The 72,089-nt window shown below is 31.8% G+C and overlaps 2 protein-coding genes across 3 annotated transcripts in view; one reads left to right on the top strand and one right to left on the bottom strand.

Annotated features, from left to right (window-relative positions):
- Positions 1 to 6,261, bottom strand: part of ric8a (ric8 guanine nucleotide exchange factor A) — a 7,342-nt gene extending 1,081 nt beyond the window's left edge. Inside the window, exons 1-7 of the mRNA XM_088233455.1 lie at positions 5,923 to 6,261; positions 5,700 to 5,839; positions 3,821 to 4,280; positions 2,046 to 2,251; positions 1,664 to 1,808; positions 1,276 to 1,519; positions 33 to 259 (exon numbers count right to left, since the gene is read on the bottom strand). Coding sequence (XP_088089581.1) covers positions 33 to 259; positions 1,276 to 1,519; positions 1,664 to 1,808; positions 2,046 to 2,251; positions 3,821 to 4,280; positions 5,700 to 5,839; positions 5,923 to 6,003 — 1,503 coding nt within the window. The 5' untranslated portion in view covers positions 6,004 to 6,261. The remainder of the gene's footprint in view (positions 1 to 32; positions 260 to 1,275; positions 1,520 to 1,663; positions 1,809 to 2,045; positions 2,252 to 3,820; positions 4,281 to 5,699; positions 5,840 to 5,922) is intronic.
- Positions 6,262 to 14,019: 7,758 nt separating this feature from the next.
- LOC148277007 (putative G protein-coupled receptor Mth-like 3) lies at positions 14,020 to 69,924 on the top strand. Of its 2 annotated transcripts, XM_088233452.1 has the most exons (7): positions 14,020 to 14,791; positions 26,010 to 26,162; positions 33,877 to 34,002; positions 35,660 to 35,900; positions 56,289 to 56,558; positions 65,273 to 65,450; positions 67,845 to 69,924. In XM_088233452.1, exons 1-7 carry the CDS (start codon positions 14,153 to 14,155, stop codon positions 68,182 to 68,184), a joined length of 1,947 nt encoding a protein of 648 aa, XP_088089578.1. In that variant the 5' UTR covers positions 14,020 to 14,152; the 3' UTR covers positions 68,185 to 69,924. The 2 variants fall into 2 exon arrangements, with proteins under 2 accessions (XP_088089578.1, XP_088089579.1); XM_088233453.1 differs by lacking the exons at positions 14,020 to 14,791; positions 26,010 to 26,162; positions 33,877 to 34,002; positions 35,660 to 35,900 and adding an exon at positions 41,986 to 43,496.
- The last annotated feature ends 2,165 nt before the right edge of the window (positions 69,925 to 72,089 follow it).

The following is a 72,089-nucleotide window of genomic DNA, read 5'->3' as shown; positions in this document are numbered from 1 at the left end:
TGCAAACATTAAAATACCAAAAATATTCATACCTGTTCTTCTGTACAGCCAGCCATGGGGTCTGCATGAGGCGCTTCATAACATCCCGTGACTGGGTTGACAGTGTGTCTCATGGCTCGGTATTCTTCTGTGTCACTATCATCACTATCAGAAGAGTACAAAGATTCGCTAGCAAATTGTTTGTTTGGTCCCAAAAGGCCACGAGTTGCGAACAGCCCAGCTGCATTGCCATAACCAGTGTATTTGACCATACGAGAAACTGGAAATTAATACAAGAAATTGATTCCTTCTTAATTTTGCTACTAGAATAGAACAAAAAAATGTTCAGTACGGAACTATTGCAAATATGATTGCATGTACATGATATCAAATTATCCATTTTGGTTATCTCGGATGTTTATCCCTAAATCTGGCATATATATGTATGTGAGTTTATGATGAGTGGTATACCTTGGTTCTAGGACTAAAATGTAACCTGATTGAGATGAGGCAAATAATTGAAAATCGGGTAAAATTATATAAAAAAAATATTTGGGTTTTAAATGGATATTATGAATGAATTTTAATAAATACAATAAAATAGATAATAAAAAAGAATGCTTTCAATGCCACATCGTATAAGTTAATGTACAGGTAAGCACCCACATATCCGCATCGCACGAATCAGACGGATCGTATCTAACTAATTTTAGAATTCTTTGAATAGTCAATCATACAAGTGCGTCCACTGATGTGTACTGGACGGACCGCATGCTTCAGCCAATCGGTAATGCCGACACAATTATTCAGAAGGGCAACTATTCTGATGCGCATCGATGACGTCACACGGATTGCCAATTTAGTGGATGTACACACGCGCTCGCTGCACTCGGCTGCCATTTGAATCGCGCACACAGCTCTTTCGCTCGCTATGAAAACCTGAACTATAATGTTAAAAATCTGATTGAAAATGGCCGTCGTGTATTCGAATGGTAGGGATCAAGTACATACTTCCACGCACTATGCCGTTTGCGATACTACGCGTGGAATGCGGACATGTGGATGCTTACCTTAATAAGTCCTTTAACAAAAGTGAGAGATAAATTCAGCACTAATTGGATCTTACATTAGATATATGAGCTCTTTCTGTTTAATATTATAAATCCAACTGGTAGGCATCAAACCCTCAATATTTTAATACGTATGTAAGCGCGGAATAAAATCATAAATTTTCTGCCGGAATTATCACACTTTTGGTCTGAGCTATTGAAGAATTTACTGTAGGTAGTCACTTACCATTTTCTTTACACAAGATAAAGAGGAATTGTGCAGCAAGGTCTCGAACAGGTGTAACAGGGGTGGTGAGCAATCGGCAAAGTTGGTTTCTGACTGTATTTCCCTCTTCTGGTCTGGAATGGACATCTTTCAGTGGTGGAAGTATAGCGGCACGTAAGTACTTGCGAAGGTATACATTACTACTGGCCGCTTTATGCATTACAGTCAGTATTGGAGACAAGTTCTCATATTGTCCAACTACATTCTGAAAACACAGTGAGTTGTAACCATCTCTATAAGCACAATATACAGGTACACAGATCCTCATTTTGGTTCATAGTTGGTTTATGAAGAATTACAAAGTCAAAATGTATTTTTTGTTGATTACCAAAGATAAAAAATATATTACTTGTGTCTGAGTCATTTTTAGCTGCAGAAATCGGATGAGGTGATGCACAGCTTCCATATTTCTTCCTTCAAAACTATGATTTTTGTATACTAATGTGTTTTCTGTAATTATGGGTGCTAGTTGAGAAAAACACGATTGTGGCACACTGAAAAATAATGGATTGAAAAATCAATAGGTTTAAAAGAATATAGTATCTACCTAATATGCACCAAAAATAATATAATCTTTCCATTCAAGCTCGTCATAACTTTGAAAAAATTACAGCTTTCTCTAGCAAAAACCACTACACTTTTTATCAGTTAAAGAATTCAAATTTTAAATTGAAATAATCAAATGTTAAAATTCAAATAAAAATATATAAGTAATGTGAGGAGAAACAAACCTTGTTAAAAAGCTGACAACATAATTATAAAGTTCATTATCTTTCTCCTCAGAAGACGACTTACATAATAGTAATGTATTACAAATCGAAACAAGTCTCAGAATTAGACTTTCATCTTGTTCACTCAACTCTTTATCATTTTTGCATTGTAATACTAAACTGAAAAATATTTTGAGGATTTCATTCACCAATCCCAGCTGAGAATCCTGTAGGGGAATAGGATATCAATTGAATTATTTAAGAAATTGTGATACGCAAATAATTATATTGAGAGATTAGTATATCGTTGTTGCGCCGACATTATCAAAAGTACCTTTAATTTCTCATTTAGAGGAAACGCGGTCTGACTTTTCTTCATACAAACATATTTTCTCCCTGGATTATGGCATTACAGCAGTGATTTTTTTACACACTATAGATATTTCTCATTGCTGTGTTTCTATTATTTTGGTTTTTTGATAAATGGTTTCTTATGGTAGCTAGGACCATCCAAAAACCCATAAAAGCGCCCAGTTTTATTTGCCGTCTTCTGACGTATGTTATACAAATATGATAAATAATTTTGAAAAACAGAAACACAGAAAATTTAATTCTGATACTCTTTCTAAAAAAAATACTACCAAATCAGTTCAGTTTTGGGGTGTGGAAATCGGGACAGCGAAATTTCAATTTTAGTCGGGCATAATCTGTCTTACATGCAGTTGTCTTTCTTGTGCAGTATCGGGAGGCATTTGCGAGAGAGTGACAGAAAAACAATGTTCACCTATTCGTCAAAAATGTCTGGCGCCACATATCAAGATTATACAATTTTGTTTCAACAAAATATATATAGATATTTATTCAAAATAAAATTATGTATTTTTTCCTTTTTTGCTATCAATAAGAAAATAAGCAAAATAAAAATCCATCATCAAAAGTTACATTGTTTTAATTACGTCTTTTTAAATTTTATAAATGTTACTTAATAGACATTTCCGGCGCAACGACGATATGTGAAATATTATTATGCATATAATAATACTTATTCCTAAGGTGAGTATTTTATTTATTAATTAATTTAATATTTTAATAAAATGGAGTTTATCAATGTAGTAATTGAATAAATTCTTCAGCAGAGCCTGACTGCTAGGAAGCGCATACCCAGATGACAGATAGGGGAATACTTGGCGGATATGCAGGGTAAGAGGGAAATAAAATAACTCTCGTGGACTAACTCGTCTGAAAAGCAAAGAATCCTGAAGTCGAGGCCTTGGAACAGCAAAAGAGGTGTTGGAAGACCCCAAAAAGATGGACAGATGACATTGTCTATCTTGGGGACGACATTGTCTAGGTCGTAGATAGCAGATGATAGCCCAAGATAAAAAATATTGGAAAAGTTTAGAAGAGGCCTATGTCCAGCAGTGGAATGAATGTGGCTAGCAGGAAGTAATACAATGTAGGTATTATTAGTAAATTAATTACAAGTACACAACAAAAAAATCCATGTAAAGAGAATATAAGATCTTTGTATTGAAATATTTAATGTTTTTTTTTTTTTTTACATTTTTTTGCACCACAACAGGCCAGGAGGCCTAATTACAGTGGTGAATTACATCACAGAGCACCCAGGCTTGAGAAAAATCACATTTTTAATTTTTGTGTTCTCACCGGGAATCGAACCCGGAACCTTCCGTGCGTGAGTCAAGTGTCTTGACCACTACACCACGGAGGCCGCCAAGATTTGAGCTAAGAGAATAATACCACTACACCTTGAAAAAGAAAAGAATAATACAAACCTCTATGAAATACTGATGGTCCCCTTCAACCAAGTCATCCCCCGAATTTTTCGTCTCACGCGGAGTCGAGAACTCATCAAGAGATTCCATGAGATATGCCAAACCATGGAGTTCATCTTTAACTTTGGTTCTTTGTTCAGGTCTCAGGGCTGTGATGAGGAATAACAGTTTCATGTCATAGAACTTGATATCATACGGAATGTCTATATCTTTCCATGTTCGGAGTCGACTTATAACCCCTTCCACCATACAATTGGATGCACACAGTTCCTGAGTGGCTGGACTATTGTACAGCAGGTTACAGAGGCATTTTAACGCTTCGATCTTAACTGTATCTGAAGGATTTCCGATAGGAAGCAGCTCATCATCCACAACAGTGAGCTGGTAAAGACCAGTCATCTCCAAAAGAACATTGATCCACTTTTGACAAACCAAATCATCTAAATTCTTTTTGTCACGGCTGAAAAGTATGATGCATAGAAATTAAAGAATGATCTTTCCATACAGTTTTCTCAAAAAAACCCATCCGTTGAGATAATTTGCAACATAATTGATTAACATTCTTTAATTCTAATATAGTAAAATCTTGTATATTTTATAGAGGTGAAAAAGATCAATGTTTTAAGTAACATTGGGCCTTACTTATAAACCTGGTATAAAATAAGGCCTAGGCATAGTGATAGAATAAGGATGGTGTGGTAAAAATTATTACTTATAAACCACACATAAAGTTAGAGAGCTGGGATAGCGACCATAGAAACTTATTCCACATTTATGCCTGGGTCCAATGTGGTATAACACTGGAATAAGCCTGCGATTTGCCATGTCACATTTTTCAGTAGTAAAAAGGATTGCATTTATCTCCAATTTAAACAATTTAGAAAACATACTCGTACTGCCTTTTTAGAGATTTTAAGATCATTTTTACACTATCAAATTTACAATCGATTCAGATAAATTTTATTTAGCATTTGTTTTGAAAATGACCCTTGTTATACTTTTAAATTTGTATATTTAAATTTATTAAATTAAAATATATGCAACTGAACATTTATATATGTCATATTTTATTTTGGTATGTAGTTTTTTTTATTTTTTTTATGACTAATGTCAATTTGTGTGTATCTATGAATCATCTTAATTCAATTATTTACATTGTATTTTCTCTTTCAAATGTCCATAACGTCCAGAAAATATAATTTATTTACAGTTTGTTCTTTTAGAGGAAATTCCAAGTCACCACAATAATAAAATAAAACATTAATAAATAAATATCATTAGCGTTTTTGATTGACTTGGATTTCGTGAGCTACGCTTGACATTTGTTAAGCTCCTTTTGTTTTATTACTAAATACTAATATAAATAATGTATTAGTATTTGTAACTGCACATGCACACTAAGCTTGTTCTTAAATGTACGCAGAAATGGTCAAAAAATTAATGTTGGAATAAGCTTAGTATAGTTATACTAGGTCGTAAAAAAAATTATAACCTTTTTCTTATACCGGGAATAAATAGTTACACTAGGTATAGTAATTCCTTGATATAAGGAAATCTAATAAGTAAGGCCAATTGTTTAATATAGAGGTACTTCTTTCATAAAAGCATCAGGTTGATTCTGAACATTAAAGTCAGTTTTATAATTGCAACAAATTTAAATAATTAGTAAAAACAAATGGATATATTTCAATTTGTTTTTCGTAGATAGACTAAGCGCTTTGTGCTTTAGGGTGAGGTTAGTGTCGATGCAGACGATAAAGTTTGATTTTTGTTTTAAATTTTTTTGAATCAATAATATATAATGTAATTGACAAAAACTCAGATTATAAATATCCCAAATAAGCATAAAGTTAAAAAAGCGATAGTATAATGATCCTACCTTAATATTCTTATATTGGTCAAACAAAGTGGGTGAAGAGATGTCGCCGAAGTATTTTGTAAGTATTCAAACAGTGCTGACCAAAGCTGGACCCTCAAATCTTTAAAGTCTAATTCAGGAAAACTGAATTTATCCGAATTCTGTAATGCAATCAAGTATCAATTATATTCTTAAAATCTATATACGAAGCCATATAACGAAAATGAGAACGGTTATAAATTACCAATTGAATAAGACGCCCTAAAATAGGTATAGCAGAGTCGATGTCTCCACGACAAATGTTTGAAATCAAGATTTCATCCATTTTTCAGCGTATATTTACAAATAACACAAGCGTTTGTAAAAAAATTATGTCTTATCAAATGACAAAACGTCAAACTACGAACCACAGATGAACGGATTCAAGTTAGTTTTTTTTGGTTTGCGTTCATATATTTAAAAAGGATGACAACCATAAATAGTAAAAATAACATGAATCTTAAAACTGCCAAAACTTAGGGAATTTAAATGGGATTTTGTAATTTATTATACGGTTTATTTCGGGACTATCATACTATGTATTACATTTTTTTATATTTACATGCATTTATGTTCTTCGACCTACAACATGACCATAAGTTACTTCTTAGTTTGGGTACTTGTTTATTATTACAAATATTATTTATTTTTGTTTTCAATTATTTGTGTCCATTTTGTTATTCCTTTCTGTTTGTGTTGTTTAAATATTGTTTTCAATGCTAATTTGTAAATATATGCAAACTGTTTTTGGCCGAGGTTATCATGTTTTGGTAGAAGACCCCAATAAAGGAAAAAAAAGATATGCTCATGAGTAAAGTATTGTCTATGACTGTTTAATTTTTTTTTCTTCTTCATAATTTTCTTTTAAAACAACGCATTTTTAATAGCGAACTATAATATCATGGGGTAATTGCTACAACTAGGTAACTTCAAAATCCAGGGGTGGTACTCTAAACTCAAATGTGCGAGTTGAAAACGCATTTTTAACGCGTATTTATGCAATAAATATACGCTTACAAAGCGATATATTCACGCGGAATTCTGTTCAAAATTGATGTGATATTCCAAACGTTCTCACGGCCGTAGAAAACACGTTTATCTCGCATATTTTGTATGTAAATACACGAGATAAAAGCGTTTTCTATGACCGCGAGAGCGGTTCAGAATAGCACCGCTGGCGTGGTATTTTGAATCATCTCTATCACTTAGAGAGTGGTTTATTTGGGGATATTCATTTTTTGCATGCACCTAAACCGGCCACACTGATGATTAAACGTCAAATGATGTTTAAAACTGTTTAAAAAAAAAAAAAAAAAAATGTATCCAAACTTGATTCTACGCGCCTCCTGTTTTATTATAATTCAATTCGCTATGTATTAGAATTGTATTTTTTAAGATTGTGTTTTTTGTAATGGCTGCTTTCTCAAAAAAAATTTTTCTTCTGGTTTTCTGTTTTTTTCATCCCGCTTATGTATTACACACCTACGTACAATTTGTAAAAAGTGTTTTTTCGTCTCTACAATGACATGTGAACGAAGTAATTAACTTTGCAATTTATTTACTTCATATATTACACGGATCATTTTCTGCGTTAAAATCTGTTTATCAATGAATACTTGTAATTTTCACAATTTCCGTTTCTATAAAATGTTATAAAGCGAACAGTGAAACCACTTCCTCTATGTACTAGAAAACCGCTTTAAAGATCGAAGATCTTCCGGTTTCGTTGATACATTTTTTTATTATTTTATTTATTAATAACAAATTCAAATACAATATTACAACTAAATACAACTTTTTACATTAATCAAATTCATGTATTGACATTAACGTTTCCCATTACGTAAAAGAAATAAACAATTCTTGTGTACATAATAGGGAGTGACGTCTTACAATAGACTATTTTATTTTAATCAATAATGTTTTTAGAATAACATAAATAAACAAACTAACAAAAACAAAGTTTTTTTGTCAAATATCAATTAGCTTTATTTATTTTCAATTTCAATTCCATAAACCGCGATATTAATTGTATTTAACTAAACTGCTTTCATTGCTCCTTTCAAACTGAGTTTGACAGATTACATGAAGGGATTATGTTGGATATTATCATTTTTTCTCAGGATCAAAAACTAGTAGCAAAAACCGTTTAATCCATTACGACTTTATATTACTATAATTATTTTGAAGGATTACTAAACTCTACCCACGCCCTTCGCATAAGTTACCAAAATATAAATTCCACAAATTAAGTGAACGTGTATCAAAATAACGTACAACAGGCAGCAACAAGCAACCAGCCCTGAACCAATTCTAAATAATACAAATTCTGAACGCTTTTATAGCGTGTATTAAGTTCATATACGCGCTACAAAAGCGTTCTCTACGCTCGCGAAAGCTCTTAGAATACCATCCAAAGGGTGCAATTTTGAATTTTCTCTATCCCTATTCCTATAGAATATTCGATTATTATTCGATTAATTTGGGGATCTATCCTATTCGATTAATTTGGGGATCTTTATTTTTTCCATGCGACTAATTTTTGCTTCATATATGGCTACACTGATAATTAAACGTCAAAAAATATGAACACGTTAAATCAAACATGATGATTTTCATTTAGAACATTATTGCGACCTTAAGCATTACCCAAAACATTTAATTAGGTTGAATTAACCAAATCGTATTAGTTTTATTTTCGTTTTTGAAGCAGTTTTATACACCATTTGACGTTTAATAATCAGTGTGGCCATTATATGAAGCAAATTGTCGTCGCATTAAAAAAAGAAAAATCTTTAAATTAATCACTCTATAGGGGTAAAGACGTTCCAGAATACCACCACAGGTTCCTCGACGCAGTTGGTTAGACGACTAACTGCGAAACAGGCATCGCGGGTTAGATTCCCGCCAAGTGCAAGAAAAATCAATGAAGTATTTTTTCTCAATTTATTGGTCTGGGTGTTGTGGTGTTTATAACCTTCCTTCATTATGGGGATTTCCTTTCGTTCCTACCTGTTGTCTCAGCGGGTAAACCTCTTAAATACAGGCTTGGCAATTATTACTTTATTAAAATGATTAAGTAATAATAAAACATGCAAGTCATCAACAAACTACGCAAAAAAGAAAAAGAAAATATTACAAAAACAGAATGTTAAATAGAATCAACAAACTTTCGCATTCGTAAGTTAAATACATGATCAAGTGCAAATTTTAAAAAGGTATCAATTTAAAGCAAAAATATTATAAAATGTCAAACTGTCAAAAAATGTTTTTACTTGCGTAATTTGATGAGATCAAATATTTTTTCTCTTGAAAACAATATTATGAAGTGCATTATTTTTTTGGCATTCACTTTAGTGACATGGTGAATTTTCATTTAAAACACAACAGTGTTAAATGTCAACTTCGAAATTCCAAATATGTTTATATATAATGACCCAGAAGCCAAAAATCAACAGATAGTTCTACTACTAGTCAGGAGTGCTATTTATAGATTTTACCTATTAAATAATCACGCAAAAACTCTATCTATTTCTGTCTTTCTTATTTTGACAAATAAAGTATGAAGAGTACGTAAGAAATTGACGAACATACAATGTAACAGGATATTTTTTTAAAAATTGCTTTGTCTTGAAGCGGTATATTTTACGCATTCGGTGGCAAACCGTACGATTCAAATTACAGACTACACCCTTGACAAAAAAATGTAGGCTCTTGCATTTTTTTGTATTTGTTCAGAGTAAGATAGTACAATACATATAGATTTAGGCAAAATTTTCACTGTCTGGTATACGTAGTTTTATTCTTATTATTGTTTGTGCTTACCAACATAAAACAGTAAATTGTTGCAGCTGAGTTGTGCGTTGTGCGATTAGAATTTAAATTTTCTCGAGTAGTCGAGGGCAATTTAAGTTGTTATCGACTATTCGCGGAAAAAGTAATTTTGAATGTTACCGATAGCCGATAGAACATCGTCTTCTTCATAACAATTATTATTAATTTTTCATATAAGTAGTTAATTTTGATTCTTGGAAAGTGGAGTGGAATTCTTCTAAATCGAATTTTTTATAGTAGTATCCTGCCTGATATTCCCTCCGAACCTTGGTACAATAGCGCGTGTAAACTCAATAGGTCTAGGATTGTAACTTTTTGCCGTATCAGACCTGGCCACTGTTGCACTCCGTCCCATCTGTTTAAAAATGAAATTTTTAAACTCCAATGCCTGCGAATGTGGAGGCATTGGAGATCTTAATCACATTTTTTACATGTTCTTTAATGACTGGGAGGAAAAAATAATATGATATTTTACTTAACTTTTTTTATAACCTTTCCAATTAATTTATCTCAATTTTTTTCTTGTACAAATTGTTTATTGATCAATTCTATTAATATTTTTTTATGTTCAAACTGTTCTCTATTATAATTTGTAATGTTTGTTTCATTGAAATAATTATGTTTAAATTAATTCTTTATTTTTTACAATAAATTTATGTTACATTTTTAGGTTTATGTAAAATATTTTAACGTCATTATTACTTCCTGGCGTTTAATTTTAAATTTAAATTTTAATAGTAATAATTTATCATTAATATAAGATTATGTTTGTTGATATTTTTATTATTTTGTTGAAATTTTTCTAGTTATTAAGTTCTATCACCCTTCTAATATTTTACTGTAAGTTTCTCTTTTCTGTTAAATAGGCACTATAAGATTTTGGTGGGTTTTTCTATTAGTGCCTATTTCAGTTTATGTTTAAATTTTTGTTATGTGTTTATTATTAGAATAAATATTTGTATGTAATTCTTGTACTTATATTTTTGTTGTCTATTGTTTGTTATATTGTTTTTCCTTTCTGTTTATGTAGTTCTTATGTTTATTAATGTAACTTGTTTTTGGCCGATGTTATCAAGTTTTGGTAAAAGGCACTAATCAAGGAAAAAAAAACACGAGTGTTAAAATTGTTCCCATTTATTGATTATTCAAATCACTAGATATTAGGTACTTTTACTTACAACATAAATACTTGCAATTATTACTATCGTGATGACTTTATAACCTTTTGATGAAGGCAGTAACTAGGCAGAAGTTGATGTATAAAATCTATGCACATACTCGTACTATATTGTGTCAAACGTAAAGGGGCGTTGTGACGAGGTATTAAGATAATATTTAGAATAATTTAGTTTTGCACAAAAACCGTAGTTAAAAAAAATAAAAATAGATAACGTTTGATATTTTTGCGTTCTTATTTTTTTTTACCTTATATACTTTGAGGGCATTTTCTAAAAGTCGTAAATAAGTCAATATTAGAATCAAGTCATGATAGTGCGAGGTTTGAACCCCAGACTTGGAAGATATTGAAAAAATTAAATATTCTCATAAACACAATTATTTATATACATTTAATACATATATTCACATTAACATATACTGAGTTTGTTATTTTTTACAGTCTTTATGAAATAATAACCGATGAATTCAAATTATATGATGAATGTTTTGTCACCATCAATGTTTCTCAATTAAAATAAAGGTAATCATAATAATCACTGTTTTTTAACAAAAAATACAATTTCTGTATCTACTACATGTTTCAGGTAATACATTTCTCTGGATTATGTCTAGTCTGCTAGGTACAACTAGGTACAAACTGTTGTAATGCATTTATTTTTGTGCAAAATAAACAATAAGATGACTACATACCTAGTAGTTAATTATTATATAGTAATACAATATTTAATTATACTATTTATTATTTAAGAATGTTTTTTAGTAAATTTTCAGATTTTTCTCTACCTAAACCCAGTCACCATTTTTTTAAAGTTGAATCCGAGTGATCTTTGGGTAACATATTGAATATTTTGGGGCCCAGAAACCTGAAATTTCGTTGCCCGAATTCAGAGTTTGTGGTTTTCAGAATTGAGAGATACATCGGTGTATAATTTATTTTCGATCATTTTACATATAAAATATTTCATATACTTCGGATGCCTTCTGCTTTGATCACGCTTGTCTACTTTACAACGGACCAGGTTCTCGACGTTCAGACGTCCGTTGCTGACTGTTCGGAACCTGGCTTAGGAGGAGGCACAGGATCTGGCGGCCGACAGAGATACCCGGAGGCTCTTTGTGGACACCGTATGCTCCAACCAGGAAGCGGACACGGAATGATGATGATGAGGATGAATATTTCGGTAGGTGAGTGTTGTTAATTTAATTGAGTGGCCTAAACTGCCTCATGTGCATTATTTAAGTGAATACGAAATATTTTATTTGGAAAAATTGAAGGGTAATCGGTAATCGGCCAAAGAAAATTTTTTACGCTAGAAATATGTGCCTTTGGACAGGACTAGGGAAAGCTGAAGATCTACTGCGCGGCGCCCAGGAACGGTGTTGATGGCAGTACTGGAGGCTGGTTTAAGTGGTGCTCGTTCACGCCCGATCAGTTAGAAGTTAGGACACCAGGCCGGTATTCTGCACGCTCTCTAGGGTGTAGAGAACGCATTGCTAACACGTAATTTTCGTATTGATTAGTGCTAGCAATACTTTTTCTACCCCCGTGAGAGCGTTCAGAATCGCACTGCATAAGTAAAATAATTATGATAAGTTTAAAGTTGACTCATTTGAACGTGCCTTTATGAAGAATGTTGGTTTATCATGTTCAGTTACAGCATTTATGAAGTAAGTTTAAATGCAATAATAAATTAATACTTAGTAAGTAAATATTTACATAGTTATATGCACTTGCGTATTGCGTATTGCGCATTATGTACTAGCACATAAATAATTCACGTGGATCGTCGGTAATTCAAGAAGAAGTCATCATCACCATCATTCCATGTCCGCTCCCTAGTTGGAGCATATGGTGTTTACAAAGAGCCTCCATGCATATCTATCGGCTGCCAGCTCCCGTGCGTCCTCCCAAGTTAGGTTCTCGTCCCGAAATTCAGACAGGAACTGCCGACGAAGAGTCAGCAGTAGACGTACAGGATGTCGAGAAATTGATGCCTTGTAAAGTAAGCAAACGTGGTTAAGGCTTTCAGGAGGCATCCGCAGTATATGGCCTAGCCAGCCGTGTCGTCTCCGCTTGATGACAGTTGTCACCGGAGTTTGCTGCGTCCGTTCTCTTATTACTTCATTCTTCCAAAGTCAAACCGACGCACACCCATGATTCTTCAGAGACACCTATTCTCAAAACTTAGAATTTTGCCCTTGAGAGGTGCCACGATTCGCATCCGTAGAGGAGTATAGGTGTTCGGCATTTAGTTTTCACTGAGTAAATTTCCGATTTCCAGACAGCCTTCACACTGTTGAATGTGGCACCTACTTCTCCTAGCCGCACTCCTAGTTCTTTTTGTGAAATATACACTCCCAGGTATTCGAAACTTTCGACCCTTTTGATGATTTGGTTTGACAGTCAGGGGATTTTGATTATAAAGGCATGAAGTGTGACACAGTGCATGGGTTTTTGCGAAATTGATTTTTAAACCCATGCATGCGGAATACCTATTTACCAACCTGATGACCGCCGACTGTATCGTCAATTATAACCGCATCATCGGCATACTCAAGGTCGCAGAGTTTTTAAAAGAGGGAGATGGATATTTCTCAATTTAGTGGAATTTACTTCCTTAGAATGAAGTCCACAAGGATTATAAAAATGGACGGTGCAAGGGCGCAACCTTAGCGAACTCCGGTGGTGACCTCAAACCAATCTGCGACACCATCATAAATGTTATTTTTCTGTGTATACATCAATTTGATAAACTCCCCCAGAGGTAAATTCCTATCTAATTGTATACAAACATTTGGATATACTTTAAATATGGTTGATTAAACCCTCGAAACTTCGGTAAAAAACCCTATCGATCTATTAAGAAGCAATTTTATGCAATTAAGAAAAAACAAATATTATTTATAAGGCAGTTCTAAGAAACTCGGCATCCATCAGTGTAAAAATATCATCAATATTTTGCATGTCACAAATTTATGATTTGTTGCATATAAAACTGAAAGGGGTATCCTCATAATGCATGTAAGTACATACTCCTTCTCATCAAATTAAGTGCTAACCGGTCGTGAAACTACTCGATTGCGTGATCTCGAAGTATTTATTAATTCATTATGGAATTGCCATACACGTTCCTCATCATGGTTCGGGCCCGGGTAAAATGAATTCGCTCTGAGGTCACAAATAATAATTGTGTTCGGCGAACGCGGAGGTGTTTTTTTGCCATCAGCGTGAAGTAGTGAACGGTGCTTGCCATTTCCGTGACCAGTTCGTCATAACAATACAAATAATCATGTCGCGAATCAATAAAGTTCAGTGAATATTTATTCTACTTATCCGCGAAAAGTGGCAAAAATATGTAATGTTTGGACTGTGAGATTACTTTATGGTTATACGCTTCTGTGATTAAGTTTTCCGGTTCGCGATGTACAAGCAATGTTTGATTATGACAGTGTTTATGTTCAAAGTTACCGCGATATCTTCAGACGTCACCGTAAGAAAATGCTGCAAACACGGAGAAGATTTGAATGAAATTTCCCGATGTTCTAACGCCACAGAAACAAACTCCACCGACTGGCTACCGGTTGATCCCTTTATTATTAACTCGTCCAAATCTACGATTAAAATCAGCAAAGAAATAGTAACGGAAACAGTCAAAAAAATTTATGCCGGTCGCGTTGACATCGGATTTCCTAAATGTGATCCAGTGTGGAGAGATATAGCTATTTCGTGGAAAGATCCTGGGATTGAGGATCAATTTTATTTAATTTATGATAGCGATAAAAAAGTAAGGCTGAACTTGAACCGAGATACGAATTTTCATACAAACGTCACGCTTTCGTTCAGTAACGCCTTTTCCCCGGACTCTTATTGTGTCGATAAAGGGCCTAGTGGATCATACATCGCTACAATGTGCCCATGTAAAGAGACAACTTGTATAAGAAAATGCTGTTATCCTAAAATGGTTTTCGATGAAGACGAGAATAAATGCGTCACCGTGGATTCTCTCAACTTGACAGATGCTGAAAACACGGCCTATGGAGACTGGAGACCGAATTTTGAGGTATGCGATAAATGCGGTTTTTATGTTTTAAGGAAAATAATAAAAATAAGTATTTATTCTTAATACGCGAATCACCTTGTTGGGAGGCTGAAAAAAGGCTTCCCCGTACCCCAAAAAGAATAAACAAGCTTCGATGAATCAATTCGTTATTATGGAAATATTATTTATGTTGATGGTTATCTGAATAATCTTGCTGTGAGTATAATATACATATTTATAATCTAAAGTAATAAATATATTTTTAAGAAATCCGAATCACTTAATGATGGTGACTAATAAATAATATTATAATCAATATACACGTAGGTATAATGTTAATCAAAAGAAGGAATATACAAAATGGTTGGGTGCACGGTAAGAACGTGCCATTTTACAAGAGAGCAAAGAGAAGAATAAAAACCTCGTTTGTCGGATTCTGGGTTCATGTATTTATTAAAATAGATTTTCAACGAGAACGTTCAGCGCTACGGGAAATTAGACATTTTTTTTCTTACACGCGGTAAAAATTAGAGCATTTAATTGTGTGGCGAAGTTTCCCGAAAATAAATGAAAAAAATAAACTTCTTTGATATACGTCATAAGTTCACTCAGATAAACTAATGATAGAATGTTGTGATAGATTTCCGATCTCCGACGAGAATTTGTGACGTTACGTGCGGAGTAATTTCAAAACTTTTAAAAGTCATAGCGCTGGATAGATATATATATATATATATTTAATTTTGGCATTCTTTGATAGTCTATTATTAATTTAAAAAAATTAAAAAAATACTGAACTTCCTCATTCTAGTAATATCTTTGATAATATACGAGTACAATCACAGAAAATAAAAAATAAAAACGTCTACAGCGTATTAAAAAAAAACTTATCTTTTGAAATGTCAAAAACGAGCTCGTTGCAGCAATTGTTTCAATTTGACTTTTTTTGCTGGCCATTTAAAATATTTTGTAAGTTTTCAATATTCCATTTTATTTAACTCTTTCAGGAATAATATCTCAAAAATCTAAAATAACCTCCTCCAATTGGCATTTTGATAAGATTTTAAATAATTTTAATGTTATGAGGATTCGCAAATCGACGGTTCCCACGTAGGGGAGAGTGGGGTAATGCAAACCAAACCACGCCATAAGAAAGCCGCTTTTTTCTCCAGTACTGAACTGCATTTCGTAGGGGAAAGTCGCGCACGTCGTTCAAGGTAGGAACCGTTGTATATTTGCTTTTATAATTATGTCATATAATCACATTCTTAGATGGTGTTATTTCTGTTACTAATGTAGTAAAGTGATATTAAATTTTATAGAAGAAACTGTCACTTACCTACATATTCAAATAGTATTAAACAAAATCAAAGTTTACAGTGTTAATTAAAAAACATTTTTTTAAAAATCAGATAGGAGTCAAACCCACACTATAAAAAGGAACCAGTGGCTTTTAAAAGGTGAAAAATTAGAATGCCATTAAAAATTTAAAGTTGTTTGTGGACGAAAATACAGTTAAAGAAAATGTTTTTCTGTTAATTCTGTTCCGAAAAATATGATAAACCCCTACTGAAGATTGGGTAATGTGCTTGATATAACAATTATGGGCCCATGAAAAATGGAGCAGTGAAGAAAGCTGCTCAAAAGGGTTTATATGTAATTTTTGCTGAAAACGGTAATATTAACTATTACACCGTTGCTTCGGGTAATTCCGAATGGCAAGTTTATTGTTTTTCATATTTAAAATGTTGCAACAGAGAGAGAAAACATTTTTGAGAAGAGAATATGGAAATCTAGGCATTTACAGGGCTTATGACCTGTCATTAGCTGGTTTAAGTGGCCACTTTAACTACTGTGTAACATTCACCATTCTATCTATGTTTGAACATCCACATTTCCTCAACTCTTCCATATGTTGACTTTTGTAAAGTAAAAGAGCTGAAACCTTTATAATGTGCGTGAGATTCATCCGGCTGAACCAATTCACCTACTAGGTAACGCCTAAAAACAGTTTTCCAATTTTCATACTTCTCCTTTTACCAGGTAGTTAATTCAACAATGTTTTGAGTAAGTCCAAATGCTTGTAGACTGCCTGGATTTCCTCTCTAAGGAGTTATTCATATTTAAATTTGTTGCAACAGAGAAAGAAAACATTTTTGAGAAGGGAATGTGGAAGTCTAGACATTTACTGGGCTTATGACCTGTCATTGTAATCCAGCCAATCTGCAAGCATTTAGATATACTCAAAACATTATTATTGTTTTTCGTTCAATTTCGTATGGTTTTTATTTCTCTTTTAATGTACGTTTTTAAAATCTTACATGGAAAATACAAACGTTACGTATGTTTAAAATAAATGAGTTTTGATTATAAAGTTTTATTCTTGATTTTTTTTCGTTTTCCCTTAGATATTCGCCATTACCCCACTCTCCCCTATACTATCAAAACATTTTTTGCATTGCATTTTGCAAAGTTTACAGTGTCCTTTGAAATACGATAGATACATGTTTGGCAATTCTACAGTATCTGATAAATTCTTTAAAAAAAATCAAGGTTTGTTTTTGCTCTCCCGTAAACCCCGATAAATGTAGATTCGATAGTATACGTAAGGACCTTTGTAATGAAGAATAATAGGTGATTGCTGATATGTATATATTCTAAGTGACATTTTAATTAAACATATGTATTGAACAACTGAACCAAAATAAAAAACGATCACGGTACTATTTTGAAATAGGTATATTTAGGTTTGCCTGAATTATTTTATATCTAAGCGATAAAGTAATGCGAAAAATTTAAAAAAATAGCTTACGTAATTTTTGATATTGAAAATGTTAAATTTCAATTACAAACGAATGCTGAACGAAAACATTAAAATAAGTTAGTGATATTTTTCGACGGAAGTTCAATGTAACTAATAAAAAAAATAATACAAGAGGTTGACACTTAAATCTATTTAGTTTGATATACAAAAAACAGTTTCATTTCTCTCGCAACATTGTCAGACTATCAACCAGTCGTAAGCATTATATATTATAACGTTGCAAAATGAAATAAAAATGTCTGAGCTGTTTTACTGGTTTTTACTGCTGTTATTACCGGCTACTGAAAATCGCCTTTAAAACAATGAATTAAATCTGAAATATTATTGTATAAAAATATAAACATTTAAAAGAAAAAGCATAATTAATAATACTTAACTCAACGTGATTATAAGTTATAATTTCGAAAAAATTTGTAGTGAGATAAATTTAGATTGAATTATTCGCTCGAGTAAATTCTATGGTTCTAAAATTGATTCGAATAGATAAATAGCATTAAAACAATAATAATGTAAACACAGGAGTAAAAAACGACATCGTATATAATTATATTAGAATCAAGTCAAGGAAATGTCAATATAATAATAGACACAAAAATAACATCCGCTCGAAATGGACCGGTTTTATTTTGGTTGCTCGGGTACCTACTTCTTTTGTTGTTCGGTAAAAATAAAAATTAGTACCTACAGAAACGATTCAAATTGAATTGTAAATAAAATTTATTAGTATGCACCATGTATTGGTTGTAAAAATAAGTTGGAGAGGACATAACAAAATGGTTAATGAAGTTTTCTCCTTCATTTTTACAATAAATTAGTCAATAATTCATAGCATTTTCACCGTACACTGCGCAAATATCGCGAGTAGCTTTGGCAGCTTTATTCCTGGATTGAACGCAAACCGAAGGAGGGGTCGAAAATGTTCACTTTCGTCTACTTGATGTTCAGTTTAGAAATCAACAGAACTCACTGACTAGATCTTGTGACGTCACAGGTAGAATAATTACAAAACTTTAAAAAAAATCTTAGCGCTAATAATATTTTATTTATTTTTTGGCTTAGTCTATTAAAAAAAAAAAAAACACTAAACTTCCTCGTTCCTCAACTCTTCTATCTGTTAACTTTTGTGAAGAAAAAGAGTTGAAACTTTCATTGTTGGGGATGATATTCACCTGGCTGAAGTGATTTACTTTTTTACTTCGCTTCAGCTTCAGTTCCCGAAAAATTTAGGCGTTTGTGCGACTGGCTGTCCATGTTGCTGTGACTTAATTATGTATCTACATAAAGTGTCCCTTTTTTCAATCCGTGTCTCTTGTCTGAGGATGGTGATTACGCCTGACTCCAGGCATGGCTCGTCTGTAAACAGTCTTCCTCCATCTGGAACGGTCTTGTGCTCTTCTATAGGCATTCGTCAGTGATGATTCTGATAATTCAGTGACTGTGCCGCTCCATCTTGTCGGTTGACGTCCACGCGACCTTGTCCCTTCGACACTTCCCAGGAGAATAGTTTTCTCCAAACTATCAGAGTTCCCTCTGGAAATATGCCCAAAGAACTGCAGGATTCTTTTCTCGCACATGAATGTTAGTCTCTCTCTTATGTTCAGTTCCTGGAGTATAGATGTATTCATACGTCTGGCCATCCACAGAATCCGCAGCATTTGCCGCCAACACCACATTTCGAAAGCTTCGATTTTTTTTTTAAAGATTCCCTCAGTGTCCAACACTCTACACAGTACATGAACACTGAGAAAACCAAGGTCTTCTCCAGTCTCTTTTTGGTGTTAATGGTTATTCTGCGATTCTTCCAAATCTTTACCAGCCGACTCATAGCACTTTTGTGTAGGTAGAGGTAAATTAAAAGCAGATTTAATAAATGAAATGGGTTTTCTTATGAGCTATGAAGATGTAGTTATGTGGCACAATAATCTTTTCCTTTCTTACCTCTTCCCAGTTTATTTAGGGTCAGCCCTTCTGGTCCCTCCTCAGGTCCCTTTCAATACTGGTCCACCAGGTGGCTTGTGGATGACCTCAGGCTCTCTCGTGTAGGGATGGATATTCAAGGAAAGTCTGACCACATTATCATCCTTCAGTCTATTAACGTGTCCGTACCATTGGAGTGTAGTTTCTTTTAGTTTCTCCGAAATAGGCACGACCCCAAAACTACCGCGAATATATCCATTTTTTTATTTTGTCAATCTTGATAACACCCGCGGACCACCTTAGCATCTTCATTTCTGCAGTATGAACTTTTTTTTTTGGTCCAGCATTCTGATCCGTAAAGCATAGCTGGATGAACGGCCGTTTTGTTGTAAGATTATTTGTTGAAGGTACATATGTGTATAATAATATATAAAATGTAGCAAATACAAAAATACACGTTGCCCGTAAGTTGAAAGCGTTTTATTTTATTTATTTATTTAATACTCAAAAATCTACTGTGGCACAATTATATATTTTTATGTCCCGACTTGTTAGAAAATTCTGTGTTAAGTGAAAAATATTTTCGAGTTACGCATTTTACAGATGCAAGATGTAAACAGTTCACTGTACTTCATACTCCTACTCCTATTTATATATCTCCGTAAAAAAAAATGCCTATCAGTTCATGAATTACCTCTTCGTTTTAATTCTTACCGTCCACAATATTCTTATTTCTTCTCTAACTCATAACATCATGCGGCTCGACTGTGGAATCGTCTCCCATCCACTATCAAAGATGTTTCTACAGTATCCCTGTTTAAATTCGATTTATCTTTCTTCTCTAACTAATACAGTGTCCATGCGGCTCGACTGCGGAATCATCTCCCATCCACCATCAAAGATGCTACTACAGTATCTCTGTTTAAATCACGTCTGAAGAAACATCTACTTTCTCTTCCTAAATCTCTCCTTCTTTACTGTTTCCTCTTTTTTCCTTTCCATTGAGTAATGGTATTGATTTAAGATAATTAATACAAAAATACATTTATTTATATTTTAACATTTTCTATTGAATATGTTTTGTTACTTGAATGATAAATATAAAACTATTATTTTATTGGTTGGTTGGAAGAAATTGCCATTTCGCAATAAGCCCGCCAATGTACAATTAAAATGATGTATGGGTTCGATTCCCGGCAGGGTTAAAATGAAAATATTTGACAAAAAGGTATTTTCACACTAAAATATATCATAATTCCTGGACTGGCAAATGATTTATCTTACATTCATGTAACGAAAATGATCAAGGTACGATGCGATTGGTGTACCAATGCAGTGCTCTATGCACCGTTAGGTGAGGAAAGGGAATGATGGCGATGATGATGATTGTATTGTATTGTATGCATTTATTTTTTTAAAAATATATATTTTTATCTCTTTTCTTTCCTTGATTCCTCTTTTTCTCTCTTTTCAAACTAATTATCTGATTCCACGTTCATCATCCTTTCATATTTATAACGTTCTTTTAAAAAGTAAATAAAAGCAAGCCTATATCCCCGTTAAAAAACAGCTGTTATTTTCAATTAAATAGGTTTCTTTTCACGTATATATCTATTAACATATATTTTATTTTTTTTTACCAACTTTTCTTTTGACTAGTCTGTTTTTCCGTTCGCCAAAATATTTATTCATTGTATTTGAAGTTTTAAAAAAATAAATGTTAAAACATGATATAATCATTTTAAGGTATTGATTAGGTTTATTAAGATATTGTTATAGTAATTTTACAATAATGAGAATAGTATGCATTATAATAATTAATTGATCATATTAATAATTCAAAAAACAAGATGGACTCGTTGGACAGTAAGAATAATTATATTATCAGCCTATTATTGCATTTTAATGTGGAAAAACCGGAATCGAATGTAGTTTGACTACAATTTCTTAAAGTAAAAATGGGACTGTTTTAAAAAGGCTTATTAGAATTTTAAGGATGCCATTCATGTGGAACGTTTATATATATGTAACTCAATCAATATTGATAACTGTTACTATGCAGAATCATTTAAATTTGTGGTTTTCCTTAAAACAAGTCGACGCAATGATCTTGTAAGAATTTGAATCGACATGCATTTGATTCTTATTGAGAAGTATATGATATTCATACTTACAATAAAACTAAAACCGATTATATTTAAAAAATATTATTAAGAGAACCCGACGAAAAATTTAATAGTTACTTTACAATATTTTGAGTCAGTCCAAATTTTTGTAGACAAGGACTGGATTCAACTCCCTAGGGAGCTGTTAACATCAACATATTGCAACAGAGATGAATAACATTAAAGATAAGATAATATAGAAGTCTAGGCATCTACAGGGCTTATGACCTGTCATTGGCTGGTTTGAGTGGCCACTTTACACGCTGTGTAACATTCACCATTCTGCCTATATTTGAACATCTATATTCCTTCAATTCTTTCATCTGTTGATGTTTGTGAAGTTAAAGAGCTGAAACCTTTATTTATGCGGGTGAGATTCATATAATTTAATTATTTCACCTACCCACTAGGTAACACCTGAAAAAAAATTTTTTTTCAATTTCTATACTTCGATATGAACCAAGTGGAGGTCATAAGCCCTGTAGATGCCTAGACTTCTATATTACCTTCTCGAAAATGTTCTTCATCTCTATTGTTATGTGATAATTTATAGTTACTATTTTAAAAAAAAAAAAAATACATTTATTTTTGCACCACAACAGGCCAGGAGGCCTAATAACAATGGTGAATTACATCACGGAACACCCAGGCTTGAGAAAAATCACATTAAATTTTTTGTGTTCTCACCGGGAATCGAACCCAGAACCTTCTCGGTCAGTGCTGCCGATTGGTCCATTGAAGTTAAGTGTACCGGAAATCTTCCACAACTCCCCTATTAGTTCGTTTTTATTTAAATATTTTTGAATATTTTTTTCGTACATTTTCAAGAAACTTCGTCGTGGTCTAATTTTTACCTCGAGTAAGAAAACATTTTTTTTATCCAATCTGTAGGGCTGAAGTTCCTCATTGCCTTATTATGAAAATTATTATTTGAAACGTGAGATGAGATAAATAAATATAATATTTAATATAATAAAGTCACGATTCGATTCGAGATGATTTGAATAAATGGAGGTACTATTGATTGATTTTGTAGTTTATTATTTTTCTCTACCTATAGGTGCTTGCTTTTTTACACGATTTACAACGAGTTCGTAAGTAATGTCAGAGCTATGATTAATTTTAATATCATCATTATTGCCGGTGTGGATTAGTTGAAATATTAACAGATGTATCGACAGTGTTAAGACACCATTGACCTGCCCTTGAGGTGATTTTCACAAAAATTGCGCTATATAAATTATCTAACTATATATATATACAGATTAGGAACATCGAGAGCTTGATTATTGTGAACTCCTTAATCTTATTACCTTCAAAATACCGAATCGAGTTACTAGAAGTACCGAGTTATTTGCAACTACATACGTAGATATTAACTATGCAGGACACTCTCCGATTCCACGTTTACATTCCTTAGCCAACAAATTTACTTGTGATGTAGACATTTTTAATAAAACAATAATTATTCATTTTCAAACATTCTTAAAGTCATTGTTTAAAGTCAATTATAATATTATCGTGCAATTTTTTTTTCTGTTTTTGATGTATATTATTGTATGTTATACTCCTGAAATATTTTTTTCAAATATTTTTAATATGTGAACCATATATATTATTATATTATACATTTACGGCAATTTCATTTTGATTATTTATCTTTAATATTAATTTGTTTATTATACTATTTTTTTGCATTAAAAAAAATCCTTTTTAATTTTTCTCATTTTCATTATTTCCATAATTTTCTCTTTTTTTATTACGCAAGCTTTTACTTTTGATTTTGCATTGCAGTATGCTTTTTTGGTTTCTACATGTCTTTAAAAAAATGTGTTGTTGTTTATTTTTTAAATTCTAACTATGTTTGTACTTGCCTGGATTATTTTGTAAATGCCTCTCAAGCGTATTGTAAAATTGAATTTAAAAAAATAAAAAAACAGACACAATGCCAACGTCGCAAATATAAAAAATGAGACATATAACAATGCGTATCGATAGTTCCTCAAGATTTCTAGATACTGAAGTGCAATAATAATGTTTCGGGGTGGTAAGGTTCCTTCTTTCGATTCTCTCCTGAAATGCGGGATATGTAGGTTTCAGGCGAGAGTCGGAAAAACAAAAAAGCCTCCCGATTCTTGCAGTCTAACCATGGCTAAATTCAGCAATAAAACTGAGTGTTGGACTTGTCAAGATCACCTAAAGGATTTATGTTAAACAACACATACATATAAAATAAGATGTAGGATAAAAAATGTAAATGGAAAGCATAGTATTGCATCCCTTATTAGCTTTCTAAAATAAAATGTTTATTATTATTATGCCTCCCCCTTACTGCATCTATGTATATGTGTATAAGTCGTTGAACATTTTTGTTAATATAGTCAATTACTTCTCAGAAAAATAAAACACATTGATTTAAATAGTACAGTTTTTAAAGTTTTTGTATTAACGCAGTTTTTTGTTCTTGCCCGACAGCATTGGAGTCCAAAACGTCCGGTTGACAATTGAAAATCTCAGAAGATGGACGCCGCAAATGCTATCCGAAACGTTGGCAAAAATAACTAACGGCACACAGTGAAAGAACATGTCTAGTATGAAAGATACATTAAATTTGTGCGTATGATTTACATAGGTACTAAAATAAATTTATTCGAGGAACTAAAGAATATTATTAAATTACTGTGGCTTTATTCTGTAACTAATTCGTAAATTCATTCCTACTGTATGAAAAGGAACGAGAGCGAGATACGATTTTGATTGCGTTAAAGTGAGATGTATATATGACGAACGAATGAACTTACGAAATGAAGTTGTGACAGAATAAGCCTGCTGCTAATTTATTGATGAAAAAATTTCACTGTAGTACGATACTTATGTTTTAATTGACATTAAATTATATCTAACTATTAGAATTTTAGTGAATTAAGTCAAAAAACATATTTTGGAGATGTGAGTATTGTCATTATTATGTGTGTTATTACACAATTGAGATATAATATATAGATATGACACTCCATACAAATCCGAGCTAAAAAGTCGTCCCCAAAGGAAAAGGAATGATCGGCAGCGGAGGGCAAGCAAAACACGTGTAGAGTAAAAAGCACGGACTGTTTACATCGGTCTACTGTAAGTTCTATTCAGTATATCGCTCCCTCCGCATACGCGTCTACCTATGTTTGTCGTTTCACTGTAAGCCCGAATAACTGAACAGGACAGAGACAGGAGATACCTCATGAATTGGTAACATATCAATAAGACGTTTTTTAACATTAAAATTGCTATTTTAAACAAGTATTGATTAAGATTAAAACATTAATTAGAGATGAAAGGTCATCTGTATATATTCTTTGATTATTGAAAAATATTTACGAGTACATGAAAATAACATTTTTATATGTATAAGCTTATATGTATTTATTTGATATGTAATATATTTTCTTTACTAACTTTGTATACTTTGTGGAAATCTGTTATTAATTCTGAGTTTATACACTATATCTGTTTGTTTACTATAAATATGTATGTAGAACTGTTGATTTCCCAAATAAAATAAAATAAAATAAAATAAAATAAAATAAAATAAAATAAAATAAAATAAAATAAAATAAAATAAAATAAAATAAAATAAAATAAAATAAAATAAAATAAAATAAAATAAAATAAAATAAAATAAAATAAAATAAAATAAAATAAAATAAAATAAAATAAAATAAAATAAAATAAAATAAAATAAAATAAAATAAAAATAAAAATACCATCGCTTTTTATATCTTTTCCAGATCGATTTGTGCAGTACCTTAGCGTACATATGGGCATTTTAGTAATTGCGAGGAGACTAGTTATATACCTCAATGAATAAACTAATAAACCTCTTAACCATTTTTACAATACTTTAGTTATACCATTTAGTTCTAGTGACTTTTCTGGACTTTTTTGGTGTAAGTCTTAATAGTTTTAAAAATTCACTAAGATAGACCAGATCTTGTCTTGAGGTAATGATTTTTTTTTTTGTCCTAGCTTTAATTTTATTTAGTTGTATTTTATTTTATTAGTGCCTTTATCTGTAATAAGAAATTGTTTTACCATCGTTAGAATGGACTGCATAAGTCCGTCAAATAAATAAATAGTGGTATTTAAATTTTATTTTGAATTACTATGGTAAAGTAATAAATAGAACGGAAAATGACTTTTTTAGACTAATTACGCTTAAGTATTCATGTTGCGATATGTAGGTGTGTTAAAAATATTGGGTGTGTATTAAACAATTTAACTTAATTTTTTTTATTTTCTTTTGTTGAATCATTAATTACATTAAATTTTGTTTTGTTCGCAGGTTTCTGAGTTTGATTTCTTCGAGGAGGATTCAGAGGTAGAGTATTTCCTTCTATCAGGAAAACTACCTCCCTGCGAAGCGGAGAGAGGAGTACACGCAGAAACAAGCGACAACAATACTTCCTTCTCCTTCTCACCAAATGGAAATGTCAAAGTACGTAATAATGTCACTTATCAAAACGGGTTCTAAGTCGCAGAGTAGGAACTACTCGTAACTTGTTGTCATCAAACTTGCATATCATTAATAGGTGAATTTCAGGTTAGTTATTGACAAGTCGATACACTTGTAAATTTAATTATGTCCAAATATGAATATTTCGGACGATTAACAACTGTGAATAATAAACACGCAGAAAGACTGCGCATTTGGAATGAAGCTAAAGAAACGGAAAAACAGAAGCGCGGCGCTCGACACAGGTGAAATGCCTCCCGCCTCCATTCGTCCGGATTATCGCGATCACCGGATAAGCGGGGGTCCGGATTATCGAGACCCCATTGAATTTTTAAAAAGTAACAAATATTATTCACTATAACTATCATGAATATATTATATACGTAGTAAGTAAAAGAACGATGCAGGGAATCTTAAAAACGAATAGTATAATTTAAAAAATATATTTTTTGTACCACGTTGTCTTAAAACGACGTAAAAATGTAACGGTGTATTTTGCAAAATAATGTTTAACTAATTTCTAAGTTCTAGTATCTTCGTAGTATATTTATTAAATTATTACATATTTACATATTTATTACAGCAATTAACATTTGATTATTTATACAATAAAAGTACAGTAAAAGTATACATACAAGTAAATATTTTTTGTTTTTGCTGGCGAGTCATCTCAACTGCCTAACTGGGATAGCTTCTTCGTTCTTAGGCCGTAAATAATGTATTTTTAAAAATTTTTTTGTCATAACTGTAATTGACTTAAATAAGAAATTTTTATCCATTTTGATAGTTTTCCAAACTCAAAGTTAAGACATATAAAAATATTTATAAATTAGATACACGTATAAACAGTATTATTACTAGAGCACACACAAGAATATGTTTTTAGAAATTAAAGGTTACCAGGTAAAAAAATAGGTTTTTTATATTTTTTATTTAGATAAAAACATACTACATATGCACAATTCTCATAATACTCCCAAGAAGTTTTCGGAAAAACTCTTTTAGGGAAAATTATAAAACAATAATAATTTTTAAACATATAGTTCCTCTGTACGTGTGATGTCACTGAACTCCTTCTAAACGGCTTAACCGGCTTTACGTGCAGTTTTCAGAGAAATATAGATCTTTGCGCTGTGCGTGTTCGTAGATATTAAAATCTTCAATCTAATGTGTAAAAAATAAGTAAAGAGCATAAATGTTTTATTCGTCGATCTACCAGGGTTACATTTGAGGAGAATGCATTTATAAAAAATGGAAAGATGTTGTTTTTTTGTATATTACGTATATACAGCATTTTTTTGTGGATCTCAATCAGATTTTTTCCTTAAATTCTTTATAATTTATACCCATTTATTTCTTTTAACTGGATTGTCGGTAATAGTAAAATAATATTAAATTTCATAAATTAAAAAAAAACCCATTCTTACATAAGTACACATCTCTGTTGATGAAAAGACCGGAGTTTGACGTTTGCAAAAAGAATGCCATATTTGAAAAAATATTTATTTTATGTTTTGGAAATTAACCATAAACAAGTACCCACATAAATTTAATATTTGAATATTAACAATTTTTAGTTTTCGAATTTAATCACAAGCAAGTATCCAGGCACCTACTTATCAATAAAAAGTATTTTTTCAAGGCAAGCCAACGTTCGGGCAAGACAACGTCTGTCGGGTCAGCTGGTATAATATAATATAATAACTCTCTGGATCGACCAAAGCAGCAAGCAACGTTTATTCAAAGTACCTCTAAAAGAAATACTACTTCAATTCATTATAATTTAATTTCTTCGTTTATTTTTAGTTGATTAACTACTATTTTAATCTATTAATTAACGCCTTAGGTCCACCGGAAAGTTACTGGTTTACCGCAGTTTGCTACCAACATACCGGTAATAAGTCAATCATAAAAAACAGAACTGAAAGATTTTGTATAATATGATTTGTAAAAACATCAGGTACAAACATTATAAAAGGTAGATTAGTCGACAGGTGTTTTTTAAAATAAAATTATGGTATCTGTCATCTTTTACATTTAATGAAGTTTTATGATGATTGATTGAACAAATAACACTTTGAAATCACGAATGTTAGGAGTAAATAGCGATGCAGCTAAAATAAAAACATATTTGAACACAAAAAAAAAATACCTGGAAAATAATGACTTCACTGTTTCACTGAAGGAATTCAAAATATTATTAATGTTTATAAATATCAACAATAAACATGTTTGTCTAACGAACTCGTGATTGCACAACCTTCTGCTTTTATAATTTGAATGCATATATTATAATCACTATAAAATTTGTCCGCCTCGTGGTGTAATGGTCAGCGCGTTAGCCTGTCATGCAAGAGGTCTCGGGTTCAATTCCCGACATGGTTGATATGAAATATTTATTGAAAAGGTTGTTTTCACACTCGAATATTTTATAGTCCCTGGACTGGTACCTGAAGCATAAGACTGATCATCTCACCTTCATATAACAAAAATGATGAAGATACGCTGAGATTAGTGTACCAATACAGTGCCCTATGCACCATTAGATGCGCTAAACGAACGATGATGATGATGAAGATTTGCAAGAAAAAAAACTTAATTTTTAAATCGAGGAATCATTTTGACAGAATTGCATCCGTTTTGAAGCATTAAATTCCTAATTTAAATTAATAATTTAGGGAGTTAGGCACTACTATTTTTCAACCTGTGTAGATATTTAGCACATGCATTTAAAAACATATCTGTTTTATATAAAATCTTCTAAGAGCAACTTTTGTTTTTTACCCCAATATCTAGAATGTGTAGATGAGTCAATTCTTCACACAACTTGGAATTCTTTGGAATAGATCATCCGGCTTTTTGTAGATCTTTTCGCCACTAACACAGTGTGGGATGAATCGGCATGAGTTAGTTTAAAGTATTAAATGTTGATAGTGTTTGTGAATATATTGTATACCATTATTTTATTGTCCTTGTTTGTTTCTGATACACAATTTAAAGTTCTTTTTGTTCAGTTTCTTGTTCATACATATGTATATAACTGTCGGCTTAAGACGTTTATGTAATTTTTATATTTATAATTTCTCTGTACGTGTGATGCCACTAAACTCCTCCTAAACGGCTTAACCGATTTACGTGCCGTTTTCAGAGAAATACAGATCTTTGCGCTGTGCGTGTTCGTAGATATTAAAATCTTCAATCTAATATGTAAAAAAGAAGTAAGGATAAAAAAAGGTTTTATTCATCGATCTACCAGGGTTGCATTTAAGGAGAATGCATTTACAAAAAAATGGAAAGATGTTGTGTTTTTGTGTGTAAAATAAGTTTTTTATTTAATGTTTACAAACAGCATTTGTTTTTTGTGGATATCAATTAGATTCTTTCCTTAAAATTCTTTTTAATTTCTACCCATTTATTTCTTTTAACTGAATTTTTGGTAATCCTAAAATAATATTAAATTTAATATTTTTTTTATAAATCGTATTCTTACATAAGTACACCCTTCTGTTGGTGAGAAGACCGGAGTTTGACGTTTGCAAAAAGAATGCCATATTAAAAAAAATATTTATTTTATGTTTTGGAATTCAACCATAAACAAGTACCTACATAAATTTAATATTTTAATATTAACAATTTTTGGTTTTGGAATTTAATCACAAACAAGTACCTAGGTACCTACCTATCAATAAAAGTCTTTTTACAAGGCAAGCCAACGTTCGGACAGGTCAACGTCTGTCGGGTCAGCTAGTAAATTAATAAATATCTATCAGCGTTTTTATCGCTAAAAACAAAATGTAATATTTCATTTAAAAATCAAACATCTTTTCGTCCGAAACTAATAAGTTAACTAGCCAATAGACATATTCCGAACTTGTGAAAATAATGATATATCTACAAATATTCAATCGGGTTATTTAATGAATAATCTAACAGGACATAATGACTAAGACAATGGGTTTTCGTATTCCCGTAGGATCCACGTAATGACACATAATATTCCAATATGACTTTTCTCAAACCCGATAATTCAGCGATATTATAATCAATGATAATTTATTTCAACCGAGTTCTGTTTTTTACATTTTTTATGTGTCCTCCCTGAGATGTACCGTGCCAATTTTCAAACCCAAATAATTTACAGTTGAACATTGAGTTATATAATCATTTTTGAATTTACGACCTTTGTTGTGCTAAAACAGAACGATTAGCATAATAATATTATATCAAATGAAATTTAGTTTTAAAACCCACCGACGCAAATAAATTTCCAATCAATTTTAAAAGGCCAGCGTTGAAGTCAAAATTCCTTGGGTATATTTATTAATAGACACCTTTGTCAGATATTGCGAAACACACTTTCTAAACAATAATAGGTACAAAATTATACTGCGGGAATTTCCAACACACGGTGCTATTTTTACTTAGCTCAGCAATAATGAATTAAGATCGTATGTATTTTATTTTAACGTCTGATCCAGTATAAACACTATGTTTAAATATTTACTTAGTAATAAATGCTTTACAGCGCACATTACTTTTTTATTATCCTCTTATATCCGATTTTCTCTTATATCCAATTGTTTTTAAATGTTTTAACATATATATTTATATCTAAAGAATATATTCTTAAGAACCTCCTCCAGTAATACCCGTATACGTATTTCCTGTTAGTATCAGTCATTATTGAAAGTGTAACATCAAATATCTAAAACACGTTGGAAAATAAATAAAGTTTCTTTAATTTGAACAAACAGTTTTTCATAATTTATAAAAAAAAAAAAATAATGGTTTTGGTTCTATTTATTTAAAGGACTGTATTTTTCATCCGCCTGGACAAGAAGAAGAAAACAAATTGTACATATGTTAATTTATGCGCATTTAAAAAAAATAAAAATGGGATTTTCTGCTATTTGAATTACATGTGATAAAAGAGTGTTTATAAAACATATATGAAATAGGAGGAAAAGAAATATATTAATACACATTCATAACAAATTCGTATAATATATTTTATTCATAGTGATTTTAAATCGAATTTTCTTCAATACTGTAATAACTAAGTACATTACAGAAATTACAACGATTTTATCCCGATTTCTTGAAGTTAATTTTCTATTTTTGTCAAGATTATATTCGTATTATACTTGACTTGGGAAGACGCAAAGGAGTTGGCAGAGATGCATGGATAGAGATGCATGGAGGCTTTTTGTGGATACAAATTTTAAACAATTTTATCGATAGTCCATATCTCTTGGAGCGTATTTCAATCAATTGTCCTGTAAAGTCAACACAAATTCATTTTTTTTATAATTCATTGCCCAAAAAAAATTATGTTCAAAACTAGTTTATTTATCGTAGCTGCTCCAAATTTAATTTACTTTGTCACCATTTAGATATTTTTAATACAACATTTTGCGACTTCAAAAAAAAAACTTTTTGCAACACTGTAAAATGAAACATTTGTCAGTGTGTAATAAGTTTATGTTCCTTTAATTATGTTTATTTTATTATAATATCAAAACTTTGAATCGTTTAACTATATTATGGAAATCCCTCTCCTCCACTCCTCCACCCTATTTCCTCATCCCTTAACCTTCTTACGAGCTCTTTTTTTTCTCATGTCTTATATAATATATTATTTTTCTCTTTACTGTGTAACATATTCTCTAATCATATTTGTGAAAAACTTTAACCGGATGTATGTACTATTTTTTATATTTTGTATTCTTATATAACAACTGTTGTTTTTCCTTAATAAATAAAAAAAAAAAAATACCACGTTCTCCAACTAGGAAGCAGACATGGAATGATGATGAAGTGACGATCAGTCCTTGCGTTAAACGTTGTTTTTAACATTTTGTAACAAACTTTACTGTTATTCATTGCAATGCATTGAGATAACTGTTTGATAAAATCATTATCAAGGAGTGGATTCATATGGAGGAGATGGAACAACGGCATATAAAGTTATTGATGTATCAGCGAATTCAGCATTTGCATTGCTTTATCATTTTATTCAAGTTACAGGTGCTATTGCCAGAAAACTGGTTCGTTGTGTTATGTTCATCTCGGGCCTGCACTGTCGGGCACAATGTGAATTAAATAATAATAATTAAAAAATACTTTTTAAGTACCGGTAATAGTTTAAAACAAAATAACGTTATATATAATAATTTTTTTTTAAAAAGTGTCAACAATAATGAAAAAAAATAATATGTTACATAATAATAATTAATAAGCCGTATGGTAAATTTAGCATGAAACTCGTTTACAGTATTTTTTTAATGAAAAATAAGCATGTCTTTTTGTATTTTTAATGAATTAAAAAACAATGTTGGTCGGATAGGTGTTTTGTAACTACTTGTATAAGAGCTATGAAGGATATATATCTATAAAAAATAATGTTAACCTTAACGACAATAATCCAAGGCAATTCTAAATTTACGTCGGATATCCATTTATCCTATACTGAATATGGAATATCTTAGAATTAAAAAATAAAATATATAATCAAATATTTTAGTGGAAAAACACTTTTTAAATAAACATATTTTGCTTCAACCATTTTGGGAATTAAACCCTAGACCCTTTGCGTTGTAGAAAGCGGACTTTATACAAAAGCCTCAAAATAGTATAGCTATATTTGTATTCTTGGCATGTAAATAAACGTTTATAGTTGAAGGAAAATAAAAATCTAACGCGCTTAATTTGAAGTTTTTTTTATCTACTTTAATGTCTGTCGTTTCATGATAATCGTCAAACAAATAAATAACAATGCTTTCACAAAAAGTATTAAAGTATTAAGAAATTGGATGTTCAAACACAAGCAGGTGGTAAATGTTGCACATTGTGTAAAGTGATCAGTGATATACGAGTATATAACACAATAGGATATAATAAATAAATAAATAGTTCACCGCTAGAATTACTTCATAGTTCACTCTAGCCCGTGAAATACAATGAATAAATATTATTAAGGAATTTTGAACTGTGTAATCTACTAGCTAATTTGAGCGTAGAATGTTGAAGCAAGTTGGGCATGAATTGGTAGCAATTAATATCGTGTAAACTCGACCTAAGTATAATATGATTACAATGCCTCATAGAGGTGGGGGGTATATCTTATTATTTTTTTGTAATATGTATCTTTGTATGAATAAATAAATGTAATGTAGCGTGGTATGCTATGGAATTTTATGGTATGTTGTTCATAATAATTATTGCAAAAGATTGCATTGCAACGATGCTAAACACCGCTTCGGATGTAACCGGTTTTGTGATGGGTGTATCTACGAGTACATATATTGCATTCCAGCGAAAAATCCACTTTCTTTTCAGTTTCTTAGAGAATATTCACGATTTTAAATGTTTTGCCATATCTTAAAAAATATTCGGTAATAATGTTCCGTATTATATATTATTAAAATTTAAAGCATTGACTTTGTGGCCGAACATTTTATTAAATGTAAGTAAATAATCTTATGTAACTACTAACAGTATATTCATAAACACGACAAACATATAATACTCCGAACTAAACCACGCCAATCCATCTTCATCTCACACTGTTTTAGTGGCGAAGAGATCTAGGAAATGTCGAAAGATCTATCCCAAAGAATTTAAAATTGTATGACGAGTTTTTCGAATTTATTGTAATCTATGATGAATGATGATTTTTTATCTATTTAACTTTAAGGTGGTGTATGTTGATGGGACGGCGGTGGAGGTGCCATCCGGGGAACACTGCGGCGAGTTGGGCTGGCGGCGCGCGGGGGGCCGCGGCCGACTGGCGCCGCTGCTGCTCCGTTGCTACAGCGCTAAGGTCAGTAAAAGCACTCCCTCCTCGTACTCGAAAACCGTTTTAAAGACCGTGGATCTTACTATCAGTTACCGTCATACTAAACAATATTATTTTTTTGTAAACAAACGAGTTACGCATCAAAAATTTTAGTATCATAAATCTCGATTTTAATCAGATTTAATTCTGCTGCTTTCAAAGCCTCTTAAGCTATGAGTTATTTTGTCGGATATTGTCAATCTTCCTCACGACCATATAGCAAACAAGAATGGTAGCAAAATCTGTGTTTACTTGTAATAAATACAGTTAAAAAAATATGTTTCCACAATGGCGTTTACTATAAATTAAATAAAAAATTGCTTGTAAATAGGAATCACAAAATACAATTATAAATATACCAAAATGAAATTATTTCTTAATCATCGAGTCTTTCAAAATGCGGATTTAATCTGCATCTTTAAAATACTAACTAGTTTATTTGATGTTCCGTCAGTTCTCCAACAAATACCTCTCAATGTTCCTTTACCAGAAACTCTATTTCTTGGTCATCATAAGACTAATTATGGTTTCTAGGCACCTCTATCCAGAATGATCAGAGTTGTTAACGAAAATCAGAATCTGAACTATTTTAGTTGTAAATTGAATACCTTTATAAATAAATAATATTTAATAAGTTCCTTAAATCTATACCTAATCAACTTAGATTCCATAATATTTGTTCATTTTATTTATTATTATTAATAATAATAAAAAATCTTTACTAACCATTAAATACAATGTCATACATAAAAAAATAACAACAAAGGTACACATAGTTAAATGGCGGATTTATTGGCTCTAGCAATTTCTTATAATCTAACCAAAACTAAAAAAAATAAAATAATTAATTTAATAAAAAAAAAAAAAACGAATAAACAAAAAGTTCAGAAAACACAAACAGTTAAAACATTTATTCAAGATTATGGTGTCTATTGCTTACATGAATTATATTTAATTTATTTTAATTTATTCTATTGCATCTTCCACATATAAATTTATAGTATAGAAACATTTATTTATTATAAACACTTTTAACACTCCTGCAATTTTTTTAAAACAGTTAATTTCCTTAATTTTTTTGGGAAATTTTTATATTTTTTTACTGCGATGCATTTAGGACCTCTTTGAAGTAATGACTCTTTCACTAAAGACATTTTTAATAGACTTTTTTTTGGCTTTTTTCCTGTGTACTAAAATATTCTGGTCTTGATTAAACAATAAGACAAAGTTCTATTTTATAAATACTCTTCACTGTTAATAAATTTAAAAAAATAAAAAATGGCCTACATGTTGCCAGGTAATCAGCATTTTCCTAACATATCTTTTTTTCCAAACACATTTTTTTTTTAATTTTAAAAACATCCTGTAGAGTTTCCCCAAAAATAATACCATATTTCAAAATTTAATAAAGATGTGCATATTAAGTGGACATAACATATTCATTGTTTGCTATTTTATTAATTTTGCATAATACAAATGCATAACTGCTTATTTTCGCAACTTTTTTTCCTATTTGTTTTTGCTTTTTTTATTATTTCGTTTCTAGTATTATGTTACTGTATATAAGTGTCTATGTGTTAAAAATGGGATTCGTCAGAAAATTTATTAGTTTATTATAAAAAACAATAAACATCACACGCAGGCCGCCACACGCTACGCGGAGGGAAGGAAGCGTGCGCGGCTGTACGGCGCGTCCCTCGCGCTGGCCGCCGCGCTGCTGGCGCTGGCCGCCGCCGCCATAGCCGGCGACGGCGGGCTGGACGAGCGCAGCGGCGCGCGCCCCCAGCTCGCGCACGTGGCCAGCCTGTCCGTGGCGCACCTGATGGCAGCCGTCTCCTACTTCATGGATGGCAAACAGCTCAAATCTGTTTGCATATTCTCAGGTGAGGGATTTTAATTTTCTTTTTTATGATTTACCCTAATATTTCAACTTTTGGGTCCATTTTCTGCTCGTCGTAATTAAAGGTGTTAGGAAATGGGCAACGAGTTGTGGCAGGCCGGAATCGAACCTTGAATCTCCTGCTCCGGAGCCCGCAACACTACTCACGAAACCACAATTTATCTCTACCTATTAGGGAAAACAACAGCATTAAATTAGAAACCAATTGAAATATTCCCCTTCGTCGCACTAGACATACTTCGTTACTGAGCAACGACAAATGCCACACCAGAACAGCTCAGAATTCTCTATTAGGAAGAGCAATTAGTCATTTTTCCAAATTTGAGAAGATGTGCGATCTTGATTTATTTAACGACTCAGCTCTCCGCTCCAAATGGAAGCTGAGTCTAATTTACAATAATAATATTTAGCCTCTTTTAACAATATTTAGCCTCGATTAATAACGTTAGCCTCTATTAAAATATTTGGCATCTTTTTGAAAAAAAAATTGACATGAAACAAACACCAAATTTCACACAAATGGAGTCATGCGTTAAACAATTCTTGTCACATTTTGTTGTCCTGTCAGAAATTGTATTATATATTGTGTTGTGTACGTAATTGGTGCTGTGTTCGGTTTATGTTTTTTGTAATAACACTGTAATTATACCAATATAGCACTGTGTGCACAACAACAAACTTAAATAAAAAGAAATATACATTATATGAAAGTTCAAAATAAAGCCAATTAAAGTAAGAAACAGATCACTAGTGAACGCCCGAAGTTTAAAAAATTGGCCTCAATTTCGGCTCAGTCAAAAGCTGCGGTCGGGATGTGTTCGAATTACGTTTGTCTGTACTCGGATGCATCTTAAGCTAGGGTTTCCTAGGACAACGGTGCCTCTATCTTAACGGCCGTAGTGAACGGTGATGCGGTGGACAGCCGTCGTAGTGGTGACTAGAGAGTGGTTTCCTAGGAAAACGATGTTGATAACACCGTTAAAAAATAAAACCACCGTTACGACGGCTGTCCCCGCATCACCGTTTACTACGGCCGTTAAGATACGGGCGCCGCTGTCCTAGGAAACCCTAGCTTTATGGCTCGTGACTCTGTTCCCGTGAGTTCTAAGATCTGCCACATTTATATTTTTGTAATTTCTTTATGGTTAATAAGTTAAAGGCCCTATAGCGTGCATTAAAGAGTCTTTACCGTGTAAATTATAATATGTATGACATAACAACGAAACAAAAAGCGGTAGATATAAATTAATTTACTCATTAATTTTATGGCATATATATTTGACACTTGGTTTAATGAACTCGTTAGGTTTGACAATAAAAACGTCGAACGTTCGGCGTATTTAAGTGACTTTCAATCAATTTAAACAAGTTTTGATTTCAGCTGAAACTAGAACAGAAGCCGAAATTCGGTTTCAATTTCGGCTGGAAATCTTGTTTCGGTCGGTCACCTTATCTTGTTGTTCCTGTTTTTCTTTTTTCCTTTTTGTTTTGCGCATGCTGTGAGTTCGCCATTTTTATTTAATTAAATTTCGTTAGGTTAATTACTTCTCACATCTTAAGAACTAATATTAACTTTTGATAATATTAATTTTAATATTAACATTTATCAGGAATATATTTAGAAGCATACTCGTATATCGTAAATATTTTCAGGCTTTGAATTTCTTTTCTTTCTTCGAGTAACAAGTTGAATAATAAATTATAAACCCATGTAAAATAAGTTTTGAGACTGTTTTTCTCCTAATTGGGAATCTTTTCTTTTGTTACTTCTAGTTTTATATGTATGGTATGGTTCGTTTAATTTTTTTATTTACTAAACCCCTTAAGTTTTTCATGAATGGAAAAATATTATATTTTAATTCTGAGAAAGCCAATTCGTTAATGTATTCTTTCTCATATGAATACACAAAATATGTTGGTTTTGAGTACAATCCTTATTGCCATTTTCTGTAGAATTTAATTATTTTTTATTTCCTTTTTATTATATTTTATTACCTTCGTTATCGTAAAAAAAAGAAAAATATTTTAAAATAGTTATAAAGGTGCGTGGGGAAAACCGTAGCTACTTCTTCCCCCCCCCCTCACATAGAAACGAAAAATGAGTACGGACATGTGAAACTGTTTCTTTAAAAGAACAGTTATATCCTTGGCCACCCATCTCTCCCATAAAAATAAAAAAAACTTGCCAGAGTACGTAAAACTGTCTCTTAAATAACAAAAAGGTAACTTTTTATTAAACTTCTGAAACTGTTCCAGCAGTTGCTTGTACAAGATTTTTCGCCCACGCTTTTCTAAACTTTTAATATGGAACAGTTTCAAAAAACAGTTTAATTTGTGAAACAGTAACTGTTAACACCTTTCAAATAACCAAAATGAAACGCTCATCTCTATTATGTACCCAATTATTGTTTTACAACACGCGAATGGTAGGTAGGAACTGCCTTTTTACTCTGATAAAACATCAATTACAATATTATTTTCCATTATTCAATATTCATAGCTAAGTTCCCACCTATTATTTGTAAATACTATATATAATATGTTTGTTATTATCATAATAACATCTTATCCTTCCTCAGTAGGGCATAAATCACATACTTATGTAGATTGATTAATTTTAATTACAAGAAGGTCATGTAATTAACATGAGTTTTTTTATATCAGTCTAGGCACATTAGTGTTTTGACATGCACATATTCCCGGATATTATTTTATATGGTTAACATATATTTTACTATTTGTAAACTTATGAAATACATATAATTTCATCAATCTAAAAAACAATTCAAAATAATTTGGAGGTCGAAATAAATACATTGATTCTACCATAACAACTTAGTTTATTGAATTGAGTAGGTACTAGGTACCAAATAAATATAATTATTATATAAGATCTGAAACCATGGATAAGATTGTGATATTACGTGAAAAATATAAAAACATTTTTGATATAGTTTATCAGATTATCCTACACCAAAGGCAAGCATTCAAGAAGCAAGCGGTGTTATCACTCCTGCCTTGAGATGACACACTTGCCATGTCTGCCTAGATCTTGCCAAGACTATACCTAGCTTTCATTGAAATATACAGTAGTCTCGGTTATCCGACCTTCGGTTATTCGACCTTCCGAGTTATCCGACCTACCGGAACAGTTTTTGAAATCCAAAAACTTGCTACGGTAAGCAATATTGCTTCTTGACAATGCTAAGTTCTATCCTGAAGAGGACGAAGTTAAAGATAAGAAAATAAAGGCCATGTTTTTGCCTCCAAATGTGACTTGCTTATGTCAACCTATAGATCAGGGGGCCTTAGAGACTATGAAGAGGAATTATCGAAGAAACCTGCTTTCTTCTTTAATTGACGCTATGGACCAGGGAGAAGACATAGTGAACAAATTGCATCATTTTAATTTGAAAGACGTAGCTTACTACGTGGCTTAATCATGAGAGAGTGTTGGAGCCAACGCCATTTCTAAATCTTGGAAATTTTGCTCTAAAAAAATGAAGAATCTCCGGGTGGTGAAAATGCACAGAAGGAGACCGAACCAGACAACACCAGCCTACTTCCATTGTTACAAGTTAACAAGTGCCGGGTTGCACAGACACAATAGAAGAGGACGTGAATGAGTGGGCAGCCCAAGACACATTTTCAATGTTTTAATCTTTTCGCTTATCCGACCTTGCCGCGGCCGGTTTAAGTCGGATAATCGAGACTACTGTATTCTAATATTGTTAAGGTTAAGTCGATTCATTGTATTATATATAATTAATGCCAATCAATTAGGACTTTCATAAGCCTGTAGATTGGCTTAAAAATATTTAAAAAATAGTAGCCAATTCTTGCGCACTCTCCCAAATCAGGTTCGTGTCTCGTAGTTTAGAGTCAGCAATGGACGCCCAAGATGCGGCCGCCGAGAATCAATTGATTTCTGGTTCTTGTTTACAAGAACTGCCTTAACTGCACTTGCAAGTGCAGTTTAGGCACTCGGTAATAAACCTGGTAGTTCCTTTTTAATTTACGTATTCCCATCCCTAATTCTTTCGTCTCTGTTAAGATGTTAAAAAAAATATTACGAATATCATCAAAATTTATTTCCATAACATCAAAATTAGTTGTTTTGTTTAGCCTGTTAAAGGTTAACTTATTGTTATTTATATTACAAAGAAATTAATGTCCGAGAACACACAAATCTACTTAATACACACGCATTCCTCCTCTATACCCTCATTGAAATTCTCAGAATAGAGAGAGCATTTTTTTGTGGTATATTCTTTTCCGCATTTTTAGAACGAAAAATAGAGAGATCAAAATAAAAGAAATTCGTTATTGGCGGAAAAAAACTTTAATATTAAAAAAGTGTACAATGGCTGTATACGTATACGTCTCCATAAAAAAATCAAAAAACCTTTTTATTTGCTGTTACGTTGGTTTAATTGCAATATTAATTATAATTTCAAAATCAAATTATTATTTTTCATATTGAGTTTCTCTGGTTAATCGGCTCAGAAAAAAACGGCACGAAAATGGTTTGTTTGTTTGTTAATTATGCAGTCATGGAAGCGTTATGCACTGTTGCACTTTAACCTTTCTGAACCTGAATTTGGGAAAAATCCGCTAGTTTCTGAGGGGGGTACCAAGAATACCCCGGTAAAAATTCTAGAACTAGGACTTAATAAATATGGCGCTATGATTTTCATGGGACTGTTCATAAAACTGATTCATTATGTTTCGAGTTTATTGCGACATTCATATGTTTTTTCATAAAATACTGTTGCGAAAGGATGACACGTTGAGCAGCACTAATCTAATGTCGCGCCACCCGTTAGCGAGGAGACAGCGGGGAGTTGGGAGGGGGGATGCATGTAACATATAAAGCACGAAATCTAGATTTTTGTGGTTATGTCTGGCAAAAAGAGACCAAATAGCAAGAAGCACACATGCAAAAACCAACATATCAAACTGTATGATGAACTGATGAATTGTAATGTTTGCTGTTTGCGTGGGGGAAAGCAAAGACAAGCGTTAATTTTTGATGAAAGAAATCGACAGAAAAATATTGTAATAATTTTGATATATTCTTAATATTTTGGGGTAAGATTATGCAAAAAATTTAATCAATATGATCGTTGACAAAAAATTATCGAAAAAAAAAGTGCTATCTGGGGACCCTAGATACCCCTCATAGGCCTAGAAGGGTTAGAAGAATGCGAGATATTTAAGAGTAGTTTAATGCTCCCCGTTATAAATATTTAGATTGACAGAAATACGGGTGTGATAGGCGATAGGCTAAGAATTCAGCCCATGACAGTAAAACTGGAATGCACTTTTACTTATTTCATAAATTTCGAAGCACTCATGTTATAAATACAAACGCCCCGAATGTGTACTAGTAACACTGTGATAAATAAAATTCATTTATTGAAGTTGTAATGGAAATCCTTTAATTTTTTGAAAGCTTTACGGGTAAATGCAATTCTGGGGTTTTAACGATTAGGTTTAAACAGTTACATTTTGCATTTTCATAAACACCCTATTTTATATGATTGTCGACTCACTACGTTTGTCAATGCTTGCTTTTCCAATAGGTTTTTATTGTAAGTCACGTAAAACATTGATTTGACTGAATGCAGTGGAGGAAAAAGTCTATCATTTTTAATTACATTAAAAATGCGTGAAATCATTTATAAACATTTTCGGAAAATTAAAATGTATTAATATGTATTATGTGGTGAACATGTATTTCATTTTACGGAGCATAGGGTAAAGCATGCGAAAAGTGCGCACTATCAAAGAGTACTCATCGCAAATCATTCAAAATACGATTCCAAAATTAACAACACTCTTTTCAATCGACGCGTCATTCACATGTTGGATTGCATTATTTATAAAAAGCAATTTATGTTTTTTGGTGGTTTTATTTATTTGTTTTCAGTTCCCAAACAGTAAAAAATATCACAATATATATATTCACATAATATAATAAAAAATAATGACACTAAACATCTTTCACTATTTATATGTGAACACCAATAATCACGAAACACAAATTAAAGATGTTAAATAGACTTAAATTTAATTTATAATATATTTAATTAATGTGACTTTCATATGATTGTAATTGGTGATAGGTTTTTTCATTACAAAATTTATTAAAATAAAAAGCTTTTTGCTTGCTTTATCCTACTTGTGTGAAATAAAATTAGTCACATAATGGTTTTAGCGCAGTATTACGTCGGCAGCGGACTATGTGAATGTAAATACGTCTCACGTTCGCGCGATTTCCCGCACTTGTGGCGTTTGGTATCGGTATTTCCCGCCAAAGCCAAAGGCAGTCTTGCTGGTGGCTTTGTTGGTAGTGTGGCGCGAACATCGCGCTGTGTTAGGGCACTAACTAGGCGGGCCATGTGCGTCCGGCGTCCGGTCAACAGTGGACCTCGGGCTCCCACATTCGACATTATATTGCGTTTCCCATCGTCATTAAGTCAGTATTATCCGTGACATAAAACGACTCGGTCACATTCACTCGGATGTCCTCGAATAACGCGGAAGATGGTCTGCTACACCGCGAGAATGGCTTACAGAATTTCGCCTTTAACACTTTTTAGTACTTTTGTGATTTTCAATTATTTTTCGCGATGTGATAGTGCGTACGAAATAAACAAGTGTTGTTCGGGAGATGAACAGTTGAACAGCCAATTTCAATGCTCAAAGATTTCTAAAAGAGACGATTCTTCGTCTGTAGTAAATAACAGATTAGGAATCGATATAGAATACGATAAATTCAATTTCTCCACAAAACAAGGAGTCATTCCGTGTTCCGGTAGTGAGTTCATAGTGAAACCATCCGAATGGTTTAAGTTAGAAGAAGACGGAAGCCTAATACTGTACGACGAAGATAACAATCCAGAGGGAAAGTACAGCAAGGAATCTTATTGCGTGGAAAGATGGAACAGTGGGTCGAGTCAGCTCGACATAGCCTACCTGTGTCCTTGCATCGAGCACTTGTGCATATCCAAGTGTTGCCAGGTCAACATGCAAATGCACAATGAGATCGGGAAAGATAAGAAAGTGAACCGAAGATGCGACTTTTATGACAAGAGTGGGGGGGCGGAGGATTGGGAGTACAGCCGTTTGAATGGAACAGCTTTAACTCGTTACCACGAAATCATATATTCCATGCCCAATTGCGACGGCAAGTTAACTTTGGAGTTAAAAGGAAAGTACTCATTACTGGCGGACGGTTCCATCGATTCTGAATCAGATGGTATTATTGCTTCGAGAGATTATTGCGGCGATTTTATGTTGACCGGCAATAATAGTAAAAGGATCGACGTAATCCTGGCTTGCGTCGACAATGAGCAGTCAATGCCACGAACAATTTTTGTAGTAACTTTGAGTACTGTTGCGGAGATATTTCTCCTTTTGACGATCGTTTTGCACTTATGGTTACCGGAGTTAGCCGGTCTGCACGCGCGGTGTTTAGTGGCCCACACTGCTTGCTCATTACTTGGCCTTATCTGCATTACTTTTCTTCAACTGTCAATCCTGACTTCTCGAGGCTACACATGCTATATACTAGGTATGCTCATCAAACTATTAAAATCCTATAAAATAAATTGTACTTTGCTTGGACATTGATATCTTTGAGTCTGTCCGAGTTCTAATGATAGGCAGCAAAATTAATGATCGTGTTCATATATTTCTTGATCTGACAGTTATACTACGCTACGCATTTTATTCTTAATAATATTAAGCGAGCTTAAGTTAACTTTGACGGAAAATAACTCAAACGGGTTAACAGGTGATAAGATGCGTGACGCTCGGGTACCGGGTTTATATTACAGTCAATCTACTAAAAATAGTGTATCTTGTAAATTGATTTTAATAATGTAAAACATAGATAAAATAGGACAACAAATGTATTTTTAAAAAACCCTAGTTCAAGATCATATTAAATTTTCTAAATCTCGAATTAGAAATGTATTTATTTGTTGAGTATTTCGTTGATAAAAAATATGCATGTTTTGGTTATGATGTGAAATCTCGTGCCGCGGAATCGTTTAAAATATTATTATAAATAAATTATTATTTAAAAAATTGAAGATATTAAATATTATTCATTATTTGTAAATAAAATTCACAATAATGGGCCAATGCTATTCATATATTTGAAGGAAACATGTTTATATAATTCATTGTTCATTTGTGAAAGTTACATATAAGTGGTTTGTCTGGTTTTACCAAATATTAGAAAACTAAAACTCAAAGAAGCAACAAACGATTGTTCGAAAAAGGATTAGTAAATAAGCTAACGTTTTTTATTTATTAATAAAAAAAGCTGATTCAAGAACATCGTATATACATTATTAATAATGACTGTTTTAATAATAATAGTTAAGTGTAATTAATAACAGGAAAAAAGTCTTAAAACGGAGTCCGAACAAATAAGTATTTAATAAATTAAGTTTTTCTACTGACATTTCTAGGTGGGACTGCACTTTAATTATAATAATAAATAAGTGAACCAGCTTGTGGTCTCATAGCTGGTGTCACAAACTCGCGGATCAGAAGTCCGACGTTCAAACCTCACTCTACCGCAACTTGATTCTAATTTTATAATAATTATTTACAACTCGTTGAAAATGGGCCCGTATATTTAGAATATTTCGGTAAATCATTCGATGGCAATTTTTAATATTTTTATTTAAAAAAAACGCATTAATCAAGCAGAACCTGCCCGATGCTTACCACTTTCGTAATTTAAGGAAATGTCATAATTTGCATAAATATTTTTATTTAAACAAATTTGGTCAAAAAGCATAGGCACTTAAAAATAAACGAATAAAGTTATATAAACAAATTTTATCAAAAAGAAACAAGATGTAAAGGCTTAGAAACTCTTTCCGTCGCGGCACGGCCCATACCTAATAGTTTGTCGTATTATTATTTTATAGGTTCATAATTCTCTTAGAACACCCAATTTTATGATGTAATGTATAATTTCCATTAATTTGTACTATATGTTAGCTTATGATGGACTCTATTACAGTGGCGAACAGTGATTTTATTTACAGGTAAGCAATGAAAAAAATTCATAAATTTGTACCTACAAAGTACATAATACAGTATAATTTAAGTACATAACATACCATAAATTGCAATTTTTTCAGTGGTTCTGTGTAATACAACCACTGTCATCTATGAAATCAACTCAAACGAAGGAAGTTCGTGATATATTATATTATGTACTTATATAATTATAGGATTATGTCACTATGAAAGTTTCGTATTAAAGTTATATATTAGTTAATTTATGTAACCTGCAAGCTTATTATAAGAGAAAAAAACTCAACTGAGTTTAAGATGTTTAAAATATAGTAAACTTATTTGTTTGAAGAAATAAGCTGGAAAAATCAGCTAGTTTCTAGGCTCCTGCTGGCGCTGGGCGCGTTTTATTAATATTTTTGTTTATATTTTGAGAAAAATACAAACGGTGGCAATGATTTATAAGAAATAATAATTATTTGCGTAAATAAAATTTGTTTTTCTGTAAATAAAATTAGTGTAAAACATTATTATGGATATTCAAATATAATAGTAAGCTGCGCATAATCGCTTATACACACGTTTCGTTACTTCTGTACTATTCAGTTTTGTTAAAGATTGGAAGTATTTGAGAAAAGGAATAGGAGCACGCGACCGGACCTACCTACTAGTATCATAAAGATGCACCGTATTCTTTTAATAGTTCGCTTGCGAGGAAAATGAAAAAAATAATACTTTTTTTTTATTATGCCAATCAACAAGTTTACGAAAGACCCTTTGTATTGCCATTGAAGATTTATATTTATATATACATTATCTGAACTTAACGTCAGAAAATATTTAAAATTAAAGAATGTTTTTTTTAAAAGGAATAACCCGCTAAGCCTCTATTTTGAGGCTTGTCAGCAGGTGGGATAGAGGTGATATGAAAGAAGGTAATGAAAAATACACCACAACACCCAGACCAATTGAGAAAAAGATCTTTCTTGGATTTTTTTCTGGCAACTGGCGAAAATCGAACCCGCCAGTTTCACAGTTGGCCGTGTAACCAACTCCGCCACGGCGCCAGTCAATATGGTAATAGCATAATCTAGGCAGAGATGGCAAGTGTGTCATATTTGAGCCAGGAGTGATAACAGCGCTTGCTTCTTGGATGCTTGCCTTTGCCATAGAAATACATCGAGAATGCTTTTTATAGAGGTCAAAAAATCCGACGTTGGTTTTAAAATTTCCTACAGCAAAGACAGCATTAAATTTATTGTTAATTTTCAATTTTGATTAAGATTTTCTCTTCCGTCATTAACGAAGATTCCAATAATGACGATATTGTGATTTTTTTCGTGAGTTGTCAAGTTTCAAATCCTCAGTTTTTATTTTTTCTATCTTGATGTAAAGGTATGTACTATAAATATGGATCAAGGGAAGGATAGGAATGAAACGTATTCGTCCAGAAATATCATCGAAATAAGCTGTTTTGTAGGATCAAATAAGAATGTTTAGTTTTTACGAGATTTATAATAATACTGTGTATGCCTGTGCTTTTATTTTATTGATATCACTATATAATGTTGTTTATGTTATACTGACACAGGTAGGCGTTTGAGTTAAGAAAAACATTTCAATTTATCAGATTTTTTATACATGTAGTATGAAAACATGAATTAAAGATACGATTTTCCTTAGATTTTTTTGAACAGCTTGAATTCACGAAAGTCTATTTTAATATTTATAACCTGTTCTTTAAAAGTTCGTTGGAGACACCAAATAAAAACACAATGGTTATCATCATCATTATTCCCATTCCGCACCTAATCGTGCATAGGGCACTGCATCAGTTTACCAATTGCACCATATTTTGATCTTTTTTGTTATATGGAGGTAAGATGATCAGTTTTACGCTTCAGGAATCAGTCAAGGGACCATGAAATATTTTACTGTAAAAACACCCTTTTAAATAAATATTTCATATCAGCCATGTCAGGAATGAACCCGAGTCCTCTTGCATGGTTGGCAAACGCGCTGACCATTACACCACCAGACCGACAAGGTATACTATAATGTTAGGGTTTAGATTTAAAATATTTATTTTTAGCTATCCTAAATAAATATCCCAACCAGAAACCTCAGACAGAACTGACTATTTTATACCGATAACCATAGAACTACATATGGTTTTCATTCCCCTATGCCTAGAATTCTTAGGTCTGCCAACAAAAATACCAGTCTTGATTTCTTTGATAACAAGTTGCCTTCTTTCATACGATCACTAAATCAAATTAAATTATAAACACCCCTCTCCCGCTTCCACTCCCACTAAGTCTACTATATACCATTGTCTTTCTACTTTCCTATATAATAATTTTCTATGTATAAATAGGTCCTTAAATATGCTCAATGGGCGTATACATTAATAAATAAATATGTAATTTTTTATCTAGACAATCGACATCGAGTAATCCATACTTCCACAGTAATATTACAAATTGTGTTTCTTTCCCGTCGCAACGTAGCGATCAATCGAAGTGATTTTTTGCGTAGGAATAGCCGAAGAGCTGACAAGTGCCACAGGCTACTTTTTATCCCGAAAACACCTCACTCCCTCGGGAATATTCTAAGTGGAATAATGAATAATATTAAAACTGAATAACGATGCTACGTCGACATTGACCAGTGTTTTTCAACTTTTGGGTCGCTACCCCTTGGGGATCTGCTTTCACACGCAAAGCAAAAGAAAAAAACAAGGGTTGAAATAACTGGCATGCTACGTCTAGGGGGTGGGAGTAACTAGAATTATTTTTCTGCATACCGATTGTTGGAGGACCGACAGTCGATACAATCGATCTTTAGTAAATTTTTAAAACATTAATAATCTTTCTTGCACTAAAAAAAATAGAAAAATTGCATTGCATGATTTACATTTTTAAAACTATTTTCTTATTTTTTTTTATTTACTCAGAAGATAAGTAAATTAACTTTATTTATTCAGAAAATAAGAAAAAACAAGTACAAGCAGAAACAAGAAAAAAATATTGTAGTTTTATCACAAAAACTTATCTGTCTCCGTTTGTTGGTTTAAAAAAATGACAAACGTAGGTGGACATATTTTTATTTAAAAGGTTTATGACCTGCATTTGACTGGTCATCACTTTATATGGAGTTTTACTATCTTATTTTCGAATAAAAATTATTTGTTTTAGTTGTGAAATTTTAGTATTTGTAATTTGATTATATCATATTTATTTCTGGCTGCATTTAAGGTACGCAGACAGCGTGTGTAGGTTTGAGATTACTCATACTTAGTATATTAAGATTGTATTTATATTTACTATTTTTTATGTACAATTATTCTCTTTTGAAAGTGTTTTTAAGAATAAAAATTACAACAGGGATGGAGAATATTTTGGAGAGGAGAATTTAAAATTCCAGGCATTTACAAAGCTTATGACCGGTCATTGGCTGGTTTAAGTGGCCACTTTACACAATGTGTAACATTCATCATTTTGCCTATGTTTGAATATCCATATTTCTTCAAGTTTTCCATCTGCTGATTTTAGTGAAGTTAAAGAGCTAAAACCTTTATTGTAGTGAAGAGATTCGTCTGATTGAATTATTTTACATACTAGGCAACGCCTGAAAACGATTTACTAACTTTTAAGCTTCTTCTTGGACAAGTTAATTGTTTTTTTTTTTACATTATGAACAATTAGTAAATAAATCAAAAGAATGTGTTTTCACTGGGGTAACTCGTGTCGAATACGCTAAACAATATTATTTTTGTATTTTATTTACGTGTGAGAATATACAAAGAAAGTCTAATATTCAAAGAGAAATGACAAAATGTTAAGACAGTTTTAAACATTACGTATTTATGTTTATATTTAAAATCTGTATACCTAATTATTTCTATTTTAAAACTCACAATAAAAGAACAAAAACATTACATTAACTATACGTTTGTGGAGCAGATGATTTTATATTAGTAAGTTTTATTACAATATTTTGAGTATGTGCAAAGGTTTGTAGACAAAATACTGGATTTCACCTCCTAGGGAGTCATTGAGGTGAACAAATTGCAAGGATGAAGAAAAAAAGTTAAAATCGTATTTCTTCAAAAAAGACTCAACAACATTTATATGTTTGACTAAAAAGTAACTAAATTCGATGAAAAATTACTTAATGTATTTTATTTTTTAAAAGATCGAGACCGTGCAACTAATGCTACAAAAGACTAAGTGTTTTTTATGCTTCATTTCTTTAAACATAAAAAAGTAATGATTTTAAATATTTCTTATTAAAAATGTTCTAATGTAGATTTATAAGTATTTTTTTTTTGAAAATGTGAATATGAAATATGAGGGTATTAAAAGCGAACTTAAAAATCTCCACCAAAAACGGAAAATTAGTTATTGATGCTTAATAAACAATACATAAAAACCTACCTACCTAAATAATAGCGCGATTCAAAACCGTCTCTAAATCTTGCAAAAACAGATTTCAAACAAATTTGCAAACTTAACAATCCATTGAGTTGGTGAAGCATAATAAATCTCACATTATTTTTTTTAAGTTTTTCGCAAATATCTCAGTAAACTCCTTCATTAGAGATTTTAAAGTTTGCTTATAGAAAAATAATATTAACACTGTAGACTAATCTTGATTTTAAACCGAAAAAGGATTACAATGTTTAAGTTTGTCCAAATGTTTGTAGACAAAAGGCTGGATTTTACCCCATCGGGAGTCATTAAGATTAACAAATTACAACAGTGATGGAGAATACCTTAAATAAGAGATTATGGAAGTCTAGGCATTTACAGGGCTTATGACCTGTCATTGGTTGGTTTAAGTGGCCACTTTACACACTGTGTAGCATTCACCATTCTGCCGAAATCAACGAATGAAAATGGATTGTTTAAAAAGCCAATAATTTTTTTTGTGTAAAAATATTTGGTATTTTATTTAGATTTGTATAGCGGTTGATGCGGTTTATGCTAAACAAAATGGTGTAAACGTATTTCAAATAGATGGAAAGATTTATTGATGATTTGTATGAAATTTTGTGTTTCGTGAAAAGAAGAGATCATAAAGCCGGTGTTCGCTGCTGATACAGATACGGGTGTGTCAGTGTTAGGTTTGTTAACAGGCAAATACGTGTGGATAGAAAAAATTCAAAAGAATGGAATTTATATTTTATAATACGAGTACCTACACATCAACTATTATTTATTTATTTATTTTATTTATAAATTTATTGCAAAAAAAAATATACATACCTAATAACAGGGAATCTATATAAAACCAATTAATGTAAAATGAAAACGGAGTCTTCTCTGTTTATGATAGTCTCCATCTAACATGGCACAGCCTGTTCTAAGATGGAGATTTTCTATCTTTAGAGCGTAAGTAGTCCTATACTAATAAAACAATAACATAAAAAAGAAAAAAATAAAACTTCTTAATTATAAATGCCAAGCTAATCAAATGTAAGAAATTAAAAATCATTATTATACAAATATAAAGTATATATATGTGCCAAGAATACATGTTACTTAAACATAAATAATATAGTATAATATATAATAAAACAATGAAATACATAAAAATATAAATAATATGTGTACCAATTATATAAAGTACTACGTTTATTGATTTACATATATTTTTCTAAAAAATCTCTCGCTACACTATTTATATGTGCAGTTATTTTTATTTTAAAATTTGTTTTACATTTTGAGTCTTTTATTTTTGGCAATAAATCATTAAATATTTTTGGAGCAATTACATTGTATTGCTTTTTACCAAATGCAGTTGATACAAATAGGACAATACAGTTAATTTGTGTTGCTGAACGAGTGGTTATATTCTGTTGGGTTCTTTTGACCTCACTTAATTTATCATAAAATTTAAGTAGTAGGCACCTTACAAACAATTGTCTTACATCCAATATCTTTAACTCAGCGAATAGATCTTCCGTTGAATACCTCAAGGGTTTTTTGAGAATGATCTTCATGATCCATTTTGTGCTATTTTTACTGGTTCAAGGATTGAACGAGAGCAACCTTTCCAAGCTAAATTGCGATATGATAGTTTTCTTTGGCAAAAAGAAAAGTAAATTTGTCTCATAAGTCGAGCATTTAAAATATTTCAATTATGCAACAATACTTTGAATCATTATTTTTTTTAAAACACGTAAGACGTTTGCTTAGAGGAATTTCTCTTTTGTGGCCCCAAAAATGTTCAATGTCCTGGATGAACATATTAAGTTGTCCAAAACGAAAGCCATTTTCAGGAGGAGTTTACAATTCTGGATTTTGTCTAAGGGAAGAGACCAGTGCTGGATACTGCTGCGATATATTGCATAGCTTTATGTACTACTAATCGTGTGGTCTAGATGCCCTTTTAAATATAATATGTATGTTTATGTAATGATATTTAATTTTAATTTTTGCTATTATTTAATTATGTATGTGCTTCCACTTTCCTTAATGTTGTATCCCAACTTAACATAGGGCTTTTGGCCTCATAGAGTTTGGGATACGTTATTATTGTATTTTTTTGTAATATGTATGTATTTGTATGAATAAATAAAAAAAATATATATATATACTTTATTCTGACCGGAATTTGAACCAACACTTTGTGTATTTTGATGAATTTGTTTTAGTTTTTGTACATAAGAATTTGTGTATCTGTGAAGCATGTTTTCAAGAGATGGAAGAGTAGAAAAATATGTTGAAATAAAAGTGAATGCGGCAATGAACGGCGAACTAAGCTAAACTGGCAGCGCACAACGCAGTTTTAGTCCCAATACTTATGTATGGAAGTGAAACATAGAACTGGCAGATGAAGGATAAAAGCAGAGTCAATGCGGTCGAAATGCGATCTCTTAGACGAATGTGTTGGAAATCAATGTATGACAGGGTTACGAATGATAAAATCAAGCGAGAGTGTAAATCTGAGTCAGGTATAATTGATAAGATTAAGAGAGGGTCTCTGAGATGGTATGGTCATGTAGAACGAATGGATGACGAAAGATTGGTAAAACAGGTATATATGACGAGATTCAATGGTAACGTGGTACGAGGATGACCAAAGAAAACGTGGCGTGATCAGATAAATTAAAATCGTCTAGTCATGTCAAAAGCAGGCAGAGTCAAAGGGCATGTATGACAATATGTATGAATGTGGAGGAAGCTAGGTATGTATGCCAGGGTAGACGTGTGTGGCATTCCATACTCTCTGCCCTCTTCTACGAGAAAAGGCGTGATGATAGTAGTAGTAGTAGTACAGAATATTTTATCCATTTCAATGATTTTTTCATAAACAAGTAACAAGAGTACTTAAAAGTTTTGAACCCGGTTGTGGTCCCGTGGCTAGTATCGCGGACTCACGGATCAGAGGTTCGATGTTCGAACTCCGCTCTACCGCAAATTGATTCCCATTTTCTAAAAGTGAGTTATTTAATTTACAACTCGCTGAAAATAGCCCACCACAAATAGAAATATATATTAAAATATTTGTTTTTATAGAGGAATATGTATATAAAGTTGGAAAAGAAGTTTACTATGCAAATGACTAAAAATGTGTGAAAAAATACCTGAACTTATGAAAAACGAAACAAATGATACTATTTTTTACATGAAAATTAAAAAATAGATTATGTGTGAAAGATATTTTATTTATTTTATTTTATTAACATAAACGGCAAATCTGCCTTTTACAAACATTTATAATACTACATATTTGGCCTTTTTTTAAAAAAAAAAAAATAATTTCCTTATACAAAAGATTTACAAAAAAAAAATAAACCTAAAAATTATACAAGATTTATATTTAAAAAATTAACCTAAAAATTATACAGCATATTCAGTAGAAAGTTTAAATAATAAAACATTCTGCAGTAATACAACAAGAAAATCATAAGTACTGTTTCTTACAGCTGGGCAAAGTAAAGAAAAAACTGTGTATATTATGAAATGCATGAATAAATAAATATAATTACCATTCACCATCTTTGAAAAAGTTCAAAAGGTTTGTTCTATAGGAACAATATCCTACACTAAATATATCAAATACGTGGGATAACTATTGCCGAGTTCATGAAGTCTATTTAATACAGCATTACAAGTTTACACTATCCGTGAATTGTTGCTACAAAATGGTGGCACCTGTCTAGTCATTCTAGTCATATTAGATATATATAGTTAAACATTGTTTCTATATACATATATATATATAAGTTAGCGTATACATGTAAAATAAAATAAAAAGGTTCAATTTTATTTTAAAATGTCTAATATGTATTTATTAATGATACAGTCTTTATATAAAACAAGGTACAAAAGAACAATTAAAAAAAGTAAGACCAATTACAGATTTCACACTAATTTATTATGAATGCAGAAAGAGAGGGGAAAAATAATTGAATTCTAAAAAAGTAAAAATAAAAATATTACCTAAAAAGTTCATAAAAAAGAGAAGACATTGTATAGCTTTTATTTTTTTTAAATACTTTCCTCCCCCTCTCTCTGCTTCCATGAGCATTTAAATTTAATTGTAAAAAATCACAACCAACAATAAATTATTAGATGTAGGTAGTAGATGTAAGTAAGTATAAAATAAGAGTTGAAATCAAATGTTTAAAATTAAAAGTAAAAGTTAAAATTAACATGAAAAGTTTAAATTAAAATTCAGTTAAAAGTTTAAATTAAAAGTTAAAAGTTAAAATTAAGAATTAAAATTAAAGAGTTAAAATTGAAAGATAAAATCAAAAATCGAATTAAAAGTTAAAAGTCAAGCAGGAGATAAATTTAAAATGTCTTTAACAGATCTGATAAAAATGTGGTATTTACAATGTAGTATGTCGATGTCACTAAAACTGTCATTATAGGTAATCTGTATTGGTTTATCTTTTTTAATATCACTGTTATCCGCATGTCCCTAAATGACTTTTTTTTTAAAACTCCTTAGAAATATTATATGAAATTATGTAAGATAGGTTTTCAATTCAAGTTAATAAAATAATAAAAATAAATACGTTGCCATATAAAAAAGGTATACTAAAAAAAACTGTTGAATGCTTAGTCTCACTAGAAGATTGTCTCGTAAAATATCACCTTGATTGTGTGTGTTTGTAAGTATTGCGTACAAAGCATTTAATTATTTCGTTTGTATGTAAGGTTGCAAGCAGTCAGATTGACAAGGCCAAATTTACTCTAAAATAATTAAAGAATGACGGCGGCAAAATACGTTTTGAGCACATTTGTAAATTATTATATAACACATTTGTAAGAAGTTCTAGTGCCAACTCTAATGTACGGGAGCGAAGTATGGAATTGGAAAAGTAATTATGAAAGTCGGTTAAATGCTGTCGAGATGCGATCCCTCAGGCGAATGTGTGGTAAAACGATGTATGATAGGTGCACAAATGTCAAGATCCGTGAACTGTATAAGGCTGAGACATGCATTATCGATAGAATCAAGAAAGGGGTGCTGCGTTGGTTTGGACGTGTAGAGCGAATGGACAGCAAAAAAACGGCTAAAAGGATCTACCATGCGAATGTTGATGGATGCAGAAAACGAGGAATACCGAGAAAGATATGGCACGATCAAATCCATCAAATTCTTGAAGATGGACATGTGAAGAGTAGGAATAATCGGCGTGCGTGCATGAGAATATGAATAAATGTAGAGGAAACGAGGTCTGTATGCAAAGACAGAGTGATATGGCGTTCTATCCTATCTGCCTATCCCTACGAAGAAACGGCTTGATGGTTTGTTTGTTTGTTTATTCAACCATGTTTGCTAAAAGTGCCCAGAAAGAACCATGGGTTTAAAAATACGCACCTAATTTTTGTCCCATTTTTTTCGCTGTTTCTAAAGACACTTAAAAAACAATCAAATTTAAATATTTATAACGATTTTAATTTTAAAAAAATTAATTGACTATGTAACATCCATTCAACTACGCTTGTACATTGTTTAAAATTATCACAGTCAACCAATGCATAAATAATATTTATTTATTAAGTCCTTTTGCGCGGAATACTTAAAGTAGAAATATGTAGGGCTTTACTCATAACTTTGGTAGGCATAACGTTACTCCTAGGCATAGTGGAATGAGGGTAGATATACCATCCTTATTATATAGAATACGAATGATATTCCCATCCTTCTTCTACCACTATGCCTAGGCGTAACTTTATATACAAAACATAACTACCTATATGAATACATATATTTCTTATGAATATTCTGAATTTTTCTTTTTTTATATTTTGATTAACTGATTGATTTAAGTATTATTACGAAACATTTGAAATCATCATGACAAGCGAGTCATTTGAAATAATAAATTTTATTGTTTCTTAGAACCGGTTTTGCCTAAGCTATTATTAGACATCATTTTTGATTGATAACTGATCGAATCACATACTGATAGCTAAGGAAAATATGAATAAATAAAATTTTGAGGCAATCTGGGATTTTAAAGGTAAAATAATTTTTCAAGGTAAGTCTAATTAGACGATTTGCAGAAAATAAATTCGTAGGTAGTAAAATAATTTTTAAAAACAACGTTTGGTCTTTCTTTAAAAAAGTCTACCAAAAATGAGTAGAACCCGCAATTTATGCGTATCATTTATCTAATAGCAAGAATAATCCGTTATTATTCTTGATAACGGCTAATTGATTCACCTATAGTTTATCGCCTTTAAACACGATGAAAACAAGATTTTTCTAGTTTAAATATTTTGAAATTTACACATTATATAATGCTTAGTTAATTAAGGAAATATTGCACCGAAAGTTGTGGTTTGGTTTTGTCTTTCAAATAATCAAATACCGGTTTAAAATTAGGCCAGTATTAAAATGATTAAAATAATGAAAAAAATCTAAAAGCGTTTCGGTCACGTTCAATCTTATTTCGTAAAAATCAAGGCATTATTTTCAATTTTGTAAAATATCTTGTGTTCTTCATTTGAGACAAACAAATACTTTATCGATGGGATTGTTTATACCTGTAAGTCTTTGCGGATCATTGAAAATAATTGATTTAATACGTAGAAAAAATATACAGGAAAATAAATTTCACATGCGTAAAAGCCACGAAAAACGATAAAAAAAAAAGTAATCCTAGTATAACCACTAAGATGAAACTTATTCGATGGCGTATTTATTTATAAAAATTAATATAGATATTATTTATTTCAATCACAATTTCATATCAACTATTAATTCGTACCTACATGAAATATCAAACAAAATTTGACCACGTTTTTATTATGAAATCGAATTAAAATTTCAATGAAGCATAATTTGATGATTCCAGGTTACTTGATGCAGTTCAGTTTCCTCGCTTCCTTTTTCTGGTTGAACATCATGTGTGTTGACATGTCCTACACCTTCAGCGCCCTTCGTCCCACCAGCAAGGGAAGCCAGAGGGAGAGGGACAGGAGGAAGTTTATGTGGTACTCCGTGTATGCCTGGGGCTGTACTGCAGCCTTTACTCTGGCAGCTATAATCGTGGATTTCACTCCTGCAGTACCAGCTTCTTCACCATTCAAGCCTAACTTGGGCGTTGTCAAGTGTTGGTTTAATAGTAAGTTATTAAGCCGCTTATTTAGAATCTGTCAATTTCTGGTTGATCAATAAGTTGTTTACGTTATTAATTTAAGGTCCGACTAGTGCTGGTATAATATTTAGTAATTTGCATAATCTTGTAACTCGCGGACTGTCAGTGTGGGTTTAATAATTAAATATTTACTTTAACTTAGGGTTGTGAAGTGTTGGTCGAATAAAAAATCTTTTCGGTAAAGTTGGGGGTTCTTCTCAAGTGCTGGTTAAATTGTTAATTGTTTTCGCCCATTCAGGTTCTGTCTAATGCTGGATCAATAAAAAGTAATTTAATACAACTTTGAGGTTATCAAGTTTTGATTCAACAGTAGGTACCTTAGTTGTTTTGACTAACTTGGGGGTATTAAAGTGCTGGAAAAGTTATTATACCTCTACACAAACAGCGCACGAAATTCGGCGAACGCGCGTTTGCGGTCGCAGGCCCTACGGCATGGAATGCTTTCCCAGCAGAGGTCCGAAACTGTGAAAGTGAAGTGATGTTTCGAAAGAAACTTAAAACCCACTTGTTCTCAAAATCATTTGAATAAATTCTTGGCATGTGGTGACAAAGTACATTTTTTTCTTAAATTAAAATAAAATAAAAATTGAATTGATATCTTTATATGATCACTTTGTAAAGCGCCCTTGAGGTATTATGTTACAAAAATGCCACTGTATAAGTTATCCATTATAATAATAATAATTAAGCAGAATTATATTTGCAAAAAATTAGGTTCTCTCAAGTGCTGGTTCACTGGTAATATAGATTGAGTGGTTCCACTGACATTTCTTGGTGGAACTGCATTTTAATAATAATAATAAAAATACGTATGTAGTTTTATTCCTTTATTTTTTATGGTTAATACTTTATTTATTAATTTATTTATTAATACTTTTACAATGTTTGTATTATTTTTTTTATACAGAATAATGTTCCCTCACTGGGGTGTTCTGTGTCGAGGGAAACATTTTACAAAAAGTGAAACATGCCTTAATTTAGTAATTTAACAAAGTTAACATAGTCATAAAAAAAACGCAATTAATCTATTAAACCTTATTATCATTAACATAATAAGCAATATTAACTAAAATATTCATAAAAAACACAACCAATTTATATCGACCTGTAGACCAAATTTCATATACAGTACACAAATTTTACCTACTTGGCTTGATCCACTCATCGTCATAGTTTTATTATACTATATATGTTTTTATGTTTTATTATGTTATATTATAGTTTTTATATAATAGTTTTATATAGATCAGACTAGATGTCAACCTGTTTCTGTTATCCATACCGGACCAATCATCAAATCCTTACCCGAAATCTGTGATGCATAGAGTCAATTTAATTAATTAATTTAAAATAAAATACTTTGGTGCATAGAGCACTGCATTAAAACTTCAATCTCTCATTGTATCTAGATCATTTTTGTTACATAGAAGCTAAGTATAAGTAATATAAGTCTTACGCTTCATGATCCAGTCCATAAACTGTGAAATATTGCTGTGTATAATCAAATAAATTGTAAGGACTCTGCCAGGATTCAAACCCTGGACCCCAATGAGTCGAAAATACTCAACAAGGATACTGGTTGTTTTTCATTATCAGTACAATATTTTTCAACTTCACTATCCGTTTGATTTAAAAATAATTTTTATTTTGCGTGCGCATAATTTATCATTATTATTCCCTTTTCGGCATCCAATGATGTATAGGGCACTGAATCGGAACTCCAAATGTAGCATATTTCGATCATCTGTCACATAGACTCAATAGCTAAAAAATCTTGAAAGTCTTCGTCTCTTTGTATCCTTACAATTTTATTTCTTTGCCTTTTTGAGATTGACAGTCCTGATGGCTTTAATTGACCAGTCGATCGCGATCGACCTGTTGGCCACTTCTCGTTGAGAATACGTTCAGTGCGCGTTCAAAATGATATTATATTCACTAACTTGGAGGTTGTCAAATGCTGGTTCAATAATAGCTTTGTCCAAAATAAGATAATGTAGATGGCAGGTTCAACAGTCGCTTACACAAAACCTTTAGCATCTGAACTGCGTAAAATAACAAGATCAACCGTTTTTGATTGGTCAAAACAAGTTGTGAACGCTGCAAGTTCTTACATAAAGAATATACCATGTTAAATAGTTTCATATTATTCCGAACACGTGAAATATCAAGAAGACGTTTTTCGAGAATGTGTTTTTATGTTTGATCATTTAAAAAAGTTATAAATAATATATTTTCTAATTTATGTTTCGCTGCTCTAATTTTTGTATGCTCAATTAACCATTTTTAGCAAAATTGAGTTATGAATGGCAATATGTTTATTATCTTATTACGCGCCCATGGACGCGTAATAAGATAATAAACATATTGCCATTGCCATTATTAGCTACATGTAGACAAAGAATTATTCTTTTTTGCGCTATTAAATAGTAGCTTCAGCATTTTTTGAGTACCAATCTCACTTACTGATTTCACTTATTTGATTTTAAAAACAAATAAAATGTTTCTTGTAAAATTTGCAAAATAGTCTATTAAACCAACAAAAACTAGGGGATCGATTTATGATACATTTTTTATTATCATCGGTATGTTTTTTAATTTACAATTATGTTTCATTTGCTAAATAATAATAGTAGATTTTCTAATTTATACTTATGCTTCAATTTTTATTATTATCGATATGTTTTTTATTTTATATTTATTTTTCTCTTTTTGATATTATTATTATTTGATTTTTAAGCGTCATTTGATGAAAAAAAAAACACCTGTAAAAAATGAAGGTCCTTCCTAAACACAGGCATATCCTAGATAATCAGGACCTGAAACAAAGAACCTTTGGACATTTTGCTATAAATCTTTAATTATTTTTTTTTACTATACATTACTTTTACCGAGTTTAACCATAACAATAAACAATGTTTTCTTTATATTATATAACTTTGTATTTATCTTGAATTTTGTACATATTGGCTACGACGGCCGTTAGTTATAATAAAAAGTAGATAAATAAATCAAATAAATAGAAAAAATTAAAAATAGATTTACATTGGTTTATGACGTCAGTTCACACCATGAACTGAACATAATAATGTTTACTTTTAAAATTTTCAGTGCCAGCAATTTTGTTTGCTTTTTTATAAGCAGATTTTTGTATTTACTATATTAACACGTTACATTACGACATGTCGTGTTTTCGACAGCGTCTAAAAAACCGAAGTAGAAATGACGCTATATACTAAAAATAGTAATTAACATTTAAAATATAACTGTGTAAATAACACGAACCAAAAGTTTATTGATTTTATTTTTTAATCTAAGCTGATAACATTTGTCTGTCAACAATGTTTAGAGTATGTCCAAATGTTTGCAGACAGGCCGGAACCCCTAGGGGATCATTTAGATGTAAATTGGTTTGAACTAAGAGGAAAAACACTTTTGAGAAAGAGATATGAAAGTTTAGGCATTTGCAGGACTTACGACCTTTCTTTGGCTGGTGTAAGTGCCCGTACAAAGATGAATGTTACATAGTATGTAAAGTGGCCATTTAAACCAACCAATAACAGGTCCTAAGCCCTGTAAATGCCTAGACTTCCATATTCTCTTCTCAAAAGTGTTTTATCTCCCTGTTGCAAAAAACGTAACTTTTTGCTGATTTGTCTCTTTTCCGGAGCAAGCCCGTTAAAAAAATTAAACCGAATTAATTGATTAATTTATAATTTAATATTAAGTATGAAAAATAATATTATGTTATGATACTGTCTTAAATAATTTAATAAAGTATCGGAAAATTATACTTAATAAAATTATATATATTTTTTTTTAATATGTTATATCAAAATCTTATATAAAAATTAGAGTAAATGTTATTTAATATTTGTATATGACCACTTACCGACTTTTCTATGTTTTCGAGACGTACCCGTTTCTTCGGCAGGACACCAATGAAACCAACATGCAAATCAACATGCAAAACCCACTATACACCTTCACCATAGTTGTTGCACAAAAATATAAAACCAACACGTCGTGCATTTTAATAAGCACATGCACTAATTAGGACAAACATGCACTAATTAAATTATGAAAATATTATCTTGTTTGAGAATTAATGAAAAAAGTAGAGGGGACGGAGGGAGGGGATAAGCTTAATAGGTTTTATAGGGTGACCATTACAGTGGAACATTGTATAAAGGACTATATTGGAAGATTGTTGGATTATTGATCAAAGGAACATTATTTTTTTCAAAGCTTTCCTAACGTGAAATATTTCCATATTATTTACTTTTAACCCTTTATTATTTGTATGTAAGATTTTAACTCCAGTATTTTTATTAAAGTCATGATTTAAATTGATTAAGTGTTGGTTAAATTGGTGTCCTGACGAAGAGACGGGTACGTCTCGAAACCGGTAAACATAGAAAAGTCGGTAAGTGGTTATATACAAATATTTCATAACATTTAGTAAAATGTTTGACCACAAAGTTAATGCTTTCAATATTAATAATATATACAAAAATTAGACACAGTAAAACAACAAACTAGAAACACTAACAAAATGTGCACCTAAACAAAATAATAAATTATAAAGTAGATACCAACCTCCTCAATACTATACACCGAGATATATGCGAACTGCCTCCATTTTCAAGCAATGAAACATACTATACACCTCTGGTCCGCATGTGTTGGGAATATAACATATCGCAGGGTAATTACTACAACGAAGTAATTTCAAAATCAACATTGTAAGGTATCCTCTAAAATCCCATTTTTTATCCTTCATAAACGCTGCAAAAAGAAAAACCATGTATTTAAATCATCATAAAATGATTTTAATGAATTACAACTTTCCTATTTGTAGTATTCATAGAGGAATATACTCTTATAAATCATCATCATCATCATTTCATTTTCGCACTGCATTGGTACACCAATCGCAGCGTATCTTGATAATTTTTGCTACATAAAGGTAAGATGACCAGTCTTACGCTTTAGGTACCAGTCCAGGGACTATGAAATATTCTAGTGTAAAAACACCCTTTTAAATAAATATTTCATATCAACCACTTCCAGAATCGAACCCGAGACCTCTTGCATGGTGGGCAGACATGCTGACCATTAAACCACGAGGCTGACAAATACAAATAAAAATATAATATACCTACTGTCGAAATAGAAATACATACAAATTGCATGATCCTTTCCTAAGTTTTGCGAATATCCTTTTTTGAATCAAGTTTTGTTGACAATATTATACACGTACATATTATATTATTACAAATTATTTTTTGCTAGAAATATTCGCCCAATAGACTTAAATGTCGAATACCAAATGTAATTCTATCTACTCTGTGTAATTATGTAATAGCAGATATGTGAATGTGGAATTGTACCGAAAAAAAAGAAAGTTGAAGGAAAAGAAAATGACGGAAGTGGTTAAAAAAAAAATACATACTTTTAAACCAAGCCAATTTTTTTATTTTGTTTTTATGTGTCAGCGTTACGATTTTTTAAAGATATGTATTTTTTAAATTAAGCCGCGTGTGACGTCTCAAGTTCTCTTCCTCTTCTTCTCGGTGAGTTTTGCTGATTGGTCATATGTCATAACTATCTTATCATTGTTTGATTCGGAAGAACTAGTGATGCCGTTCAAAGTGGTTTGTTTTTTTTATTTTTATTCATTTTCAAGAAATTTTATGCTCTAATTTTTACCGCGCGTAAGAATACATTTTTTACATTCAATTTCCAGTAGGGCTAAACTTCCTCATTGTATGTTTTTTAAAAATATATGCACCTTTGTAGAATTACATTATAAAATTAAATAAATATAACGGCCATGAAATGTAATAATTTAATGAAATAAAAATGTTCCACGACATACAAAAGCAAATATTTGTAACCACGGGTTGTAGCCCTTTGGGAGTGTCGCAGACTCACGATAGAGGTCTGAGGTTCGAACCCTGCTCTACCACAACTTGAACGCAATTTTTAATTGTAAATTGTTTGTCAACCTCGTGGTGCATTAGTAGGGGTGTTTGCCTACCATGCAAGAGGCCTCGAGTTCGATTCCCGGCATGGTTGACATGAAATATTTATTTAAAAAGGTCATTTTATGCTATAAGATTTCATAGTCCCGGGACTGACACCTGAAGCGTAAGACTAATTATTTTTCCTTCATGTAATAAAAAACGATCAAGATAAGCGGCCATTGGTATACTTATGCAGTGCCCTATGCTCCATTAGGTGCGCAAAGGGGAACGATGTTATTTACAACTCGTTAAGTCGTACCACGTACGCTCAGTTGCATTCCACCGGCAACACTACTGACTAGTCCAACTCGTTAGCGTCCACGTCGCGAACCCTGGGAACCGATGGATAACGAGAGGATGAAAGGCGAGTTTTGGCGCCTCAAAACCAAAACCAACCAGCTAAGGGAAGGTAACCCCGACAGAAAATCCACCAGAGAAGGCAACGGAAACCACTCTGGTCATCTTTTCCCAGGAATCACTACGGCGAGTACATCAATAAGCAATCGTCCTGGCTGCGAAATGTAAAATTAGCACAGGACAGATACATATGCTTTCGCTGTAGTGATCGCCTACGTCGGGGGGACCCGACAAGGCACTAGAAGAAGAAGAAGAAGTCGTAAATAATCAAATATTTGTACAAACATTTTTGTTAAAAAATTAAGGTGAATTATGACGCAATAAAATTTAAAGTTCTTTGATCCAAAATAATAAAAATCTATTGTGCTTGCAAAAAAATGTGACATATTTCATGAAATTCAGTTGGAATGAGAGAAACAGTGTTAGAAAAGGTACACGCTAGGATTTAAAACAAAGTAATAGTACATTTTCACCCACGGAATGAAATGTTGTCAAGGTTTTCTTGACGTTTTGAACGTTTCATTTCCGGAAGTACATCCGGTAAACTTCATGGGATGTGAATAATCCGTTCCGAATTTGTAAATACCAGTGCCAAAGGGTCACGAACTTTTAAACCAACTTAAGTTTGAAAACTCGCTTATTGTACATAAAGCGACATCCATTTAAATGAAATTATCAATTCAAAACGCACAATGAAAGGCTTAAAAATAATAATGTAAACAATAAATACAGGAGTTTTGACGAGCGCAATAATTTTCTGATGTATCGGTTTGTTGAAATTTTTTGGTAAAAATTGTATAGTTTAATAATATTTTTGTTTATTTGTAATGATGTAATAACTTATATTCATACATAAGTTATTAATTAAAAATACTTGGTACACTTCCACTTATTTATTTGACTAATTAGCGCTTTCACCCTCTAATGGGCATCTTCAGACTGGATCGAGAATTGTCAATAAATAATAAAAAAATGTTTATTTATTTTTTGAACAATAATATGCTGCTAGCAATGAACATTAGGGTGGGCCGATATTTTTTTCTCCGAATTTTAAAATATAAGGGGTCTAAAAAGTTGCCTTTTGGATTACTCGGAATGAAAAAAAAATAAAACAAATTATTTGATACTACTTTTGGCCCTCAACCAGAGCTTTAAGTTTTCGAAAATGACGATTTTTTGCGGTAAACCGGCTGTCATTTCGTATTTAAGTAAGAAAATAAGTCTAATTATATTATTTAATGTGCATTAAACCTTATTAAATTAGCATTTAAGGGCATGAGTTGCACTTTGTTGTAATAAATTGGTAGCATTGTTTTTATGAGCCATTGTTTTCGACAATATGTTAACTAATTTTCATTATTTGTTTTTAACAAAAATTTGTTGATACCATTTTTTTATTTTTTTATTTTTTATACTTATAAGTATATGAAAATGTATATATAATTTTGTTTGAATTCTTTAGAAGTTATTTACAATTTGCTTTTTATTTCAATTACTTTTATTATATCCATCTAAAATATATTTTTTTCTTTTTTACTATGTAAAGTTTCACTTTTTATTTTGCATGGCAGTATGCTTCTTATTGTTTCTAAATGTATACAAAAAAGCATTGTTTATCTTTTAAATTTTTACGCACTATGTTTGTACTTAACTGTATATTTTTTGTAAATGCCCCTTGAGCGTATTGTAAAATTAAATAAATAAAAATAAAATATAAGCCAGGCGCTCAACGGAATCAGTTCCATGGAGTAAAAACTTTTTGCATTTCGGTAATTTTAAAACGTGTTTGAAATTGTGAGAAGTTAAAAAAAGAAGAAAAGAAAAAAAACATCACTATAGATAATTAACAAAATTTTCATACAGTGACAAACTTCAAACCTCGGTTGAGGGCCAAAAGTAGTATGAATTATTTAAAAAAATAATTTTTACGTTCAATGTGATCCAAATGCAACTTTTTAGACCCCTATAACTTTGATGTCTAAAAAAATAAAAAAACTTCATATTTCATTGGCCCACTCTAATGAACACATTCAAAACATTATATTACTGGGCCCAGATGTGTATAGTAATCCCTAATAACTATCCATATCGTGCGAGTTACAAAATTTCTAAAGGATTACAAAAATTGAAGCAGAAAATTGAATACCATAATAAAAAAAATATTGAGAAAGAAAAAAAAAATTAACATACACATACACAATAAATGAAAAACACCTCTCTTAAAAAGCTTACAAAGATGTTAACATTAATCGGAATTTAAATTATTTCCAATTTAAATGCTTAAATTTGGTTTTTCAGGCTCAGAATCTCTACTGGTTTATTTTTATGGGCCAATGGGTATTTTACTTTTGGCCAACCTGTTCCTTTTCGTATACACGACCTGGAGAATAATCATCCTCAGTCGAGGGTCGGATGCTCTCCATCATGGAGACAGTGCCAGGCATGGCGGGTCTCCAACTTCCAGAGAAAAGCAGAGGTACAGTTTTAAATATAAAATTTTGTGCGTACTGAATACCAGTTGAATAAAACATTTAACAAAGAAAACTCAACTATAAAAAAACTTCTCACAAAGTATTTAAGCTGTCGTGTCAATATTTGTTCCAAAATTCAAATAAACGTTCATTGAAGGGTTGAATTCAAATTAAAAAGAGTAAACAAATTGAATACCTATATAATGGTTACACCATGACATTTTATACAAAGCGAGATAGTGAAATTATTATTATAAAATTTTGTAAAACTTTTTATTTACTGATATAATTAGCATTTTTCGATATTTTTTGACAGAAAAATTAACAATAATCATGCAACAGTATTTTTTAGTAATACCAAAACCGACAAACAATAAAAAAGAATGCTATAAAGAGTGCGATCTAGCTACGCCTTAATTCTTCCGTCGAGAGAAGTGTATTTAAGGATAGATTTGTGGGGAAATAGGGTTCCACCAATAACAAGATCACTGATGGTGGCACACTCTATCAGCCTTCTACTTTAGTCATTGATTTGTCTGAGACCATGCCTTCCCATCACCAATGGGCCAAGTGATGGGTCTATTCCGACTCTCGCATTCAAGTCGCCTATTACTATCACGCGGTTTCTTCGTGATAGAGATACGATAATCACGTGAAAAGAGTCATAAAAGGCATCCTTTACTAGTGCATATGTAGTTTCTGTAGGTGCATGGCACTGATTGATAGTAATTAAACTGTCAGCGGTTTTCAAAGTAGCGCATATAAAGCGCTCAGAAATGGGCTCCCATTTGATAAGGCATTTAGCCGTTCTTTCTGAAAGCAAAATTGCCACATCTTAGCGGTGATACTGCTGTTGACCAAAGTGTATACAAGTGTGTTTTTCTAACCCCTTCTTAGATCCTTTCCAACGCACTTCGCTCATACCAAGAATATCTGATTTATATTTGTCCATGATACGAATTGCGTGGATATCATTTCCGAAGACCTGCATTGTGCGAACGTTATATGTACCGATGCGCAGGGAGGAGTTATTGGAGAGGAGTGCTTTTTTCAAATTCATTATCCTTTTTACGTTACTGAGTCAGGTATGAGAGATGCCGGTGTCCGAGGCATCTTGTGGAGGCTTAGTAATCAATAGATTTAAGGAAGGTAAGTTGATTAGCCCTACGTTCTTGAGGCCTGAGGTCTGCGGGCAATTGTCTTGTAACCCTCGAGGTCGACTCAACCTACCCATTCAGGTATCGGTCACCTTTCGATCTCTTTATGTCGGATTTTTCAATACCAAACTGTCTGGCATGGGGACCCTTTTGGTAGTTACTACCGCCAGCGTAGCTTGATGAATCAATGAAATACTCAAGCTTCCTCACTACAATAAGGTCCAGAGGAGGATCCGATTATTTACAGTGTTTCAACTTTCTACCTTCTTCGACTTCCTGGTACTATCCCGAATCATTACCTGAGTAGGCTGTTGGGTTGGCTCTTCTCGCTGTATAATCTTTGGTTCCGGGTGGCACTTTTATCTTCTCTCTATTTCTTCTTCTTCTCTGCAGGATTTTATCTAGGAGTTCGTTGTTCCTCCTTTGGATGACTGTTGGAGAAGAGCCATAGACATTGCCTTATTTACTGTTTCGTCTGGTGGTCTCCGTCTTATGTATTCGTACCATCTCTGCTGTCTCTCTTTCAGCTTACTGTTTATGTCAGTGACACCAAGGATACCACGAATGCGTGAACTTTTAGTTTACTCTTTAAATGATTCTCCTGTTGACCACCTGAGCATTCCCATTTTTGCTGTTTCAAGTTGCCTGGGGGTAGGAGTTGTACATAGTCCAGCATTCAGAGCCATACGTAATCGCACGCTTAAAAATAATCTTGTATACCTTTCCTTTTAGCATTATGGGATTTTTTTCAACTTTCTGCCTTATTCTAAAATATTTTTATGAAAATACTCGTACTCGTATGTCATGTAAAACAAAAATACGTAGTTTCATGACATCAATAAAAGATCTTAATCAAAATAATTTGACGTACTAAGTGAAAAAAATAATGACGTTCTTCTCATGGTAAAAAAGAGTTATACATGTTACAATACATTATGTAGGTTGATAAATATTTATTTGCAGGTCTTATTTTTACGACAAATATATTATTTTAAAACTGCTGTACATTGATAAGCTTGCGGTTTTAAAACGGACGTATGTTATGTAGTTGGAATTAATTTTAATTATCAATATCCTTGAGGTTTTGATAAAGTCTATTAGTAATTAAAAAGAGTAAATCACTTTTTTTACATTATTGGAGTGAACTACGTAACAATAGATTTATGTAAATTTTTTGTTAAGATCAAACAATTAAAAAATTAACAAGTGGAATGTGTCAACTTATATTTAACTTTTTCCAAGGTATATTCTGTACGCCAAGATGTTTTCGTTGATGGGAGTTACCTGGCTGACGGAGATCTTATCTTGGGCGGTAGGTGGCCCCAGCTACATCTGGTACTTCACTGACTCCATCAACCTCCTCCGGGCTGTCTTCATCTTTCTTATCTTTTGCTGGAAGCCCAGGGTCTGGGCAGCTGTAAAGAAGAAGTTTGCCGGAGTTAAAGAAATGCTCGTGAGGACGTTCAGAAAGGAAGGAACCGGAGACGGCCAACCAGCTAACGAAAATTCAGAGCCTTCTACTGACTCTTCTACTACGAAAACTGTGCAATCTACGGGATTTGAAATGAAAAGTGCAACTTGAAATATTAAATTAATTCTTAAAGCGAGCTCTGTCAAAATATAACGTTGCGTTGTTGCAATGATAACTCAAGTGTGACCCAGTGTATGTTAATGTTTATATACTTAATTGCATAAATAAAGAATATTGCCATTAAATAAACTTCACCGAAAAGACTACAGTAAGTGGTCGCCTTCATAGGTTATTTGACGTTTCCTAATAGAAACATCAAATAATGTAAAACGACGCCTGCTTTGACAAAACAAGAATTTGTCCCTTCTGAATATTGTGTAGATGTAGAAATCATAAACATTGAATGAGGCAGAACGGTGAATATTGCACAGATTGTAAAGTGATTAGTTAAACCAGCCAATGACATGCCATAAACTATGTTAATGCCTAGATTTCCGCATTCCTAGTAACTCATTTATCTCAGTTGAGATATGTATATATTTAAAAAGTTACTTCCTTCGCTTTCGTTAAAATACTAGTCTCATAGGAAAAAATAGGCGTGAAGTGGGTTTTTTCGTATTTGGGTCTATTTTAACCCGTTTTTTGTCAATACGTTGAGTGACTCTTTTACAATTCAAATACATTATTTTAATTAACTTATTTGAAGGTTTCGAAATAAACACTGGTTTGTTTTCTATTGAGGTATGAAACGTATTCTGGGTTTTGCTAGAAAATTACAGCTTTATTAGAAATGGAATATTTTAAATGACTGAAAAATTCAAATAGGTGGAAAAAAAATAGTGTTGCTTGCGGTAGTGTTACTTGTTAAAAGGTCAACTTATAAGTATATTTAAATTATAATGGTTGCACAATTTGATGAAAACCACGCCGAGTGCGATAAAATATTTTGAATTGATAACCGGTGGTTATATTTTTTAAGCTCATTTAAAGTAGATAAATATATATATATATTTTTAATAACAAGTAAAAATCAATAATTTACAAAATAACATGTTACTAATACAGACATCCTTGTATGTAAACTATCAATGTATACGCCATATACCTATGTAAGTTGATAAATGATAGATAATATTCTTATTTTGATATTGTTCAATATCTGTAAATAAACATTTAAAAATGTATCTGTAATCTACACATAACGCATTAAGATGAAATATTTTTTATTGTTACTTATTAGAATTGATAAACACATATTTTTGAGTTAAATTTATATTCAATACATCTTTGTTGAGTTCAAAAAGACTGAGTACGATTCTAATACTAAAAAAAGTCAAATGTATGTTAGGTATGTGATAAATAATATAAGATGTATCTTTTTTAGCATTTTAGCAATGATAAACAGCATGATATTTTGCTCAGTTGAAATTTTCAAAACTTTGTCCGTTTTAGTTTTGTGGTAGTGTTGCGGATTACGGATTTAAGATCGAAGGTTTGTACCCTCTCAGCACAACTTGATTCCCATTTTTAGACATAGAGTTTCACCATTTATTTCACGGATCTTTAATTTAAATATTTATTATTTTATATCAAGCTTTCAAGTATGCAAGTATTCAAGTGTACGGAAATTATTATTATTTTGTTAGATTATAGTGAAGAGAAATATATTATGTAAAAATAACGATCGTTTGAAAAATGAAATATTCAAATACAACGACTAGTTTTTAATCTATTTTCCTTACCCCATTTTTATAAATGTAATTTCTAAAAATAAATTGAAACGTATTTTTTACGAACATCCAATAGGTATATTATGCACAAATAAAGCAGAATATAATTGATTGTCAGCAATTTTAATTGTTTGTTTTTTTAATTATTTTTTTAATTTTTTACATATAAAAATAAAACAACCAGAGAAAAAATTCCTGTTAGAAAACAAAAACACAATATATAAATATGAAATTACATCCTCTTACACTACTCCTGTGGGAAAGCGGCGACGAAAAATGTAATGTTCTCTAGACAGTTATATTAATCAAAGTTATCGGGTTGTGGTCCCGTGGCTAGTGTCTAGGACTCACGACTCAGAGGTCCGTAGTTCGAATCCCACTCTACCCCAACTTGATTCCCATTTTTTAGTGAGTTATTTACTACTCGTTGAAAATGGCCCTCAAAATGAAATATTTGTGTAAATCATAAGAACGCACATATTTCTTTAAAAAAAAAAAATAAAGACAAAAAACAAGCGATAAAAAATATTCAGAAATATTTTCACAGTGGCATGATTTAAATAAAGATGAATCAGTCAAAGAATATAGCAAAGTTAGTGTGTATGTGGTTGCTTCTTTTAAAAGGAATAAAATTTCTGGAATCATTGCTACTCATCGATCTAGTTTATCTGTGTCATAATCATAAAATAACACTAATGATATTAAGAGATGCAAGGTACATTCCGTGATTTTATTATGTACATTGTAGATTTCATATGCTCTACTCAAAACATGGTAAAAGTGTATTTGTAAAATCCAATCAAATACTGATCGGAAATGTACTTACACATTTGTATCATTGGAGTCAGATCAATTATTGGATATCACTAGGTAATATAACCCAAATAATTGCTAAATGCTTTTCATTAATTTATTGGCTTTCGAACGATTTGGTATTTGGTATTTATGTTACCAAAATAAACACGACGTGTTAAGTAATAATCCTATTTGATAACATATCAGATTTTAATTAATAAATTGAGTTGTATACCGACGAAATAATAAATTGGGATTAGGATTCGAAAATATCATGATATTTATATGAACATTAAAATATCCGATTTCGAATGAATAATAATAAAGCAAAATAGACGTAAATACAGTTTAATTAGGTAGATAGTTAATATATATATAAAATGTAATATTTATTAAACAAGGAAAATAAAAAATAAATCAACCTCTTATCAAGTAAATTATATGATACCATCAAACGACGAGAAATCTAAATTAACATCCGTGACCAAAGATGTCTCTCAAACCTATTTTAAATCAGTAAATCTGGCTTCAACGTATTGGGTTAAAATATTTCAAGAGCAATGTCAGTTTCACGACCTTTTAATTACCAGGCTATCTCTAAGTTTGGACTGAACCCAAAGCAAAGGTTGAAAGATTCTCTCTAGAGCTGCAGTTGCGGCTAATTATTGACCTTGCTCCTGGGGAATCCGTATTCCGGTCTACGATACGCAACAAACGCGACTTTACGATGCCCGGGAATCTCAGTAAAATTCGACCCGGAGAAAGTCGGGAGCGTCGCAAAAAAAATACATCTAAATTTAAATATCATTCATATAAAACAGCTATTAATATCATAATTTTTTTTGTGATATTTATCCGTCGAACCCCGATTAGGATAGATATATTACAGTATTAAAAATCTGAAAAAAGTTTTATAACCATCCGCACAATTTTCCTTTCCCTGAGTCTTGAATCTAGAACTTTGAAGTGCAGTTTTTGTTGAATATGAATGAGAAAGGTAATCGTCTGTACAATATAAGTGGAGAGAATGGGCCGCGATAAATAGAACCGCGAACAACTTTCCTGGTAGTTATGTTCGTTTTAAACGAGTTTAGAAGTAATGAGTGTACCTACGTTGACAACTTAGTTACGTTATGGGTTTATTGACGCCCTGCAGTGGAAGAAAACTTCAAAATGCAATTTCGATTAAACGCAAATTTGTAATGATGGAAGAGCCGAGTTAAGGGAAAGTTTCTCGGCAAAGTTTTCCAATAAGGGTGGCTCGGTCAGAGCTTGTTGTTAGACCAGTTTTTGTTGCAAACTCCCAACAAGGACTGCTGAGTATAATCAGGTACCCGCTGACCACTGTCTCTGCTTGCTTTCAATGTTTACTCCTAGTTTGGGAACATCAAAGAATGTATTAAGGTAAACTCGGGAAACCCTTCCTGCTTATTATGCCCTCTAAATTTAAGGAAAGTGATGAGAAATCTCGTGAATCACTTCACAAACTAT

The sequence above is a fragment of the Micrasema longulum genome, unplaced genomic scaffold (genome assembly GCF_059751315.1).
Source record: "Micrasema longulum isolate JH-2025_06_02 unplaced genomic scaffold, ASM5975131v1 h1tg001107l, whole genome shotgun sequence".
NCBI lineage: Eukaryota > Metazoa > Arthropoda > Insecta > Trichoptera > Brachycentridae > Micrasema > Micrasema longulum.
The sequence above is the reverse complement of the archived record's forward strand: the minus strand, read 5'-3'. Positions and strand labels throughout refer to the sequence as shown.

Coding starts and splice junctions, on each gene's coding strand:
- LOC148277007 (XM_088233452.1), top strand. CDS start 14,153: ATGTACAAGCAATGTTTGATTATGACAGTGTTTATGTTCAAAGTTACC. Junction 34,003..35,659: donor TCCGTTGCTACAGCGCTAAG/GTCAGTAAAAGC, acceptor CATCACACGCAG/GCCGCCACACGCTACGCGGA. Junction 56,559..65,272: donor TGTCAAGTGTTGGTTTAATA/GTAAGTTATTAA, acceptor TTGGTTTTTCAG/GCTCAGAATCTCTACTGGTT.